We start from the raw sequence: 72,089 nt of genomic DNA on the forward strand, positions 1-72,089 counted from the left end.
ATAACATACATCATCCAAACACTCATGGCCCGACTACGGCGCCAAAATAGAAGAAAACCCAACATGCGACACGGTCCCGATCACCCCCAACAGGGCACCACTACTGATCATCAGGAAAAGACACATAGTATCATTGAGAGTCCTCGTCGAACTCCCACTTGAGCTCGTACGCGTCACCTGGAGCGGAATCACCTGGACCTGCATCTGGTAATAGTAATCTGTGAGCCACAGGGACTCAGCAATCTCGCACCCTCGCGATCAAGACTATTTAAGCTTATAGGAAGGGGTAAGGCAATTATATGTGGAGCTGCAGCAAGCGACTAGCATGTATGGTGGCTAACTTATACGCAAAAGAGAGCGAGAAGAGGAGGCAAAGCGCGAGCGAGAATCTAGAGGAACAACCTGCGCAAGCATTACTCCAACACCGTGTCCACTTCCCGGACTCCGCCGAGAAGGGGCCATCACGGTAACACACACGTTGATTCATTTTAATTAAGTTAATGTTTAAGTTATCTACAACCGGACATTAACAAATTCCCATCTGCCCATAACCGCGGGCACGGCTTTCGAAAGTTCAATCCCTGCAGGGGAGTCCCAACTTAGCCCATGACAAGCTCTCACGGTCAACGAAGGAATAGACCTCCACCCGAGACATTCCGATCAGACTCGGTATCCCGGTACAACAAGACATTTCGACAGGTTAAAACAAGACCAGCAACACCGCCCGAATGTGCCGACAAATCCCGATAGGAGCTGCACATATCTCGTTCTCAGGGCACACTCAGATGAGCAATCCGTACAACTAAAACCAAACCTCGAGTTTCCCCGAGGGGGCGCTGCACAGGGCTCTAGTTCGGACCAACACTCAGAGGAGCACTGGCCCGGGGGGGGGTTAAAATAAGATAACCCTCGGGCTCCGGAAACCCAAGGGAAAAAGAGGCTAGGTGGCAAATGGTAAAACCAAGGTTGGGCATTGCTGGAAAAGCTTTAATCAAGGCGAACTATCAAGGGGTTCCCATTATAACCCAACCGCGTAAGGAACGCAAAAATCCGGGAACATAACACCGATATGACGGAAACTAGGGCGGCAAGAGTGGAACAAAACACTAGGCGAGAGGCCGAGCCTTCCACCCTTTACCAAGTATATAGATGCATTAAGATAACATAGCAATATAATGATATCCCAACAAGTAAATAAATGTTCCAACAAGGAACGGCTCCAATCTTCACCTGCAACTAGCAACGCTATAAGAGGGGCTGAGCAAAGCGGTAACATAGCCAATCAACGGTTTGCTAGGACATGGTGGGTTAGAGGTTTGACATGGCAATTGGGAGGCTGACAAGCAAAAGGTAGGCATCGTAGCATTGGCATAGCAAAAGAGCGAGCAAACTAGCATAGCAAAGATAGTAGTGATTTCGAGGGTATGATCATCTTGCCTGCAAAGCTGTCAGAGTTGACTGGATCCTCAAAAGCAAACTCAACGGGCTCCTCGTTAGCGAACTCGTCTCCCGGCTCTACCCAAACAAGACAAACAAGCAACAAGGATACAATCAACCACGTGCAAGCTCAAACAATAAGATGCAATGATGGTATGCTATGCGGGATGCGATGCGGGATGCAAAATGCAAGATATGACAGGAAATGCATGAACCTGGCCTCAACTTGGAAAACCAAGTGTGCCACTGGAAAGATGAGATGAAATCGCTTGAAAACGATATAAAGAACGCCGGAATCGGAGTTACGGTTTGGAAATGGCAAGCGATTCAAAATTGGCATCGGTGTGCGATTTACAACAAGTAGGCCTCTAAATGCAATGAAATGAACATGCTACAGCACTCAAACATGACAACAAAATACATGGCAGGGAAGCATTCAAGATGCTTAACAAAAGACTAGCACTGAGCCACGGCCAGTTCATCCATTAAGAGGTTCAAACAAACATGGCAAAAGCGCAAATGGGAAACAGATCTCAGACTTAGTGAAATTAACACTTGTCTGAAATTTCAGACCATGAAGCCCTCTTCGGAGCAACAAAACAACATGCTACAGGACCTGATTATGACAAAGAAGAATATGGCATGGAGCTACTCAACAAGCTTAACAAAAGTCCCTTAGTGACCTTGAGCCAAAAGGGACCACAAAATATACTAACAAGCACACGAACATAGCTAAAACACAATCAGTTTTCAGACTTAGTGAAAACTGACACATGCTGAAATATAACTCACGAAGGCATGTAAACGAGCTCGATGCACTCACTACGGTGCAAGTCATGGCAAGACAAGCATACATCCATTAAGAAGGCACAAAATTCCAGCTAGACATGGCAAGAACAATGGCATGGCATGCACGGATCAACTACAATAACATCGGCAAAATCGCAAACAAGTTGACAATCTGCCCAGATCAACACGAAGCAAAAGTAGAGCTCGATTGACTCAAGCTAGGTTGCTCCAAAATTGCAAACAAAGGCATGGATGGATAGATCATCATAATATTAACAAAACTCCTTTATTGATCATCCTCAAAAGAGGCACGGATCACTAGGAAATAGCATGAACATATGGCATCGTGAACTAAATAATCCCAGACTTAGTGAAAACTACTAAGTCCCTGAAAACAGATTTACCGGGTGCCTCACTTTGCAAGCTTGCACAAGACACCACACACATCACAAAAATGCATGGGTTGCACCTCTGGAAAGATAACAAAACCCTTAACAAAACATATGTAGGACTCATGGGCATATCATGCACACAACAATCATGGCAAAAATGACAAAAGTCTAAGATGAACTAGCATATCTGACAATTAACTCACGAAGCCTCCTTCTAACAGCATTTCGGGCATGAAGATGAACTCAAATGGAAACGATGCAATGGAATGAAATGATGTACTCATCGAAACGAACATTTTGATATGCTATATGTCCAAAACGGAGCTGCGGATGCGGAGATATCATAGGTCAAAGTTAGCACAAAAATTAGGGTTTCTGAGGAAAAAGTCAACCGTCGAATATCAGATCCAGATCGGCATGGTTCCCGAGGCTCGCCGGCGCGCACTGTTCACCGGAGTTCGAGGGGAGGAGTGGCCGGCCGGTGAGGGAGGCGGCGAGGCCGAGGCGGCGGATGAGGTCGGCGGCGCGCGGCGCGGCGCTCCCCGGCGGCGGGCGTGCGGGCGCCGGCGAGGGACGCGGCCTGGGGCGGCGAAGCGGCGATCTCCGGGCGGCGGCGGTGGTGGCCCGCGGCGGCGCCGGCCACCGGAGCCGAGGGAGGCAGTGGCGATCGAGGCGGGGAGGAATGGGGCGGCTCGGGCCCTCGGGGGCTCTCCCCGGGCCGAGCGGGCCGCGCGGGAGTGGCTGCGGTGAAGTGCCACGTGGCGGGCGGCGATAGGCGGCGGCGGATCCGGACGTTGTCCGGCTCGTCCGGACACGTCCGGCGGCGGCGGAGAGGGATTTTTTTAGGGTAAGAGGAGGGGATCCGCGAATTTTTGGAGGGGGGGTGTATATATAGGCATAGGGGGAGCTAGGAGAGTCCAAATGAGGTGCGGTTTTTGGCCACGCGATCGTGATCGAACGCTCTAGATGATGGAGCAGAGTTTGGTGGGTTTTGGGCCAAATTGAAGGGGTGCTGGGCTGCAACACACACGAGGCCTTTTCGGTCTCTCGGTTAACAGTTGGAGTATCAAACGAAGTCCAAATGGTACGAAACTTGACAGGCGGTCTACTGGTAGTAAACCAAGGCCGCTTGGCAAGTCTCGGTCCAATCCGGAAATGTTTAATCCCCACACATGAAAGAAAGATAGAAATGACCACCGGAGGAGAACGAAGCGCCGGAATGCAAAACGGACAACGGGGAGAATGCTCGAATGCATGAGATGAACAACGTATGCACATGCAATGCACATGATGACATGATATGAGATCCATGACAACGAAAACAACACACGGAGACAAAGACCCGAACCCGAGAAATAAATATAACTTAACGCCGGAAACGGCAAGAGTTGGAGTACAAATTGGGAAAGTTATATCCGGGGTGTTACACCACCGCTGTCGTGTTTTGATCTGGAGAGGACAAGACAGTGTGAAGAGAGCAACACTAGCAAGCAAGCGCGGAGGCTCTTGCCTATATAGTGGAGTACTAGTTTTCTTTTGTCTACCGGCCGGAGCCGGCTTGACCTTGGCAATGACTGTCGAGAAGTCTTCATGCACGTGCCCCGGAGGCACAGTTGTCGTCATTTTGATCTGAAGCACTGGATTATAACATATAACACGAAAAAATGCCACATGACAAGAAATCATAACCTCACTGCCCAAAGGAGACAAGATGAATCCCGACGGACAAACTAGATGAGGATCAAAGCTCAAAATAAAGATAAACTCGTAGAAAAGGGGTCCGTCGATAGATGTCCTAATTAACATAGCCGGCTTGACCTAGATGGCAGCCGAGTAGTCTTCGTGCATGTCTGCTGGAGTCTGGTCACATGCATGGACGAACTGATCTTCCGTGTCTTGCAGGGATCGCCCATGTACCAACGTATGTACTACTTCTATTAACTCAGCCGACTTGCGGGGCCGGGGAGTGTGCCTATGGTCGGTTCTCAATTGCGCTCCCACATGTGTGTGCAAACACAATATGATGCGCGTTCCATTTGGAGAGCGGCATGCCAGACCGACCGATTGTCTGGGGTGCGACGCGAACGCGACGGACGTGTTGTAAACTCCATACATGTGTACCACCGTTTTCTTGAGGCTTTGCTCCATGGCGCAATCCATGGATACAAAATTAGTATACTGTACTATTTAAAAGTCGAGGGCGGGGCTTTTCCCATGCGGTAGGCGGGGCAGTTCCACCTAGTCGGTTTGATAGAGACGCGAGAAGATGAGGGAGTAGGCTGCTGCAAACGTAGAGCTGTGTGATTTGATAGTGAGTTACTGCTGGATAGGTGGGGACCGGTGATTTGACTTGCCATTATCATTTTAACTGCGGCGCTATGACTGGCTTGAGTCTCCCGATTCCTGACCACCTCCATACAGGTGCCCGTGATACCCCTGAACCCAAAGAACCGGCTCAAATCGGTGGGGGTACTTTCGTAACTTACCCCACATTTCGTACAAGCGCGTCCCTAAGCCATGGTTCCCCACTCCCATCCCATCTACCCACCCATTCGTACACCGAGGTCGGCAAAACCCGCGAAGCCCCACACCCTCCTCCGGCCTCCACCCAGCCGAAGCCTCTTCCCCGATGACATCGTCCACATCAACACCTCGACGTCCCTCATCCACCGTACAGGATGAGAATCCATCGTTGATCTGGTCGTCCCTCCGGTTCAGCCACCCCGTCCTCCACCTCCAAGGAGCTGCCCTGACGTTCCCCTCGTCTTTCGCGCCACCTCCATTCCCACACCGCCGTCTTCACCTGCACCACCGGAAGAGCATCATCATCACCGTTTCCTCGGATGAAGCTGTGGCCTAATCGGCGCCACCAAAGAGGTTGTACACTAATCACTGCATTTTCTTCTTGATTCGATCTCATGGTGCTGCCGGCGCTCGGTTCCGAGCCGACACGGTGTGGCTCCATCCACGCCGGCGTCGCTCGCTCGGTGGCGACGTCCACATCAGTAATAGCTGCTACTGCTTTAGCTCTCGCTCGCGCTGCTGCTGTGCTCTTGCTCTCGGTCCCCTGCCTGGTCTACTCTTCCTCTTGCTCTTGCTCGTGCTGCTGCTCTCGCTCTTGCTCTTGCTCGCGCTACCGCTCTCGCTCTTGCTCTTGCTTGCGATGCTGCTCCGATTTAGCTACACTTCAGTCGACTGAATCGACTTTTGGGTCAGTCGATTTTCAGGGGGCGGGGGGAGGGGGGGGGGGGCTCGCCGGAGTTAAGGAAGAACCAGCCGCAGCGGGGAGGAGGGCTCGCCGGAGAGGTACCCCACTACCTATCTTAGGGTTCAGGGTGGGGCGATGGTCGCCGGCGGTGGTGGGGCGGTCGCGTGGGGATCGCCGGAGAAGAAGCTCGACAGACCGGTGGTGGGGAGTGTTTTCGAGGCGGGTGGGGCGGCGCATTGCCGGCCGCAAGCGGCGGGGGGGCGGCTGTTTGGCCGGTGGTGGCTGGCGGCTCAGGGGGGTGGAGGTTGAAGATGAACTGTAGGCCCTTGATTTGTATCTAACGGCTACGAAATCGACTGACCAGAGATGAAAAAGTCAGTCGACTGACTTGTAGCCTCACCTCCAGTGCGTTCATTTTCGACAATAAAATTCAGTTTCGACAACAAAATTCAGTTTCGACAGTTAAGTTCAGTTTCGATAGTTAAATTCAGTTTCGACAGTTAAGTTCAGAGATGAGCGGCTGATGTATACATCTAGCACTTTGTGGTTATGTATTTTACGTCATCTATTGGAGATGCTATTAGAATTCCACTCAGGTTAACATTGTCTCTCTTGTCCTGCTTCAGCCTCGGCGTCGTACAACTCACCAGAGCTGGTCCAATGACGAAACCCTCCATCACAGCGGAGTAGTACCTCGGGCTCCATCTCTAGACGCCTAAGATCTTCTTCCCCTCCTCTGACAGCCAAGTCAGCCGGTGCATCCTCACCGGCCAACCCAAACACGCTGAGATCAACATGTGTTCGCCTAAGAGGTTGTACACTTCTTGTGGTTTGACTTAATCTCAACATGCTTCTTTGCATCCTGTGATCTTCCAATTCTTGTGAACCAAACACCCAGATTGGCAAAAATCCTGTGTTTTTAAATTCTCTATTTTGCACATGCATTCCTACCCTATTCCTGTCTATTTCCTATCCCTGCATTGTTAGAATCCTCAAATTCAAACAAGCCCTTACACAATTACTTTTGTTACAGATATATGTCAAAGAAAACCTTGTGTGGTTTGTCCTGCTCCTGCGGTGCTGTGTTCCACCCCAGCTCGGCTGCTCCAATGACGGAAGGGTTCACCACAGTAGGGATCCGCTCTCCAGACTGTCTTTCACCGCGTCAGATCTTCTTCCCCGCCGCCGGCAGCCACGACAACTGCATTACCATCATCAACTGAGCAAATGACCTTGAGGACTACACGGGTCCGCAAAAGAGGTCACACTCTTCCGTTTCTGCTTACGTTATGCATCGCTTAATATGATGACATGCTACTTTATCTTTGTGTTCACCTATTAGACTCCGACTTAGGTCCAAACTTATGCTGAAACTTGAGTTTTTAAATGGTTGTGGGGTACATATTGGGGCAGCAATCAGTACTATCTATCTACTATCTGGTTAATACCGGGTGTCTACTATGAGTTTCATGTTGGGTGCAAACAAACATTAAAGGAGCCATTATCTGTATTTTTTAACTAAAGCTATTATCTGCATGCTATCATTTGTTTTGGGTATATCCTCAGTTTGCTACCATCACTCTGGATTTGTGCATGAACTCCTTACATAATCTCACTATGTTTTATTCCTATGCATGTCAGTTATTGTACACAATGGAATTGAACATGTAGAGCAAAAGAGACGAGCCTTGCGTGGCAATAAAATTTCATGCAGACGTCGCTCCATGGTGGGCGCAAAGGCAGCCCCCCTCCATCCATTTCGGATCGTAATCAAGAGGAAGATAACTGCTCTGAGGGGGATTCAGAAGCAGAAGACCACTCCTATTTACCTCATGAGGTCTTCTCTCTAACTTGGCATGCTGATGTTGGCAATATCATGCATATGGTGCCTTGCATTGCTTACAGTATACATCAAAGATGTCATCTTCTTAGTTTAGACATGCTTGATGTCAATGCCATCTGTTTAGTTTCTTTATCGTGTATGTGAATCATGCAATGCCATCTTGTTTAGCCATGCATCATATATGTGAATTTTGCAATGCCACCCTAGTTAGCCAGTCATCTTATATGTGAATTATATCATGACATCATTTTTTATTACATGTTAAATTTGTCAACAATTTTAGTACATTCAATTACTCTTCATGTGCATCACCCATTCGGCACAGTCATGGAAAAAATCTGGAGTGGAAACAAGGTCTTCAGAGAAGACAATGCTATCTGACGAAGCGCATGTCTTGCTGGTTACGGATAGCTCCTCAAAGGAGGATTCAGAGACGGATGATCAGTCCTATTCCCCCCCTGAGGTGCATGCTCTAACTTGGTAGGGTTATGATGCTCATATCCTGCGTATGGTATCTTGCATTGCTATGTCATTTACTTAGTTTAGACATGCTTTGTGTGAATGCCACTTGTTTAGTGTCTAATTACCATATATATGAAATATGCAATGCCATCTTGTTGCAAGACATTATATATGTGAATTATGCAATGCTATCTTGTTACAAGGCATTATGTATGTGAATTATGCAATGCCATGCTGTTTAGCCAAGCGTCATATATGTGAATTATATCATGCCATCCTTTTTTTGTATTTCTCATTGCTTTTGTTGACAATGTTTGTATATTCAACTGCTCTTACTGTGCATCAGCCATTTGAATTGGTGATGGAGAAATCTGGAGTGAAAACAAGGTCTTCAGAGCAGACAATGCTACCTGGTGAAGCAGATATCTTGCTGGTTACAGATAGCTCTTCAGAGGAGGATTCAGAGGCAGATGACCAGTCCTATTATCCCCCTGAGGTGTATGCTCAAACTTGGCAGGGTTATATTACTCATATCATGCATATGTTGTATTGCAATGCTTAGTTTTTACATCATATACACGATATTGAATGCCATCTCATTAGTTGACACATCATATATGTGATTGCCCTCTGCTCACTTCCTTAGTATATAAATCATATATTTGAATTATATCATGCCATGATGTTTACATAGACATCATGTATCTGAATTATGGCATGCCAACCCATTTTCTAAAGACATAATATAGTTATATCATCTCATCCTGTTCACATAGTCATCATATTTTGAATTATGTCATTCTATTCGTGAATTATATCATGCCATCATGTTTCCATCGACGTCATGTTTTTGATTTATGGCATGCCAACCACTTTAATAGACACATCGTATAGTTATATCATGTCATCCTGTTTACATAGTCATTATATTTTGAAGTATGTCATTCTATATTGTTTAGTTAGCTATCATACATGTGAAATTGTCATGCTATCCCGTTTAATTAGCCATCATATATGTGAAATTATGTCCTGCTATTCTGTTTGGTTAGACAACATAAATGTGAATTATTTCATGCCATGTTTTCTTCCCTACTATCCATTGCACCTATCTATCTTACAATGTTTGTACATTCAATTACTTTTCTTGTTTATCAGCCATTTCAATTGGAGGGGTGATGGCAGTATCTGTGGGAGTAAAAACACGGTCTTCAGAAAAGATCGTGCTACCTGTCGATGGAGATAGAACCATGGTTGTACTTGCCAAGAACCAGCCCCACCACACATAACCCAGACTCACGCAGATTGTACCCCTACCCAGTTGGACAGAGAACCAGCTACACCCCTTCTAACCCCAACCCTCGCAGATAGTAACCCAGTTCCCGTTGACACAACACCATCTCCACCATAGAGCACCCAAACACGAGCAGTTAGTAAGGCAACTGCAGTGCCCAAAGCACGAGGACCACCACTCCGAACCCCAAGTCAACGCTTAAAGCAGAAGAAGAATTGTTCTCAGGTCAGGTTCCGTAGCTATGGTTCATACTACTTTACTCTTGCATCACTGTATTTACTCATACCAACTAATTTAAAATTTGAAGGATGCAATTGAAACTCCAATGGCGTAACAGGTATATTTTAAACCTGTTTCTTTAACGTGTTTGCTGTTGTAACTTGCTCTATGTTGATTTCAGTTTCAATTGAATAAACAGTTATATTCTCATGCCATGCACCTTACAAGTGTTGTTATTGCTGTGTAGTTTCCCACATTTATATTCTGTCTAAGCTGCTTTGTATTAAATAGATATGATTCGAACTGTATCTATCTTGATTTGGCAACATAAACTAGAATGATATAGACCATACAGTGACCATACTACATAGATATATGTTTGTTTCATGCTGTTATCCTGTCCACCTTACTACTGAACTGGTTTACCAAAACGAGTTTCATATACTACATTGTAAATTTGTGATGTGTTTGTTTGTTTCTCTTTTAGAATGCAGATAAAATATTGGAGAAGAGTACCTCGTTATGCAATGGTACATGAAGTAATGCAGATAAGGTTCAAGATAGTGAGACATCCCTGTTGGTATCCAAGAAAGCTGATAAAAACTATATTGAAGACACTAAGACAACCCCAAACTCTTGTCTTGATGTAGTGTTCGAGTTACTGGCTACTACTGCTAGCACCAGCTCTTCGAACTTGTTGCCTGAATCAGTTCGGCTTCTTGAGTCTCAACTTCAAGTTGAAAGACATCGATCAGATGTTATGCAATAGGAAGCCGAAGGACTGAGGAAGTCCCTGCAGAATTCAGATTCATACTTTCTGGTGCAACAGCAAGTGCTGGAGGATTTAAGTGCCAAACAAGAGAAAGTTAATAAGCTTGCTAAGCATCTTGCCAGCATTATGGGTACCCAGGATATTGTTTCTTGAGATCTTCTAAAGTGGTTTCAGTTCTGGACTTGTTTTGCTGCAGCGTTTATATCCTGCTTGTTCCCTATATTTGCACCGGTGGCGAACTTTGATGCCCAGTGGATGTAATATGTGTAATAGCCGTGATAGCCTAGCGTAAGTTGCTTGCCTATTTATTTCCTTATTGTCTTATTTATTTGTTATCTTGTAGTCAGTGCAGTTCTTTTTCCGCGGTTTGCTAGTGGCCGCAATAGCCTATTTTTTAAAACTAGGCCACATTAACCATGGGCTACATATTTACTATAGTTAACATGGGCCTCCTACGGGCCATAGAAACAATGGGCCTTCTACGGAGCGTAGAAACAATGGGCCTTATACGGGCCATAGACACAATGGGCCTTCTACGGGCCGTATCATCAATGGGCCTTCTACGGGCCGTATGATCAGTTGGCCAAACATGGGCCAATAACAGACCACATTATGGCCGTAAATGGGCTAGAGTTGAAATCGTCCATTCATGGGCCGACCATAACGGGCCGTCATTAATCGGCCGTATTTGACGATGCTATGAAAATGGCCCAACGTATTAACGGGCCACAAACGGGCCAACTATAACCACAGGCTGAATTTGTCCCACAAGTAGAAAATGACAATAATGGGCCGAAAGTAAACGAATGTTGGAAATGAGGCCAAGAATAAATGGGCCCTGAGAAGGTTGAAAGATAACATGGGATGGAAATGGCCCAACGGTATAATGGACCGTTAATGTGTATAAAGTGATACACTGTTCATTACGGGCCAGTTTTACCACGGGCCGTTAATGGGCCGAGGGTTACTAAGGGTCTCATATGGGCCGAAAGACGTCATGGGCCATACATGGGCCGAAAGTTAAAACGGGCTGGAATTATATTGGACGGCCCAAATGACGTTACTGGGCCTAATTCGGATAGGCCATAAACGGGCCCTGGGTTAGCAGGCTATAAATGGGCTATATGCGAACAGGCCGTTAACAGGCTTGCCGTGGGCTGGCCCAGCACCTTTTGACCAAGTCAAATGGGCCGGCCTTTTCACAGGAATGGGCCTCTGTTGGGCTGTGCCACGTGTCGACGTATCAAAGGCGCTTTGGGTCCAATGAGTGGATGACATCTGTCCCAGCGACGAGCCGACATGTGTTTCCTCCAGCCAATGATGATTTTACACGTGGAAAATCCCCATTGGTCGGGGCTGTTAATGGGTTATCGGATCGAAAACCGGACCCGATAGCTTAACGGTGTTCCGTTATGGTGGATGCCACATGTCGGTCACCCTTGACGAAAGCACTTCTGTGACGCGCGATTTATCGTCATGGAAGTGGACACTTCCATGATGATAATTTTGGTAATGTCATGGAACACTTCTACGACAGCACATGTGTGACTATCTTGATTCTGTCATAAATTTGTCATGGATGTACATGCATGACAGAAAACGTGACCTACTGTGACAAACACGTATCATCATGGAAGTTCTTTTTGTAGTGTTGGCGGATAGGAAGGATGGCAAAGTGAACAAAGGTATGTTTGATATACATGATGTGTACTTTACTAGTGTTTATAGCAAACCCCTCGGTATTTGATACTGGTTCAGTTGCTAAAAGTAGTAACTCAAAACGGGAGTTTCAAAATAAACAAAAGACTAATTGAGGGCGAGGTGACGATGTGTGTAGGAAGTAATTCCAAAGGTTGATAAGATCACCATCGCACAGTCTATTTACCTTCGGGATTAGTGTTGAACCTAAAATAAATGTTATTTGATGTTTGCATTGAGCATAATATGATGGTATCATGTTTATTGCAATATGGTTATCATTTAAGTCAAAGAATAATTGTTATTCTCTTTACATGAATAAAACCTTCTATGGTCATACACCCAAGGTGAATGGTTTATTGAATCTCGATCGTAGTGATACACATATTTATAATATTGAAGCCAAAAGATGCAAAGTTAATAATAATAGTGCAACTTAGTTGTGGCACTGTCGTTTAGGTCATATTGGTGTAAAGCGCATGAAGAAACTCCATACCGATGGGCTTTTGGAATCACTTGATGCTTGCGAACCTTGCCTCATGGGCAAGATGACTAAGACTCCGTTCTCTGGAACAATGGAGCGAGCAACTGACTTATTGGAAATAATACATACTGATGTATGGGGTCCGATGAGTGTTGAGGCTCGCAGTGGGTATCGTTATTTTCTGACCTTCACAGATGATTTGAGTAGATATGGGTATATCTACTTGATGAAAAATAAGTCTGAAACATTTGAGAAGTTCAAAGAATTTTAGAGTGAAGTGGAAAACTGTCGTAACAAGAAAATAAAGTTTCTACGATCTGATCGTGGAGGAGAATATTTAAGTTACGAGTTTGGTCTTCATTTGAAGCAATGCGGAATAGTTTCGCAACTCATGCCACCTGGAACACCACAGCGTAATGGTGTGTCCGAACATCGTAATCACACTTTACTAGATATGGTGCGATCTATGATGTCTCTTACTGATTTACCGCTATCGTTTTGGGGTTATGCATTAGAGACAGCTGCATTCACGTTAAATAGGGCACCATCTAAATCAGTTTTTATGACACCGTATGAACTATGGTTTGGCAAGAAACCAAAGCTGTCATTTCTTAAAGTTTGGGGTTGCGATGCTTATGTGAAAAAGTTTCAAACTGATAAGCTCGAACCCAAATCGGAGTACTGCGTCTTCATAGGATACCCAAAAGGAAACAGTTGGGTACACCTTCTATCACAGATGTGAAGGCAAGATATTTTGTTGCTAAGAATGGATCCTTTCGAGAGAAGAAGTTTCTCTCAAAAGAAGTGAGTGGGAGGAATGTAGAACTTGATAAGGTAATTGTACCTTCTCCTGAATTGGAAAGTAGTTCATCACAAAATTAAGTTCTAGTGATCTCTACACCAATCAGTGAGGAAGATAATGATCATGATCATGAAACTTCAAATCAAGTTACTACCGAACCTCGTAGGACAACCAGAGTATGGTCCGCACCAGAGTGGTATGGTAATCCTTTCTGGAAGTCATGTTACTAGACCATGACAAACCTACGAACTATGAGGCAGCGATGATGAGCCCAGATTCTGCGAAATGGCTTGAGGCCATGAAATCTGAGATGGGATCCATGTATGAGAACAAAGAATAGACATTGATTGACTTGCCCAATGATCGGTGAGTCATTAAGAATAAATGGATCTTCAAGAGGAAGATGGATGCTGATAGTAGTGTTACTATCTACAAAGCTCGAATTGTCGCAAAAATGTTTTTGACAAGTTTAAGGTGTTGACTATGATGAGATTTTCTCACTTGTGTTGATTCTTAAAAGTCTGTCCGAATCATGTTAGCAGTTGTCGCATTTTATGAAATCTGGCAAATGGATGTCAAAACTGTATTCCTTAATGGATTTCTTAAAGAAGAGTTGTATATGATGCAACCAAAAGGTTTTGTCAATCCTAAAAGGTGCTAACAAAGTGTGCAAGCTCCAGCGATCCATCTATGGACTGGTGCAAGCATCTCGGAGTTGGAATATATACTTTGATAAAGTGATCAAAGCATATGGTTTTATACAGACTTGCGGTGAAGCCTGTATTTACAAGAAAGTGAATGGGAGCACTAGAACATTCCTAATAAGTATATGTAAATGACATATTGTTGATCGGAAATAATGTAGAATTTTCTGGAAAGCATAAAGGAGTGTTTGAAAGGAGTTTTCCAAAGAAAGACCTCGATGAAGCTACTTACATATTGAGCATCAAGATTATAGAGATAGATCAAGATGCTTGATATATTTTCAATGAGTACATACCTTGACAAGATTTTGAAGTAGTTCAAAATGGAACAGTCAAAGAAGGAGTTCTTGCCTGTGTTGCAAGGTGTGAAGTTGAGTAAAGACTCAAAACCCGACCACGGCAGAAAATAGAAAGAGAATGAAAAGTCATACCCTATGCCTGAATCATAGGTTCTATAAAGTATGTCATGCTATGTACCAGACCTATTGTATACCCTGCCCTGAGTTTGGCAAAGGAGTACGATAGTGATCTAGGAGTAGATCACTGGATAGCAGTCAAAATTGTCCTTAGAGGACTAAGGAAATATTTCTCGGTTATGGAGGTGATAAAAGAGTTCATCGTAAAGAGTTACGTTGATGCATGATTTTTACATCGATCTAGATGACTCTAAGTCTCGATCTGGATATATATTGAGAGTGGGAGCAATTAGCTAGAGTAGCTCCGAACAAAGCATTGTAGACATAGAAAATTTGCAAAATACATACGGCTCTGAATGTGGCAGACACGTTGACAAAATGTCTCTCACAAGCAAAACATGATCACTCTTTGGGTGTTAATCACATAGCAATGTGAACTAGATTATTGACTCTAGTAAACCCTTTGGGTGTTAGTCACATGGAGATGTGAACTAGTCACATAAAGATGTGAACTAGATTATTGACTCTAGTGCAAGTGGGAGACTGAAGGAAATATGCCCTAGAGGCAACAATAAAGTTGTTATTTATATTTCCTTATATCATGATAAATTTTAATTATTCATGCTAGAATTGTGTTAACTAAAAACTTAATACATGTGTGAATACATAGACAAACAGATTGTCACTAGTATGCCTCTACTTGACTAGCTCGTTGAATCAATGATGGTTATGTTTCCTAACCATACACATGAGTTGTCATTTTATTAATGGGATCACATCATTAGAGAATGATGTGATTGACTTGACCCATCCGTTAGCTTAGCACGATGATCGTTTAGTTTGTTGCTATTGCTTTCTTCATGACTTATACATGTTCCCATGACTATGAGATTATGCAACTCCCGAATACCGGAGGAACACTTTGTGTGCTACCATGCGTCACAACGTAACTGGGTGATTATAAAGGTGCTCTACAGGTGTCTCCGATGGTACTTGTTGAGTTGGCATAGATCAATATTAGGATTTGTCACTCCGATTGTCGGAGAGGTATCTCTGGGCCCTCTCGGTAATGCACATCACTTGAAGCCTTGCAAGCAATGCAACTAATGAGTTAGTTGTAGGATGATGTATTACGGAACGAGTAAAGAGAATTGCCGGTAACGAGATGGAACTAGGTATTGAGATACCGACGATCGAATCTCGGGCAAGTAACATACCGATGACAAAGGGAACAACGTATGTTGTTATGCGGTTTGACCGATAAATATCTTCGTAGAATATGTAGGAGCCAATATGAGCATCCAGGTTCCGCTATTGGTTATTGACCGGAGACGAGTCTCGGTCATGTCTACATAGTTCTCGAACCCGTAGGGTCCGCACGCTTAACGTTTAGTGACGATCGGTAATATGAATTTATGTGTTTTGATGTACCGAAGGTAGTTCGGAGTCCCGGATGAGATTGGGGACATGACAAGGAGTCTCGAAATGGTCGAGACGTAAAGATCGATGTATTGGACGACTATATTCGGACATCGGAAAGGTTCCGAGTGATTCGGGTATTTTTTGGAGTACCGGAGAGTTACAGGAATTCGCCGGGGAGTATATGGGCCTTATTGGGCTTTAGGGGAAAGAGAGAGGAGAGGCTGCGCGCCCCCAAGGCTTAGTCCGAATTGGACTAGGGGGAGGGGCGGTGCCCCCTCCTTCCTTCTCTTCTCTTTTCCCTTTCCTTCCCTCCTACTCCTACTACATGGAAGGGGGGGGGATCCTACTCCCGGTGGGAGTTTCCAGGGCACGCCATAGTAAAGGGCCGGCCTTCCCCCTCCTCCACTCCTTTATATTTGGGGAGGGGGAACCCCATGGAGACACACAAGTTGATCATTGATCTTTTAGCCATGTGCGGTGCCCCCCTCCACCATAATCCACCTCGGTCATATCGTAGCGGTGCTTAGGCGAAGCCCTGCATCGGTAGCTTCATCAACACCGTCATCACACTGTCGTGCTGACGGAACTATCCCTTGAAGCTCTACTGAATCGTGAGTTCGTGGGACTTCACCGAGCTGAACGTCTGCAGATCGCGGAGCTGCTGTATGTTCGGTACTAGGATCGGTCGATCGGGAAGATGTACGACTACATCAACTTGTTGTCATAACGCTTCTGCTTACGGTCTAAAAGGCTACGTGGATGATACTCCCCCCTCTTGTTGCTATGCATCACCATGATCTTGCGTGTGCATAGGAAAATTTTGAAATTACTATGTTCCGCAACAGTTGCCGCTGGATGAACAAGACCCTAATCAAGCCGGTTGGGGGTGGATGTACAGGACCCCGTGGAGGGCTGGATGAACAGGACCCCGTGGAGGGCTGGTTGAACAGTAGTCGGTGGAGGGCTGGATGAACAATAGCCCGTGGAGGGTGGTTGAACAGGAGCCCGTGGAGAGGGCTGGTTGAACAGTAGCCAGTGGAGTAGCGCGCGGTGGAGGTTGGATGAACAGGAGCCCGTGGATGAACAGTCGCTGGTGGATGCCGGAGGAGGTCGACGATGGATGAACAGTAGCCCGTGGAGGCTGGAGGGGGTCAACGGTGGAGATGTACAGTATCTCATGGAGTCCCGTTTTGCAGTACGCCACACCCCTCCTGATGAACAGAACCCCCGTTTCGACCGTAGCGCTCCAACACAAGTCTGTTTCCTCCGTTTTGCGGTACGCCACACCACTCCCGATTAACAGGACCCCCGTTTCGACCGTAGAAGGTCCGTTTTCTCCGTTTTGCGGTACGCCAGACCCCTCCCGATGAAAAGGATCCCGTTTAGAACGTGGCCGGTCGAACACAAGGCCGTTTCCTCTATTTTGCGGTACGCCAGGCCTCGTTTCCATCGGCTGTTCCGTCCAAGCCTTCCCGATGAACAGACGACACATTCCGTTCCGACCCAGCCGGTTTGCTCCCCATGAACACGACTACGATGCTGTTTCTCCGTTCCGACCAAGCCATGTATACGAGCCCTGGTCGTATGTATGCGCGAGTAGGCGTTCGAGACCCTGCCCGTATGTATGCACGTGGCCGTATTTTCTTTCTTGCACACTGACCGTTGTACATACGTGTACATGCTACGTGCGCGCCTCTACTACGACACGTGCGCGCCTCTACATTGACCAGTATGTACGTACACATTCGTGACCAGAATGACAACGCTACGTATGCTTCGACTAGGTGGGTCCTGACTGTCAGGCACTTCCTTGCGTGCGAAGATGTAGCTGGTGGGTCCTAGCAGTCGGGGGGGGGGGAATCATTTTTTTTGCCCGGACGCGGTGTGAAGATGTAGCTGGTGGGTCCCAGCAGTCAGGGGGAAACGTTTTTTGTGAAATACGGTGGCCCGTACGGTGGGACCCTGCTGTCAGGTGTAGAAATAATTATTTTGCGCGTAATAAGGAGGCACTTCCTTGCTGCGGCCGTGGACCCAGCTGTCAGCCTCTCCATGCATAGTCCATGTCCGATGGAAGTCGTTCCTTGACCACGTTGACCACGCCGCGCCGAGAGCACCAGGGCAGTGGACGACGGCGAGGCCTAGGAAGAGGACGACGCGGAGCCGGGGAAGACGCGGTAGTGGATGCCCACGCGTAGAGGAGTACGAGGGTTCACTGGTTCACTGCGGTGTGAGGCTATCGTCGCCGCAGAATAACAGGGGGTGTGGGTGAGTCGAGGGATGGCCTGGCCAGCGGTGGGAATAGTAGGGGACGGTGAGGCCTCCACGGTAGCACAACCGGCGACGGGAGGCAGAAGCATGTGGCACGACCGGTGCTGCTTTGGGCGGTTGGAGCAATAAGACCAGAGGTTGAAGAAGCACTACGACCGTTGGATGGACATCATACAATCACTGGAGCTAGAATCATTCATATTGACTAAGTTGACAAAGCACTCCGTCCCCGTCAACTTAGTAGGCCCACAAGTCAGCCTCCCACCAAGGTGGGTCCCAACTAGCAGGGGGGGTATTCATTTTTTGTGCGTTGAACAGGACCCCGTGGAGAGGGCTGGTTGAACAGTAGCCGGTGGAGGAGCGGTGGAGGCTGGATGAACAGGAGCCCGTGGATGAACAGTAGCAGGTGGAGGCTGGAGGAGGTCGACGGTGGATGAACAGTAGCCCGTGGAGACTGGAGGAGGTCGACGGTGGAGATGAATAGTATCCTGTGGAGTCCCTTTTGCGGTACGCCACACCCCTCCCGATGAACAGAACCCCCATTTTGACCGTAGCGCTCCAACACAAGTCCGTTTCCTCCATTTTGCGGTATGCCACACCCCTCCCTATCAACAGGCCATTTCGACCGTAGGACGTCCAAGAGAAATTTGTTTCCTCTGTTTTGCGGTATGCCAGACCCCTCTGGATAATCAGGATCCCGTTTCGACCGTGGCCGGTCGAACGCAAGGCCGTTTCCACCATTCTGCGGTATGCCATGCCTTGTTTCCATCGGCTGTTCCCTCCAAGCCGGTTGGATCCTGATGAACACCACGTATTTCGTTGCCTCCCCATGAACACAGCGCATTCGGTTGCCTCCCCATGAACACGATGACGATGCAGTTTCTCCGTTCCGACCCAGCCATGTACACGAGTCCTGGCTGTACGTATGTGCGAGTAGGCGTTCGAGACCCCGCCCGTATGTACGTATGTGGTCATATTTACTTTCTTGCGCCCTGGATGATGTACGTACGTGTACTTGCTACGTGCGCGCCTCTACTACGACATGTGGACGCCTCTACTACGACACGTGCTCTTCCTTACACAGCCATGGTTCATCGCTGCAGCCTGCAGACAGACCGATCGTTTGTACGTACATGTTCACGACCAGAATGACAACGCTACATACGCTTTGACCAGGTGGGTCCCGACTATCAGGCACTTCCTTGCGTGTGAAGATGTAGCTGGTGAGTCCCAGCAGTCAAGGGGCGAATCATTTTTTTGGCCTATAATATGGACGCACTTCCTTTCATGCGAAGATGTAGCTGGTGGGTCCCAGTAGTCAGGGGGAAACATTTTTTTGCGAAATACGGTGGCCCGCTCGGTGGGTCCCTGCTGTCAGGTGGAGGAATCATTATTTTCTGCATAATAAGGAGGCACGGCCATGTACCCAACTATCAGCCTATCCACGTACAGTACTCTTCCGATGGAAGTCGTTCGTTGACCACATTGACCATGTCGCGCCGAGAGCACCAAGGTGGTGGACGACGGCGAGGCCTAGGAAGGGGACGACGCAGAGCCGGGGAAGACGCGGCAGTGGATGCCCACGTAGAGAGGAGTACGAGGGTTCACTAGTTCGGCTACAGTGTGAGGCTGTCGTCGCCACAGGGCCTGGCCAGCGATGGGAGTAGTAGGGGCGGTGAGGCCTCCGTGGCCGCACAGCCGGCCACGGGAGGCTGGAGCAGGCGGCACGACTAGTGCTGCTTTTGGCAGCTGGAGCAAGAAGACCAGAGGTTGAAGAAGTACTACGGCCGTTGGATGGACATCTTACGGTCACTTGAGCAAGAATCGTTCATATTGACTAAGTTGACAAAGCCCACCGTCCCCGTCAACTTAGTAGGCCCACATGTCAGCCTCCCACTATGCTGGGTCCCAGCTAGCAGGGGGAGCATTCATTTTTGTGCGCGTAATAAGGAGGCACTTCCTTGCGTGCGAAGATATAGCTGGTGGGTCCAACCTGTCAGCGAGGGGAACATTTTTTTCACGAAATACGGAGGCCCTTCCGATGGGTCCCAGATGTCAGCTGGAGGAATCATTATTTTGCGCGTAATAAGGAGGCATTTCCTTGTGTGCGGCCATGGACCCAGCTGTCAGCCTCTCCACGTATAGGCTACGTCCGATGGATGTCGTTCGTTGACCATGTTGACCACGGCGCGCCGAGAGCACCAGGGCAGTGGACGACAGCGAGGCCTAGGAAGGGAAGGACACAGAGCCGGGGAAGACTTGGTAGTCGTTGCCCACGCGGTGGGGAGCACAAGGGTTTACTGGTCCGGCTACCGTCGCCGGAAAATAACAGGAGGTGTGGGTGAGTAGAGAAATGGCCTGGCGAGCAATGAAGTAGGGTGGGGCGGTGCGGCCTGTGCGGCAGCATAGCCGACCACAAGAGGCGCGAGCAGGCAGTCCCACCGGCGCTGGTTTGGGCGGCTGGAGCAAGAAGATCAGATATTGAAGGAGCGACATGGCCGTTGAATTAACATCCAATGGTCACTGCTGCTAAAATCATTTGTGGACTAAGTTGACAAAGCCTTTCGTACACGTTAACCTAGTAGACCCACAAGTCAGCCTCCAAATCTGTCCCAAACAACATGCAACCCAAAATTTCTAGCCAGATTCAAACTAATTTAAAAACTAAACATACCTTAATTTAAATCCAATGAAATTTTACTCGCACAAAAACAATGAAATTTAAAATATCATAATCCAAAAGAAAAAATTATTTTGGAACTAATTGCCTATTTGTTGTATTTTTTCATTTTACAGTCCATTTAATATTAATTATAGCCCATTTCTTATTACTTATAGCCCTTTTTCTGGGCAAAATGCATCCCTCCTCGTCTTGAAAGATTTTCAGCCCAGCAGGGCGTAGAAAAACAAAATAGCTGGGCTAGCCATTTTCAGAAAGGAAAAAAACAAACTAGGTTGGTTATGTGCTAAACATATGAAATAAAAGCCGCTACTGGGTCCCTGCTGTCATCTTCACCATGTACAGTCATCTCCTTATTCCTCTCGGTTGTTGACCATGTTGACAACACCGGAGGGAGGCGCCGCGGCGAGCGAACCAAGGCAGAGGACGATGGTGAGGCTTCAGAGGGGAGCAAACAGGATCCGGGGAAGATGCACAGAGTTTAGGGTGCGATGTGGCCATGATGTGTGCGTGGCAGCACAGCCAGCCGTGGGAGGCGGGAGCAGGCGGCCCCACTGGCGCTAGTTTGGCTTTGGCGCTGGAGGAAGAAGAGACTGAAGAAACACGACAGACGTTGAATGTAAATCCAACGGTCAAGGTTGGCATAATCATTTGTTGACTAAGCTGACACCAAGTAGCATACTTTTTTATATATAGGAAGAAAAGAAAAACTGGGCTCGTTCGCATGATAACATTCCCAAAACTGCGATCGTTCGGTCTTGCTTCGCAACTAAAACTACGAGGAAAATGCGTTCGTCTGCCGTCCTCCTCTCAGGGAACGTTCACCACATAAGTGACTAGCACCCTTGGTTTTCAATCGAGAGGTCTTGGGTTCGAGTCCCAGGAACTCTCAATTTTGTCCTCCTTCCTTCCTCGCAAAAAAGAGAGAAAGAAAATCAAAGACTTAAGAAGGCGTACAGAACAAGCTAGTGTACCGGTAAAGAGACATTGCTGAGTTTTAGAAAAAAGAGAGACATGCTCCTGTAGCTGGTTCAAATCCAAACCTAGGCTATGACTATATATGGTGCTATGCTACTCTGCAAGTAATGAAACTGACATATCCAACGTTCGCTTCTCCTCTTCTCTACTTACTCTGCCTAGCATCAAAAGCTCTGGCTGCAGCAACCATGTCCACTGGCTGCTCGTCCACATGCTCTTCAGCAGGCATCAACCAGATATGCGCCAAGTCACCACCCGTACCATCGCCTGTGGGTCTCATCACACCCCCGTCGGCACACGCGCCGCAGCCGGTTGCTCATCGCAACCAGCTGCCATTGGTGTGGTGCCACTGCTGCAAATCACACAGAGTCATCCGTCGCGTCTCGACCACAATCCTCAACCCTGGCCGAGTCTTCTACAAATGTTCGAATCATGGGGTAATAATATGTTTAAGTGTTGTTCTGCTGCTTTCAGTTGGTGATTTTTTTAATAGTTTGGTTGATGATCTTCCAATTTGATTCGTGCAGAAAAGGGAAGATTCGTGTTATTTGTATTTCTGGGAAGTTGCTGATGTGGGGGAATGCAACTACGTTGATTATTTGGTTAGCCGAGGAATCCCAATACTAGCAGGTTGGGGTGTTGGACAAGTAACTGAAGGAACGATAGAAGAGGAAGATGCAGAGCTGAAGGTTAAAGATGCGGTTCCTCTAATCATGGCCAAGCAACAACTGCTGAACGGCCTTGACAGCAATGAGGAGATGAAAGAGCTTGTGAAGATAATGGGCAAAATCAGTGTGCTCTGTAGGACGATTGTCTCTTTATTTGCAGTGTATGTAGCACTCGTGATGTATTCAGTGGCTATGGCATGAGCACTTTGCTGAAACTAGTAATGAATGAAACCTGTGTAGCAGGCTGAGCATAGTGTTGTGAACATCTAATGATTTCTATTAATGGAAATCGGGAGTATCCCATTTTTCTCATAAATAAATAAATAGCAGAGCCCCTTTTGGTAATAAATAAATTAATTAGCAGAGAACCTGTCAGGTCGGCTTTGTTCCCATTCGAAGACGTTGAGAAAATTGCAGTCCAACAGCAAACTATGTCATCAAATTCAAGTTTCACAGTCAAATATGAGTACAACTAAACAACAATGTCATCATGTTTTAGTCATCATACAATAAGCAAACACAAATGAACATACATAACAAGTGATGTTCTCACAACAAAATACTAAACAACACGTTCATCAGGTTTCAATTGTCATAGCAAACACAATTTCACATAGTAGATAAAAAAACGTCTTTTGACAGGAAAATACGACAAAAGCAATCCAATCATCATCCACGGCAACAACGTCAACATCTTCGCCATGTGTATCAGTATGAATCGTAATTCCCTAGAGTGTCATCTTATTCTTCATCCTCGATGTCCTTGAACCTTGGCTTCTTCTTGATCAACTCTTGTATGTCCACAGCACGACAGGAAATCTTTTCGCCAGCGTCATTGACATGATGGTTCTCAAAGATATTAGGAACATCTGTGGAATCTTGTACATCAGGAGCAGTGTAAGCATCATCTTGTTGTGCAACATCATTAAATGAATTCCTCTGCTCAAACCTTTGCCATACTCTCCATTCATCGCTACGTGCAAATGTGTCTTCCAAGAAAAATATCTGTGTCGCTTGATTTGCCAAAATAAAAGGCTCATTGGTATGGTACGCCGCCTTTACATTGATGGATTTGAAATAATCACCAGCTCTGGGTTTTGTGATCCTGGAAAACTCGTTATACCAACGACAACACAACAGAACCACACACCAACGATCCTCGAAATTGGAGATATACTGCAACTAAACAATGTCCGTTATGTTAGCATACATTTCAGTTGTCTCTCTATCATACGTATCCGTGCTCATGATGGCACTGTTTTGTGTTTTCCTGCCTTCGTCGCGTGCAAGGGTGTTGTAGCACACATCTCCAACAACACAAGATTCATAATGTCTTACCCGAGTATTAGAACCCATTGCTAATGCGTAAAGGGCATCATCAACTGCCTACCCATCCCCCCGCATCTTCTTAACCTATGGTTAGAAAATATACAAGTTGATCATCTTATGTACTCAATATATTAGAAAAACTGATAGTGCAATTCAAAAGCTTACATGGCTCTTGAACCATTTCGCAAATCCTGCCATAACCAGTTTGTCAATGTTTCTTGGATTTTGCGGCACTAACTCCTTTTTGTAGATGCTTTACAACATAGTGATCGCATCAAACATCTAAATATATAAGAATGTGCTGCAAGTTTAGTAGATTACGATGTATAAGCTGCAGTACTTAGCACTTACTTGATATAAGGTAGTATCTCAGGACAATTATTCAACACATACCAAACCATTTTGTCCAAATCTTTAGGTTTGTCCTCTTGTAGACTCTTCCCTGGAACTGAAACAGAATAATTGAAAACATTGATCCCGAGATTGTCTTCACCCACCTCTTTGCTAAGATGATTAGCTGTTTCAATGTATTTTGAGCAGAATGTCAATGCTTCTGTAACATTGTGGGCCTCTACAATGGAACCCTCGGGTCTAGCTATGTTCCTAACATAGCCCTTGAAAGTGCCTAGCCTCCTTTCAATAGGGTACATCCAACCATACTGTACTGGACTTCTAAGTAGTGCCTCATCAGGTAGATGAACAACCAAATGCACCATAACATCAAAGAAGGCTGGAGGATATATCTTCTCAAGGTCGCATAGGAAAGTTGGTATCTTGTCACTAAGACGCTCCAAAGCATCTACCCTGATATTTCTACTGCAGAGTTCCTTGAAGAATTGTCCCAACTCTGCAACTGCTCTATATAAGTCAGGGCGGCCCAATCCTCTAAGGATAATAGGTAAAATCCTTTGAAATAGGACGTGGCAGTCATGAGTTATCAACCCATGTACCTTGTTTCCATCTGCACTGACTCTCCTTTCAGGGTTGGAAGCAGATCCATGTGGGAATCTCACATGTGTCAGGACCTCGCAGAATTCTTTTCTTTTTACCATGTCCAAGACATACATAGCTGGTGCCATATCCCGTGGTTTACCTTCATCTTGCACCTGCAAATCCTGTCTGATACTCCCTCTGGTCCTTTTTACTCTGCATATTAGAATTCTCTGAAGTCAAACTTCACAAAGTTTGACCATATTTATATGAAAAAAATATCAACATCTGCCATGCTAAAGTTATATAATATGAAACTTTAAGTCATGAAACATCTAGTGGTATTGATTTCAGATTGTGAATGTTGACACTTTTTTCTACAAAGCTGGTCAAACTTTACGAGCCTTGACTTCAGTCAAATCTTATATGCGAACTAAAAAGGACCGGAGGGAGTACCCAGGTGTGTCAAATCAATTGTAGATTTTAAGGTATCTTTCATCTTGCCTTCAATATTAAGAAGTGTGCCGCTAATGCCGTCACATATATTTTTCTTGATGTGCATCACATCAAGATTATGCCGCAGATCCAAATCTTTCCAATACTCCAAGTCCCACAAAGTGGACCTGCGGGTAAACAATAATCTCTCTTCTTCCCTACCACGGTTCCTTTTCCTTCTACCATTACCAGGATGGTTTCCTGGTGTAATATGCCTGGCCTTCTCTAATTTAACTTGCAACTCATCGGTGGTGAGCCTCTTTGGCGCATCACGGTTTTCATGCTTTGCATTGAACATTGTAGGATGTGACTTGTCCTTGGCAAGGAAACGACGGTGTCCAATGTAACAGATCTTGCTAAGTATTGTGTATGATAGCAGATTCCTGTCACTGTGAACACATGCATTGTAACCATGTGTTGTTCGCCTGACATAGTGCCCAAAGCCGGATAATCATGGATGCACCAAATTATAACATCACGTAGAAAGAAATCAGCCGGTGGGCTGCTATATAGGTCTCGAGTGAGAACACCCCTCCATAGCTGTTGCAGTTCCTCCACAAGAGGCTCCATGAATAAATCAAAATCTTTTCTAGGACTTTTTGGACCTGGGATGAGCAAGGCCATCATGTAGTTTGATTCTTTGGTGCAGACATTTGGAGGCATGTTGTAAGGGATAACAAGCACTAGCCACATGCTATATGTGGCGCTCTGGTGGCCAAATGGGTTAAATCCATCTGAAGCTAAGCCAAGTCTAATATTTCTCAGGCCAGCAGCAAACTTTTTGTGTTTCTGATTGAAACTTTTCCACTCACTACCATGAGATGGATGGCTCATTACATTCTAATCTCTGTGCTCATGGTTCCTAGAATGCCATAGTACATCCTCTCTTATTTCAGCATCATGAAACAACCTCTGCAATCTTGGTATAATTGGAAAATGTCTCAAAACATTACGATGAATCCTCTTCACAGCATGCCATCTTTCCATCTTGATGATTTGCATTTCGGGCATTCACTTAAGTTGGCAAATCCTTCCAGAATAGAATGCAATTATTCTTACAAACATGGATCATACCATATCCAATTCCAACATCCCGAAGGAAATTCTTCATTTTACTGTTGGTGTGTGGCAGCTCAGACGCATCTAGGAAAGCTTTGCGAAAGTAGCCAACATCGCATCGAATGATTTGTTGGTCATCCGCTCAGATGTCTTCACCTGAAGAAAGGTGACCATAACTGAGAATACTAACAGCTTATTTCCTAGGGTGACAGCCACGTTGCATTGTTCCAACATGCGGGCCCACCGTTGTTCATCTGCAGGTGAAAGTTCACGAAATGCACGAGTATTTCGTAGCATTGTTTCAATGTTGGTCAAACTCACTGGCTCCGCCACCAACACCTCCTCCTCCTCTTCCACCTGAGCATCAGGCAGATCAATATGGTGATCTGCTGCTTCCACGTATTCAGTAACATTGATGTTCACAGCTTCACCATGATGAACCCACCTAGTATATGTGACCGACATCCCATATAAGTGTAGATGATTTCGCATAGTTGACTGGGGTCTTTAACTGAATTCATACAACTGCTACACGGGCAGAGCACATCTGATTTCGGACCACCGTGCTCAGCTCTAATAAAGTTCATGAAGTTTTCAACCCCCTCGACATATGCAGCGGAGAATCTTCGAGCAGAAGTTATCCAAGTCCTGTCCATCTGTTACACATACAAATTAGTTCTTCTACTAGATATTACAGGGAAAACATATATGATTTTTATGAAGTCTAGAAAAAATAACCTAGGTCGATGTCTAAAGCTATGGCAAGATATTTGGACGAGCAGATCTAAGTAATGAAATATTTTAAAGCTAATTCAGCAAACGGATTTGAGTGCTAAATTATGGCAGGCTGTTTCAGCAGTTGATGTCTACTACACAACCTTCTTCTTGTAGACGTTGTTGGGACTCAAAGTGCAAAAGTTTGTAGGACAGTAGCAAATTTCCCTCAAGTGGATGACCTAAGGTTTATCAATCCGTGGGAGGCGTACGATGAAGATGGTCTCTCTCAAACAACCCTTCAACCAAATAACAAAGAGTCTCTTGTGTCCCCAACACACCCAATACAATGGTAAATTGTATAGGTGCACTAGTTCGACGAAGAACTGGTGATACAAGTGCAATATGGATGGTAGATATAGGTTTTTGTAATATGAAAATATAAAAACAGCAAGGTAATTAATGATAAAAGTGAGTGAAAACGGTATTGCAACGCATTGAAACAAGGCCTAGGGTTCATACTTTCACTAGTGCAAGTTATCTCAACAATAATAACATAGTTAGATCATATAACAATCCATCAACATGCATCAAAGAGTCACTCCAAAGTCACTAATAGCGCAGAACAAAGGAAGAGATTATTGTAGGGTACGAAACCACCTCAAAGTTATCCTTTCTGATCGATCTATTCAAGAGTCCGTAGTAAAATAACACAAAGCTATTCTTTCCGTTCAATCTATCCTAGAGTTCGTACTAGAATAACACCTTAAGACACAAATCAACCAAAACCCTAATGTCACCTAGATACTCCAATATCACCTCAAGTATCCGTGGGTATGATTATACGATATGCATCACAATCTCATATTCATCTATTCAACCAACACAAAGAACTTCAAAGAGTGCCCCAAAGTTTCTACCGGAGAGTCAAGACGAAAACGTGTGCCAACCCCTATGCATAAGTTCACAAGGTCACGAAACTTGCAAGTTGATCACCAAAACATACATCAAGTGGATCATGTGAATATCCCATTGTCACCATAGATAAGCACATGCAAGACATACATCAAGTGTTCTCAAATCCTTCAGACTCAATCCGATAAGATAACTTCAAAGGGAGAACACAATCCATTACAAGAGAGTAGAGGGGGAGAAACATCATAAGATCGAACTATAATAGCAAAGCTTGCGATACATCAAGATCGTGCCAAATCAAGAACACGAGATAGAGAGAGATCAAACACATAGCTACTGGTACATACCCTCAGCCCTGAGGGCGAACTACTCCCTCATCGTCATGGAGAGCGCCGAGATGATGAAGATGGCCACCGGAGAGGGATCCCCCCTCCGACAGGGTGCCGGAACGGGTCTAGATTGGTTTTCGGTGGCTACGGAGGCTTGCGGCAGCGGAACTCCTGATCTAGGTCATTTTCTGGAGGTTTCTGTATTTATAGGAATTTTTAGTGTCGGGAACAAGTCAGGGGGTCCCCAAGTCATCCACAAGATAGGGCGGCACGCCCGGGGGGGGGGTAGGGCGCGCCCCCACCCTCGTGGACGGCCCGGAACTCTTCTGGCCCAACTCTTTTACTCCGGGGGCTTATTTTGGTCCATAAAAAAATCATCAAAAATTGGCACATCAATTGGACTCCGTTTGGTATTCCTTTTCTGTAAAACTCAAAAACAAGGAAAAAATAGAAACTGGCACTTGGCTCTAGGTTAAAAGGTTAGTCCCAAAAATCATATTAAATAGCATATAAATGCATATAAAACATCCTAGATGGATAATATAATAGCATGGAACAATAAAAAAATTATAGATACGCTGGAGACGTATCAAGCATCCCCAAGCTTAATTCCTGCTCGTCCTCGAGTAGGTAAATGATAAAAATAGAATTTTTGATGTGGAATGCTACCTCACATAATTTTCAATGTAATTTTCTTTATTGCGGCATGAATGTTTAGATCCAAAAGATTCTAGACAAAAGTTTAATACTGACATAAAAATAATAATACTTCAAGCATGATAACCAAGCAATTATGTCTTATCAAAATAACATAGCCAAAGAAAGATTATCCCTACAAAATCATATAGTTTGGCCATGCTTCATTTTTGTCACACAAAATGCTCCCATCATGCACAATCCCGATGACAAGCCAAGTAATTGTTTCATACTTAGCCTTTTCAAACTCTTTCAACTTTCACGCAATATATGAGCGCGAGCCATGGACATAGCATTATGGGTGGAATAGAATATGATGATGGAGGTTGTGTGAGAAGACAAAAAAAGGAGAAAGTCTCACATTGACGCGGCTAATCAACGGGCTATGGAGATGTCCATCAATTGATGTCAATGCAAGGAGTAGGGATTGCCTGCAACGGATGCACTAGAGCTATAAATATATGAAAGCTCAACTAGATAAACTAAGTGGGCGTGCATCCAACTTGCTTGCTCACGAAGACCTAGGGCATTTTGAGGAAGCACATCATTGGAATATACAAGCCAAGTTCTATAATGAAAAATTCCCACTAGTATATGAAAGTGACAAAATAAGAGACTCTCTACCATGAAGATCATGGTGCTACTTTGAAGCACAAGTGTGATAAAAGGATAGTAACATTGCCCCTTCTCTCTTTTTCTCTCATTTTTTTATTTGGGCCTTTTTCTCCTTTTTATGGTCTTTTTTTATTTGGGCTTCTTTGGCCTCTTTGATGTATTTTTTATTTTTCGTCCGGAATCTCATCCCGAATTGTGGGGGAATCATAGTCTCCATCATCATTTCCTCATATGGGACAATGCTCTAATAATGAAAATCATTACACTTTTATTTACTTACAACTCAAGAATTACAACTCGATACTTAGAACAAAACTAGTAGTGTGACCCGCGCATTTCCGCGGCTAGTTTTTTCATGTATTCTCTTTCTTGTGTTTTTTTTACTTGTTTAGTATATCCACATTTACATGGTTGTGTACTATTAGATAGAAATTTGAATTGTAAATAATGGCATATTACGACTACATCATGTTTTTTTTGCGGGTACGATCTTTGGTGGTGTTGTGACCTTTTTAGTATTGACTTTGTGGCGTGACATTGAAAATCTATACATCCTTCTGTGTTACATTGCTCACCCCTTACTGTTCATATTTTCACACATTTTGATAATTTTCTACCAAGAATTAAATCAATCGAGATGACATCCACTTAAAAAAAATTCTCATCCTCAACCCTACTTGCAATCACTTGTCTACAGATGGCACTTCTCGTAAGGTACCACCTATCATGGACTCCAAGAGTTATTTAAAATTGTACGTGCCTACCGCTATTTCTATTCCAGTAAACTACACTTGAATTTAATTGAAAAATGGGACAAAAATATTCTTTTTCAAAACAAATTGGAGCTTTTATTTTTCCAGCTGAAAAACCATTTTTCCTAAATATTTTTTTATTGATAGTATTTAGAAGAAAAGGAAAATATACGTGAAGAAAAAACAAAAGCACATATCCTTGAAACTTGTAACGGGCAGCGCAATATAAGCAGGTATATAGAAGCTTACATATCCTAGGACTCAATTTTTTATGACGTATTGTTTTTTTACTTTCAAGATATATGGACTTTCGAATATATATTTATATCGATGTATTCCATAGACATATAGATATAGCCCTGCTCGACATATGCGTTAATTTGTCATTTGTATATAGTAAAGTACACTTCAATTTCATTGATAAATATCACAAAAAATATTATTTTTCAAAAAATTGGAGCTTTTATTTTTCGAGCCGAAAATCATTTTTTATAAATAATTTTTTAATTGATAGTATTTATAAGAAAAGGAAATTATACATTTAGAAAAAACAAAAGCACAAATCCTAGAAAATTGAGACGGCCAGAGCAATATAAGGCAGGTATACAGAAGCTTACATATCCTTGTAGGACTCAATTTGTTACGGTGCATTGTTTTTTTTTTACTGTCATGATATATGGACTTTCTAATTACGTGTTTACCTAGTGTATGTTGGATCGGATTGAATACTTTTTTTCGTTGCCCGTTGGCTACCTATTTGTGCTCAACAATGTCATTTTTTATAGTCTACACGTGACAGGTTAGGTACAATGGCACCTCTCAAATATTGTGTGTAACGTTCAAACCTTTATATCTCAACCATTATAATCGAAACTATTTTTCTAATCTCTTTGCCCCACTGTATTTGATACTCCCTCCATCCCAAAATAAGTGTCTCAACTTTGTAATAAGGTTAAGACACTTATTTTAGGACGGAGGGAGTATGTATACACGTATATGTATATTTTCAAGCTCCATACAGAAAGACTGTTATCTCAAATGTGGATTACTAAGCCGAGTCTAGACTGTTTTATTTTCACACAGAAGGAGAAAGTCCGTACTGATTAGTTTGTCAAAATCATAGATGGCGCCAGCACATTAATTCCTTCTTTAGGAATCAGCACACGTATTCTCCTAGGACCCTCCTTGGGGTGGCTAGACTCTTTCCTTTTTGCCCAAGTTGACTCTTCCCTAGCAGGCTGCCGAAGCTTTTTTTGTTCCCATATAATATGTACTTGTGTAACACAAACGTATCTTAGCCTTTTTTTCTTATAACGCATTGGACTATTAGTAGATGACACATCACATGTCAAAGTGTTTAGATGTGATATATTTATTTGTAATGCTATATCTTTTAAATCTCAATCGTTAATCTTTAAAATTTACGGTCAAGATAATTTAATCTATATGGACTAACGTGATGGCTTGTTTTACTTCTGTCTTAAGTATATAATAGATGTGACTCTATGTGAATGCCTCCGACGGTGTACCGGGATGTGCAATGAATCAAGAGTGATATGTATGAAAGAATTATGAAGGTGGCTTTGCCACAAATACTGTGTCAACTTCATGATCATGCAAAGCAATATGATAATGATGGAGCATGTCATAATAAACGGAACGGTGGAAAGTTGCATGGAAATATATCTCAGAATGACTATGGAAATGCCATAATAGGTAGGTATGGTGGCTGTTTTGAGGAAGATATAAGGAGGCTTATGTGTAATAGAGCGTATCATATCACGGGGTTTGGATGCACTGGCGAAGTTTGCACCAACTCTCAAGGTGAGAAAGGGCAATGCATGGTACCGAAGAGGCTAGCAATGATGGAAGGATGAGAGTGCGTATAATCTATGGACTCAACATTATTCATAAAGAACTCACATACTTATTGCAAAAATCTACAAGTCATCAAAATCAAGAACTACGCGCATGCTCCTAGGGGGATAGATTGGTAGGAAAAGACCATCGCTCGTCGCTGACCGCCACTCATAAGGAAAGCAATCAAAGAACACCTCATTCTTCAAATTTGTCACACAACGGTTAACATATGTGCATGCTACGGGACTTGCAAACCTCAACACAAGTATTTCTCAACTTCACAATTACTCAACTAGCACGACTCTAATATCACCATCTTTATATCTCAAAACAATTATCAAGTATCAAACTTCTCATAGTATTTAATGCACTCTATATGAAAGTTTTTATTATACCCATCTTGGATGCCTATCATATTAGGACTAATTTCATAACCAAAGCAAATTACCATGCTGTTTTAAAAGACTCTCAAAATAATATAAGTGAAGCATGAGATATCAATAATTTCTATAAAATAAAACCACCATCGTGCTCTAAAAAGATATAAGTGAAGCACTAGAGCAAACGATAAACTACTCCGAAATATATAAGTGAAGATCAATGAGTAGTTGAATAATTATGTAACTATGCGAAGACTCTCTAACATTTAATAATTTCAGATCTTGGGATATTATTCAAACATTAAGCAAAACAAAATAAAACAAAATGACGCTCCAAGCAAAACACATATTATGTGGTGAATAAAAATATAGCTCCAAGTACAGTTACCGATGAACGAAGACGAAAGAAGGGATGCCATCCGGGGCATCCCCAAGCTTAGGTTCTTGGTTGTCCTTGAATATTACCTTGGGGTGCCTTGGGAATCCCCAAGCTTAGGCTCGTGCCACTCCTTATTCCATAGTCCATCGAATCTTTAGCCAAAACTTGAAAACTTCACAACACAAAACTTAACAGAAAACTCGTAAGCTCCGTTAGTATAAGAAAAAAAATTCACCACTTAGGTACTGTTGTGAACTCATTCTAAATTCATATTGGAGTAATATCTACTATATTCCAACTTCTCTATGGTTCATACCCTCCGATACTACTCATAAATTCATCAAAATAAGCAAAAAACACATAGAAAAACATAATCTGTCAAAAACATAATAGTCTGTAGCAATCTGGAGGTTTCAAGTACTTCTGTAACTCCAAAAATTCTGAAAAGTTAGTACAACCAAGAAAATTTGTATATTGATCTACTTTAATTGGAATGGGTATTTTATCGCTCTATGGTAAAAAATGATAATTATTTCCGTGAGCGCAAACTTTCTATTTTTTACAGCAAGATCAAACAACTATTGCCCAAGAAGATCTTAAAGGCTTTACCTGGCACAAACACTAATTGAAACATAAAAAACACAATCATAATAGAGGCTAGATAAATTATTTATTACTAAATAGGAACAAAAAGTAAAAAACAAAAATAAAGTTGGGTTGCCTCCCAACAAGCGCTATCGTTTAACGCCCCTAGCTAGGCATGAAGATTTCAATGATGCTCACATAAAAGATAAGAATTGAAACATAAAGAGAGCATCATGAAGAATATGACTAGCACATTTAAGTCTAACCCACTTCCTATGCATAGGGACTTTGTGAGCAAACAATTTATGGGAACAAGAATCAACTTGCATAGGAAAGTAAAACAAGGATAACTTCAAGATTTTAAGCACATAGAGAGGAAACTTGGTATTATTGCAATTCCTACGAGCATATATTCCTCCCTCATAATAATTTTGAGTAGCATCATGAATGAATTCAATAATATAACCATGACATAAAGCATTATTTTCATGGTCCCCAAGCATAGAAAATTTAGTACTCTCCACATAAGCAAAATTCTTCTTATTCGGAATAGTGGGAGTATCATAAGTAACTCGAATACTATAAATTGTTTCCACATTAAAAGAGTAAGTTCAGGAAAAGGGTAATCCTAATCATGACAAGTTTTGTAAATATAATCATCACTACTTTTTATAACATAAGTATCATCAGAATAATCATCATAAATAGGAGGCATGCTATCATCATAATAAATTTGCTCATCATAACTTGGGAGACTAAAAATATCATATTCATTAAACATAGCATCCCCAAGCTTGGGACAAACATTAATTGCAGCAAATAAATTCTCAAACATGTCATTCTCATCAAACATAGCATCTCCAAGCTTGGGCCTTTTCATATCATAAGCATAATCACGCTCATCATTAATAGTATGGATAGCACCAATAGTATAACAATTATCATCATCACAATGAGTAATAGGAGCAACATCATTTAGGAGGGATACCTTTTTACCTTTGCTTCTCTGTCTTTTCTTTTTCTTCTTCACATTAAGTGTGGGTTGAATCCTCTTTTTGGAGCTCCTTATTGATGAGATTTATTGAATAGAAGGCTCCTCCTCGTTACTCGATTCATCATAAGAAATAATAGGAGGATTTTGGGAAATCTCTTCCCTTTCATTAGTATTCTCTTCATCTTCTATTTTTTTCTTGTCTTTATGTAATTGGCAATATAAGGATTTTCAATGCAATTCACCACACAATACATATAAATTTCCTCTAGATCAAAATCAAGAACTTTATCAAGGAAAAATTCTGGAAGATCCTTAGTTATACGTTTCATTTCTTCATAACCCACAAGCAAACTAAGTTCATTATGATGCGCAAGGGAAATCAAGTCATCACAATTTTTGGACATGATTCGATCATGAAAAAATTTGCATTGGATATTTAAATGACCACGTTCATTGCAAAGTTCACAAGGATGGCTAAGAAAATTTAAATTTTTAGCACAAACATCTAGCCTTTCTTGCAACCATTTAGTTTCTAAATACTTATGCCTCTTGCAAAACCTATCTTCCCTATTTGGTGTGTACTTGCAAACTCTATGCACTCAACAAAAATTGACATACTTATAAGAGACATTTTCACCATGACTAGTGCAATCATCATTACTACTACGGATATTCACAGAGTTCGTACTAACAACATTGCAATCATCCGCATCATTCAAATATTTAGTGCCAAACATTTTAATGCATTCTTCTTCTAACACTTTGGCACAATTATCGGAATCCTTATTTTCGCGGAAGACATTAAAAGGATGAAGCATACGAGGCAACCTTAATTCCATTTTTTGTAGTTTTCTTTTATAGACTAAACTAGTGATAAAACAAGAAACTAAAAGATTCGATTGCAAGATATAAAGATATACCTTCAAGCGCTAACCTCCCCAACAACGACACCAGAAAAGAGCTTCATGTCTACTACACAACCTTCTTCTTATAGACGTTGTTGGGCCTCCAGGTGCAGAGGTTTGTAGGACAGTAGCAAATTTCCCTCAAGCAGATGACCTAAGGTTTATCAATCCATGGGAGGCGTGGGATGAAGATGGTCTCTCTCAAACAACCTTGCAACCAAATAACAAAGAGTCTCTTGTGTCCCCAACACACCCAATACAATTGTAAATTGTATAGGTGCACCAGTTCGGCGAAGAGATGGTGGTACAATGCAATATGGATGGTAGATATAGGTTTTTGTAATCTGAAAATATAAAAACAGCAAGGTAACTAATGATAAAAGTGAGCGAAAACGGTATTGCAATGCGTTGAAACAAGGCCTAGGGTTCATACTTTCACTAGTGCAAGTTCTCTCAACAATAATAACATAATTAGATCATATAACAATCCCTCAACATGCAACAAAGAGTCATTCCAAAGTCACTAACAGCGGAGAACAAACGAAGAGATTATTGTAGGGTAAGAAACCACCTCAAAGTTATCCTTTTTGATCGATCTATTCAAGAGTCCGTAGTAAAATAACACGAAGCTATTCTTTCCGTTCAATCTATCCTAGAGTTCATACTAGAATAACACCTTAAGACAGAACTCAACCAAAACCCTAATGTCACCTAGATACTCCAATGTCACCTCAAGTATCCGTGGGTATGATTATATGATGTGCATCACACAATCTCAGATTCATCTATTCAACCAACACAAAGAATTTCAAAGAGTGCCCTAAAGTTTCTACCGGAGAGTCAAGACGAAAATGTGTGCCAACCCCTACGCATAGGTTCACAAGGTCACGGAACTCGCAAGTTGATCACCAAAACATACATCAAGTGGATCACGTGAATATCCCATTGTCACCATAGATAAGCACATGCAAGACATACATCAAGTGTTCTCAAATCCTTAAAGACTCAATCCGATAAGATAACTTCAAAGGGAAAACTCAATCCATTACAAGAGAGTAGAGGGGGAGAAACATCATAAGATCCAACTATAATAGCAAAGCTCGCGATACATCAAGATCGTGCCAAATCAAGAACACGAAAGAGAGAGAGATCAAACACATAGCTACAGGTACATACCCTCAGCCCCGAGGGCGAACTACTGCCTCCTCGTCATGGAGAGCGCCGGGATGATGAAGATGGCCACCGGAGAGGGATTCCCCCGCCGGCAGGGTGCCGGAACGGGTCTAGATTGGCTTTCGGTGGCTACGAAGGCTTGCGGCGGTGGAACTCCCGATCTAGGTTATTTTATGGAGGTTTATGTATTTATAGGAATTTTTGGCATCGAGAACAAGTCAGGGGGGTTCCCGAGTCGTCCACGAGATAGGGCGGCGCGCCCCCGTGGGGGGGGGGGGGTAGGGCGTGCCCCCACCCTCGTGGACGGCCCGGGACTCTTCTTTTGGTCCATAAAAAATCATCAAAAAATGGCATGTCAATTGGACTCCGTTTGGTATTCCTTTTCTGTAAAACTCAAAAACAAGGAAAAATAGAAACTGGCACTGGGCTCTAGGTTAATAGGTTTGTCCCAAAAATCATATAAAATAGCATATAAAGGCATATAAAACATCCTAGATGGATAATATAATAGTATGGAACAATCAAAAATTATAGATACGTTGGAGACATATCAGCAGTCAATGAGGCCGAGCACACAACCATTGAACTATCGTAGGCCATCGCAGCAACAAAGATCGAGTATAAAACGGTGTAAAGCTATTTCACCTAATAGATTGGCTACTAGATAATGGCAATCTACGTCACAATAAATATATTTCAGGATACTTTAGCAACTAATCGGTCTTGGCATGCCATCTTAGCTAAGTAGATTGAGTGCATAACAGGGCAAGGAAGCTTCTTAAGCAGAGCATATTGACTGTAAACTACTTCGACAAACAGTGAGATTAGCAACATCTATCAGCTAACATTCAGCACTACACCGAGATGCACGGGGCCTCAGTCTAGAATGCGCGTACCATGGGAGAAGCTGACCGCCGTGCGTCTCCACACGAACGTCGCCAGCAGTAGCGGCGCTGACCACCATGTGCCTCCACAAGAACATCGCTAGCGGTGGCGGCATGACTAGAGGATGGCAGTCTACGAGAGCGTACTGTGGGAGCGAGAGGATCGCCGTGCGTCCCCTCGACGAACCGCGGTGCCGACGTATCGGCGTGGCGGGGAGGGTGGCTTTGGCAGAGCAAATGGAGTGGAAGGGGACGGGGGTTTGGAGAATATTATTGGCTAGTTGGCCGAAGGGCGGTTGAATTTGGGATTTGGGGGGAATTTGGGGGGGGGGGGTCACACAATGGGCGGGGGAGTTTGGCGCATGTTCAGTTTCTCCAAGTGCAGTCCCACGTGTCAGTGAAGAGGCAAGCCGAAGCGCGTTCCGTTTGCATGAGCCGTGTGCAGGACCGAATGTGTGTGGGGTGCAATGCGACCGCGACAGGGGTGCTGTGAGTGTACTGCCTTTTTCCTTTTAAACTAGGTGCTTCGCCCACTCAAAATAAAACTTGGTGCTTCGCGCGATCCATCGATACTACTACTCGTAATCCGGTAATCCCGACTAAAACGGCGCGGCCGGGTCTTTTCCCGCGCAATATACTGGAGGTTGGCTTAGTTAGGACAAGTAATGCTACACCTACATAATCCCAGTTATGTAATTAACGTAATTTGAAACGTGTGAGCTGTTGATTGTAGATTAGGGGGAGGGAGGGGCCCACCACCATGAAAATCAGGGAGGAGAGAGAGAGGCAAGTTACCCTTTCGTAGGTTCTCGTAGATGTAGAAAGATGTGAAATGCATGAATGTGTAGTGGACTTACTATTGGAGTGCCTAAGATAAATTATGTATGTAGACCCTATGTGTTTATTTACTTCGCATGTTAGCTTTGTCTCGGTTCAATAAAAAGCAGAGTTGGTGATGATGGTGTGCCTGCCATCCTGCAATATAGGCCGTCCGATCTATATCAAATGGATAGGAAGGAAACTATGGCAATTTACCCGCACTCCTCTCCGCATTTGTAGATAAGGCCTTCCCCCATTCATCCTTTTCTGCCACAAGATCTTGATGTTCCGAACAACGCACGGGCATCTTGCTAGTACTCCTACAATATACTGTATTATTGTGAAAGTTCATATACACCGGCCGAGATTAATGCAAACACAACATATTTTCATTACATTTCAAACTTCTATAGGACAGAAAAATAAAAGAAACCCGACCCTAAACCTATTCTACAGCGGCGACCGATGTCCACCATCTGCGATCTGCATGTACGGGGGCGGGGTTCCAGATGAAGGTGCGGTCCCCGGCGACGAAGAGTAGAACACGGGAGATGGACCAGCCACTTGGCACACCATGCCCTGCCGCCTCCCATGCCCTACTCATCCTCGAAGGAGTCCCCGACCTCGGTGGTGCCGGACATTGGACGGTGGCAAGTAGGACGCGTGGCTGACGGTGCTCCCGTCGTCGGCCGCCAGCGTGGCCACCGCTTGTGCGGTCGCGTCCACGTCCGGCTACGCCACTATTGCATCGTGAGCGGCGACTTGAGAGAGGGCGACGACCTCGAGCTTCATCCCCGAAGACAAGCTCTCCTGCAGACCGTTCGCGCTCGTGGTCATGGCAGATGTGGTGCTAGGTAGCAGGACGATGCACTATGGTGTGGAGGTTAGCTGGGCATTGCCGCTTTAAGTAGCACATTCCGGTGAGGCCAAAACATCCGGGCGCGTCATTAAGTCGCCGGATTTGGTTCCTCGGGCACCGAGCCTCTTAACGGCGGCATACAGACGGGCGACATGAATGCGGGCAACTGGCGTCGGCTGGGAATGCACCGCACGATGACGTGAGGGACGAGGGTTTTTGGTGTGCCAGGGTAATCAGCGGCGGTTGTGGCAACGTTGGAGATGCCCTTTGCTCACATGCAACCCCACATGTCATTGAAAAAGCAAGAGGTCCTGGGGATGCAGTTGGCTGCGCTACACCACTCCGCGGATGCATCGCGCCGCATGCGCACTTCGGCGCCCCGTGCATCCTCGACGAGCTGGGTGTTGATCTGCTAATCATGCCACAGCGCTAACGCCACCCTCGACACACTGAAACCAACTGTGTCCAGCGATGATGAGCGTGTCGCTCACCGCGGTCGCCCTGTCCAGAGGCGGTGCTGGAGCTGCATGAAGTTGCTGGCCCCATGACCCACATGAACGGTTGCCGGTGGCGAGGAGGTCATGGGCCAGCTCCTCCATTGGACTACTCTACGCCATGTCGACCCAACAGGTGTGCCCCACATGTCGGTTTCCCTATTTTCCCGGCCATATTTGAGCATCAGTGCTCCATGTTGCGCATTAGGCGCACAACAGGTGGTTTTTGTGCCCTGGTTCAAATGTGGTACAATACCAAGTTGTTACCCTAGCCCCAAGTGTGGTGGTTTTGGGTATGGTACCACCCTTTTCCTTTTCTAGTAGTGAAGCATAATACTTGATTAAGTAGCCGGATGGTGTGCTAAATGTAGGTGTTCGACTGTTTGAAAGAGTGTACTTCCAAATTACCATGTACCGGCAGAGTAACTACTCCCTCCGTCCTTCAAAGAGTGTAATTCCAAATTTCTTGGAAAGTCAAACTTTTTTATGTTTGATTGCATTTATACAATAATACACCAATATTTATGTCGTCAAATTAGTAGCATTCGATTCATGATATAATATATTTTCATCATATACCTATTTGGTTTCAGAAACATTGATATATTTTTGCACAAACTCGATCAAACTTTCAAATAGTTTGACTCTCCAACAAAGTTGGACGTACACTCTTTCAAGGACGGAGGGAGTATACTAGTCCCTACGTACTCCCTCTGTTTTTATTTACTCCAGATTTTAGCTTTGCTCAAAGTCAAACTTTGTAAACTTTGACAAAGTTTATAGACAGAAATAATAACATATACAATAACAAATCAATACCATTAGATTCATTATTGAATATACTTTCACAGCATATATATTTGCTATTGTAAATGTTCATATTTCTACTCTTACTAGCAAGATGCTTGTGTGTTGCACGTAACATGAAGATGCATTTGTATGACTAGTTTATCTTGTGAGAGAAAAGGAGGAATGAGGGAAGGCCTTATTTGCAAATGTGGAGAGGTGTGTGGGTACCTTTTTGCAAAATTGCCATAGTTTCCTTCCTATCCACCAGATATAAATCAGACGACCTATACTGCAGGATGGCAGGCACACCATCATCACCAACTTTGTTTTTTATAAGAGTCTGTCCGCTTTATATCTGACGGATAGGAAGGAAACTATGGCAATTTTGCAAAAAGATACCCACACCCCTATCCACATTTGCAAATAAGGTCTTCCCTCATTCATCCTCTTCTCCCACAGTATAAACTACTCATACAAATGGATCTTGATGTTCCGTGCAACGCATGGACATCTTGCTAGTGTAGATAAAAAGCAGAGTTGGTGATGATGGTTTGCCTGCCATCCTGCAATATAGGCCGTCCGATCTACATCTAACAGATACGAAGGAAACTATGAGAATTTACCCGCACTCCTCTCCACATTTGTAGATAAGGCCTTCCCTCGTCCATCCTTTTCTCCCACAAGATCTTGATGTTCTATGCAAGACACGAGCATCTTGCTAGTTTTCTATAAATTTGGTCGAATTTTATGAAGTTTGACTTCAATCAAACCTAATATGCAGAGTAAATAAAAACAGAGGGGGTATCTTACTCCATGAACAAGATGGAAGGGAAAACGAGACAACTTATTGTTTATTTGAGCCATTCAAGTATAATCATGTGGCGTTGCTTATTTCTCATTCCTCTCCAACCCTCTTCTCCATCGATCATGCCGCCCTCCGGTCGAGTCCATCCCCCACATGCCTCATTTCAACATTCCGCCAAGTATCATTCGCATGTGGGCCTAGACCATGCTTCTATTTCCAATGTTGTAATTTGTCCGACATGCATACAAAGAAACGGTTCGTTTAAAGTTTCACTTTGCCTCCACTACGTGTCGCTTCCCGTCTTAGTTTTGACATCCTATTCGATTCATGCCCCGACACATCTTGATGAGATTGATTGATGCCGAGAGATCAATTGCGTGTCGTGCAAGGAGATAAAGGTTTGGTCTGTTTCTATGATAGAAATGACCCGCAGGGGGGGTCTGTGGGGATTAGAGGGAGTATATTGTACGTTCATAAGCAAAACGAACGTATTGTACCTACCCTACTCCTCTTTCAATCGATCTCCAGACCCCGAGATGAAGTCGAGAGAAAATGAGTGGGTGCATGTGTGATACCTAAGGCGGATTCAAAATTTGAACCGGTGATCATAACATCCGCAAATCATATATAAAGGGTATTCAATGTTTGTTTCGCTTTTGAACGTACAATATACCCCCTCCGATCCTTTCTAGTTTACATACGTAGAAGTTTTATGTGTAGTCAAAGTATCTCTACTTTGATCAAACTTACAGGAAAAAGTATCAACATTCAACAACGCCCAATCAATATTGTTAGATTGGTACATACTCCTAGATTTGTATTCAAACAGAGATGCTTTCCAATTTGTTTTCAACCACATGAATGTGCTTGTTCTCGCGCATGCTCTTCGTACTAGGATTTCTCCATGTATAGCCAGTCCAATAGTAACGTTTTTAAGCTCCCTATCCAATAGTACTAGTGGAGTACCGACAACATCTGTAGTAGAGTATGCAGTGCTCATAGTACTCCCTCCTTCCATTTATATAGGGCCTAAGAGCAAGTCTAATAAGGCCTAGTCAGCGGGCTATAAGACTTGTCATGTCATTAAATCCTACTTGGAGGAGTGAGAAGAGAGGAGAGAGAGTGAAGCGGGCACTTTTTCTACAGCCCGTCTATAACACATAGATCAAGAAAAAAATAGTATGTATGAAACTCTCTTGCAATAATATACCTTGCTCATGCAAATATTAAATGCTTAGAGCCAACCTAATAGACATTCTAAGAGCCAACTTACATGGCACTTTTGCCTATGTGGAGGAGAGAGATGTGAAAAGTTAGGGGAGTGAGCTTTGATGCAAGAGCCTAGCTATATACGCATTCCTAGGTAAATACAATAAATATGAAGAAAGAGATAGATAGGAGATGGAAAAAGTACTAATACAATAGCCAAACTTATATATTTTTTGCGGGAAATAGCCAACCTTATAGCCCACACTATTGTATGAGTGCATATAGATGACGACTATAGATGACATGGCAGTTCCTTATAGCCATCAGTTGGCTATATTATTAACCATCCTCCAATGCGTTTTTCAAAACCGCCTTTGACTATTGACAAGATTAATAGTACATGAGATGTATAATGTGAAAATTATATCATAGGAAGCTCCTTTCACATACGAATTTGACTGTATGCTTTGTGTAAGTTGCATGTCATATATTATTAATCTAACATTTGGTGAAAGTTAGCCTCGAAAAACGCATTAGGCCCTGTATAGTAGATGGAAGGAGGGAGTAGTAGTGGAAGTGGACCCTCTGACGTAGGTATCCCTGCCTTACCCTCCCTTTTGGTCACTTACTGGCGAACCCCATGCTTTCTAGGCCCCGCATGTCAGTTACTCAATGGGTTCGACCACGTCAGGGGATCGTCATCCGTAGTATACTCCCTCTGTTTTTATTTACTCTGCATAGAATGGAGGGAGTGGTAGTATAAATGACGCGGGCGGGGGAGGGGGAGGGACGTCGGTTTGATCTCAATCACGGTCCCACAAGTGAGCGAAAATGCAAGATGAAGCGTGTTCCATTCGGTGAGCGTCATGAAGGGTCCAACGTGCCGGGGTGCAACGCGAACGCGATAAGAGCTATAGTCAAAACCAATTGACCGGTCGTCACTGGAACCACTATTCACACCAGAACCTTCGCTGCTCGGCCTACGCCAGCCCCTGCTCCAAAACCACACCTCCTCTCCAGCCCATTCCCCCACCTTTCGATCCTCTAGCCCGCATCAATTGTCCCCTAGTTCACCGGAAAGCCATGGTGCGCCGCAAAATCACGTACTACAAGATGCTGACGCCGGAGTGCCGCTCAGAAATCACGGCGGCGGTCGGCGCCACACCTCCATTCCCAAGCTCGCTTTGGGGAGGGCCAATCCCTGGGTTCTCTGGAGCCAAGATACGAGGAGGAGGAAGCCGATCCAATTTTCATGGCGCAGGTCGCGGTGTAGAAGGCCCCTGATGGGTATGAGACGATGGACTTCGACTTTGTGCTGGCATCCGGGTCCCCCATGGTGCAGGCGGACCAATGGTTCAACCCGGCGATACTAAAGGAGGACCGGGAGGCAGAGGCTCAACTCGATGCGGAGTGTGTGCATGCCACTGCCATTGAGGCTCTCCTGCAGGCGGAACCGGATGCCGTGGATGTGAACCGGGCGGCGGAGGCTCAACTTGACGCGGAGTGCGCGGATGCCGCTGCCATCGAGGCCCTCCTGCAGGTGGAACTGGACGTCCTGGACTTGAACCGGGCGTCGGAGGCTCAACTCAACGCGGAGCGCACGGATGCCGCTGCCATCGAGGCCCTCCTGCAGGCGGAACCGGACATCCTAGACTTGAACCGGGCGGCGGAGGCTCAACTCACCGCAGAGCGCGCGGATGCCGCTGCCATCGAGGCCCTCCTGTAGGTGGAACCAGACATCCTGGACTTGAACCGGGTGGTGCTCTCATTCGTGCAGAGTGCCCGCACGCTCCAAGTGAACGAGTAGCTGGAGGTCGAGGACAACCACGGTGCGGAGACACACGTCGGCAGCTATGGCTGGTTCGCGCCGGCAGCCAAAGACGACGAGGCCGTCTCGTTCCACGAGCAGTGATAGTTTTTCTTTATGTTGTTGTTTTTAGGGATCTTTTGCTGTGTAAAAACATATATTGTTATGCAAATCGCCTGACTTCCATCATTTCGGCCAGTCTACCATTTCAGGCGGTTGGATGAATATCCTATACGTCTCCTAACCCTTCTTCCTCACCTCTTCTTCTTCCCTAATAGACCATCGCACGGGCCGTACGGATCCTCCCCAACATGCGATTGGATAAACATACTGTATGAACGAAAATTATGTGTCAACGGTAGGATGGCTGAGTTTTTTTGTTCATATGCGGTACCACGTGTCAGTGAGGGTGTGTTCCCTTGGTTGGGTTTGCGGCGTGCAGGAGCGACTCTGTGGGGTGCGATGCGACCGTGACAGTCATTTTGAAAACTTTAGGCAAGCTTGGCAAAAATGTGTGGCGAAGTATGGCAATGTAGCGACCTGACCTCAAACGGTCAAGCCTCCGTGTATCCGTACCATCCCTGGATCGGTATGCTAGCACACACATTACATCAATGTATATATCAAAGTGCAATCACATGTATAGATAATGTAAAACTGGTATATACTTCCTCCGATCCTTTTTACTCTGCATATAAGAATTGTCTGAAGTCAAACTTCGCAAAGTTTGACCATATTTATATGAAAAAATATCAACATCTACCATGTTAAAGTTATACAATATGAAACTTTAAGTCATGATCCATATGCTGGTATTGATTTCACGTTGTGATTGTTGGTGTTTTTTTCTATAAAGATGGTCAAATTTTACGAGGCTTGACTTCAGACAAATCTTATATGCAAACTAAAAAGGACCGGAGGGAGTACCTCATAAGTCTCAGCGGAAACAATCGAACAGGTATGGAGTCCCATCAACGCCAACGACAAAGTTGAGTGTAGACTGTAACCCTACAACGTAACTCTTACTCATTGTAGAAAATTCCTGTGACATAAGACGTTGCATTACTGTAGGTCAGTACATTGAATGTACTGGCAAGTCACATCATAAGAATAATAAACCTATTTGTACATGCAATTTGGCTAGTGGAAATCTCTAAGTTTAGTTTTTGCGTAAAGCTAGTTTTTTTCCTACAATAAAATATATTATTCTACCACTACTGTATAGCATAGGATGAGTTACCAAACCCAACTCAATCCATTCCCAAAGTTTCATTTAAAACCGAACTGTTTAATTAAGAGTGATGAGATCTCCCAGCATTTCCACTACTAGATGCTCAAGTTGTCCTTAATCAGGGACACGGCTAATTGATTAGGTTTTAACACTCTATAGAGGTTTGCGCACTTTTCCGCACAAGACTCGATCGCCTCCCTTGAAATTCTCGCACCGCCTGGTGTTTGAGAACAGGATGACCGAGACATAGTCTTTGGAAAGTATTTCCCCTTAACCGATGGATAGGACGGTACACCTACTCATTCTACATCTGCTAGCCCATCCCGTAAGGGGTCACACTAACTACTCAACTAATCCAAAGCCCATATTGGCTTGTGGCTGCACATGTAAGCTTCTAGACATGAGAATACGATTGATCTCTTTGAGCCTGGGCGGCCGACCACTAGTGGTGCACCACCATGGATTAACCATGCATGCTCCCACTGTACTTCGCCATCATTCAAACCAAATACCGCCCAGGTAGTTCATTTACAAGTCTTGGTCCTGCTTACTACTTTGTCACTCATGTCTCACCATGTTCGCTTCCCAAACCACGTCTACATTTAGCGAGGCAAAAATAAACTTACACGGTGGTGACAAGGATGTATAGATCATACCCACCTCAAATGAACTACTGGGTAACGGCATAGCCATTTGGCAACAATAAATCCTACCATGCAATCCTACCACAAAAGGACTAAGTGCATAATATAAACATAGGTAATTGGAAGAATGGTCAAATGTGTACTTGCTTGGATACTGATAGTTGAATTCTAGAGATCGATAGTACTTGGCTTTGCACCCCGGACAATCTATCGTCAAAGTAAAATAACATACATAAGCAATCATTCCAGAGAGCAATAACATGCAACACAAAAGACTCAGAAAACCAAATGGAAACCTAACACACATAACTTGCATGCAAATAATTCTAGGTGCCAACAATAAGTGACATAAGGTGCAAAACCGTGATGTGATCTATCGTGCATACTTGGCATAGTAATAAAACTATCACGGACAGATCCTAGGTGTGTGAAAATATGTGACAATGGTCCAAGTGGCAGGGTTTGGCTACGGTGACATGGTGCAAAAAGAGTCACATCAATCGGAGCTACGATTTAGGAGATATGGCCAGTTGAAGTTTGAATTCAAACCTGAATAAATTAAAATTTTAAATTGTCCAAAAGTTTTCAAAGCTGCGTCTTTGGATAAAGCTATTCGAGACGAACATTTTGCCGTTGGTTTCGTCGAATTTGGAGTTACGGTTAAAAAGATACAACCATTCGAAGTTTAGGGGCTAAACTGGAAACTCAGGGACTTGACTGTGAAAGTTTTATTCGTGACCAAGTCCCTGGCCACGTGGCGGCTTCCTACTGGCCGAGCAGCATTCGCTGCGGAAGCTATTCGGCGAACGGCCGCTACCTAAGCAAAACAGCTACCGCGGCAAAAAAATGAAAACCGAAGACCGGTTTTTAACTAAACCGCACGATTTATTTAAAACCATGGTTAACCGATCTAATCCAAATAAATAATAAAAAAACTAAACTAAATGAACGAGGCGGGAGGCTCATCTTACAACGACAACAACGAGAGGAGACGGCGGCGCAGGTGTCGGGCGGCGGACAGGGCGGCGGCTCCGGCGGTCCTCAGCGGCGGCGAAGGGGTCGGGGAGGTCGGGCGCGACGTGGGCGGCATGCTGGTGGGGTCGGCGGGCGGCGGGGTGGCCAGCAACGAGTGGAGGGAGGCGGCGGAGCTCCTGTGCTCCAGCGAGAGCGCGGGTCGTCCAGGCGGCGGTTCCGGTCACCTAGAGGCAAAACCATCATGTCAAAACGGCGTGCGCGAATGTGGGCATTCGTGTGACGAAGAGAATGGGGGCCGGGGTGCACCATCGGCAATGGAATCGACAGTGAGGCGGCTTGGCTCCGGCGAGATCCGAATGGGCAGGGCGGCGGCTACAGGCGATGTGGGGAGTAGAGGAGGGGCGGGATCGGACGAGGGCGTCCTGGTGCATTTATAAGCGCAGGCAGGGCGTCGGGGACCAGCGGATAAGCCTCATCCGCGGGGCTTCGCCGGCGGTTGCGGGCGGGCGCGCTCGCGGCTTGTCCCGTGCGGCGCAACGGGAGGTTGGGGACGAGCTGGGAAGCGGGGCCCACCGGTCAGCGGGTGTGGGCGGGGCGACCGAGCAAGAGGCGAGGGCGGTCTATCGGCGCGAAGCCCCTTCGGGCGCTGGAGCAGGCCATGAGCCAAAACTGGCCATGGGCCGGTGGCTGCGTGAGCGCACGTGTGTGTGTGTGTGCGCGTGCGTTTTTTTTCTAAACATAAAACATATGTGGCCCAAAACAAATTCAAATGAATTTCTAAAAATTCCACATAAATTTATAAAATCACTATTGAAAATATATAGAATAATGAACATTAATTCCAGCACAGATAATTTTGAAAATAATTTTCTAATGCAATAAATGCACTTTAGTCCAATATAATAAATTCCAGATATACTCCAAAAACTTCAAATGTTACTATAATGAATCTTCCAACTCCTTTATATTCGAGTAAGTCATTTTATCCCCTCTCCTTTATTTTATTTGAGTGAAAAAAAATAATATTTGAACATTCGAGAAAACTCCAACATGCGATAAATCATGAGATGCAAATGATTTCAAATATTATTTTAAAATAACGTCTATTGGTTTCATAATCCATTTCCATTTTCTTTTTGATATTTGAAGGAGTCATATTTCCTTCTCTCTTTATTTTATCTGAATGAATGGAAATGTTTTTAAAACTCAAAACGGATTCTTTTTCAAAAGTGAACCAAATGAAATTCAAAAGCGCTCCTCATCACTCTCCACTCTATTTCATATATTTTGAAGAAGTCCTGTTATCTTCTCTCATGAAAATCCTTGAGTGGCATAATGTTTCTGATTTGAAATATTCTCAAATGGAATTCAAATCATTTTCAAACCTCTTTTCATTTTTTTAAATGGAAGAAGTCCTATTATCTTCACTCTAGGGTTTTGTGATGAAATGAATTTGAATTCAGGGAGATCAAAATGCAAGATGAAAAGTTTTGGGAAAGTCCTTTTATTCCCTCTCATACAACTTTCAAAAGTTTCAATTTCCACTCAATTTCACACAATCAATCACACAACAATCAAACAAACAATCATAATTATTTATTTATTATAACATTCCAAAATTTAGATTTTTGGGATGTGACAAACTACCACCCTTAAAATGAATCTCGTCCTCGAGATTCGGAGAGGCTAGAAAGAAGGTTAGGTTTGGGTGGGGGGTCGCCTTGAAAATCCATTCATCAACACAAGGTATGGGTGCTACCACCTTTAGAAGCATGGTTACGGTCCCAACAAAACTCATGTACTCCATCCTTTGCATTGACGGTGTCGGTCTTCTCATATTCTCTGGGATAACTCCTTCGTTAGTGCTCTTCCGATAAGGGCATGACCCTTTCCTCAAAATCTGGAGTCCTTGCATCAAATAACTTCTGAGACTTGACAATTCTGGCGCCAATGCTAAACAACTATCGAAAACCTCATGGTGTTCGAAATTTTTTGGTTTCTCCTGCAGGAAATGGGTCTGGGTTGGATCTCACCGTATAACCTACGATTGGCAATGGTGCCTGTACATGGTTTCCATTGTCGTGCCATTCTAGGGTTTTGGCTTGTGGTGTCGACACTCTTCTAGGGTTTTAAAGCTCTCTGATTTTCCATCAACATATGATAGCTCATGATATAAGTCTCCGGTATGGGGGCCAATCTATCCCGTACTTGAATCATTACTACATACGCAGATAGTGAATCACGTTTTCTAACACTTGGGCATCCTCACAAGCATTGCAGAACTTCTCTTCTCCACGAACTGGGTTTGGGTAAATCCATTGGTTCTGCAAGGCAAACAAAACCTCTATCGTTTCTTCATAACTCTCGGGTTTACGTAACCTCCTATGGAACGTCCGCTGATGATATCACAACTTCTTCCATAATTCTTCCCGCAACAAGGTTGTGCTTGTTCCCTTATCAAATCCTGGTTCCTGTGGGTTATGGGACCACTTCAAACTTGTATACCTTTAACTCATCATTGGAGTTACTATTGTTCCATATTCTAACATTACATCTCCTTTAAATCCAATAGCACTTCATTCCTGTCTGCTCTTGGGGTAACCATCATAACTAAAGCCAAACTCCAACTCATTTGTCCAAACTCCAACCTATGGAATACATTTTATTTTCCATAGGTCAAGTGTTCACACAGACAAGTATCGCCAAAAAATGCACTGGTTCATCCATAATCCATATTTTCTTCATATCAAATCCTTTGTTACATCCTTAACCACTACGCAAAACTCAAATTTCAAAAGTACTCTATTACAAAAGCTGCCACCCACATAGTTTGGTATGGTCAAGCATTACTTCCATCTTTATTCATTTGTCCTACTTGAAGATGTTTTAGTCCCACCGGAATTATGCGATGTGATCCTTGAAATCATCGACCTTTTGCTTCATCATGGTGGCCATGAGCTTCATCTCCGTCATCTCTGCATGGACCTCTCTCAGGTATTCCTGAGTGTGACAGAGTCTTGCTTCAAGTATTTCCCCAATCTGACGTATGGCTTCCATAGCAGCTTCATGAACAGAGTCGAAGAATGATGCTCGTGGTACTCGAGAAATGAAAAGGTATTGACCCATAGTCTTTGGGCAAACTCCCTTCACACGGTGGAGGTGTACCTCCACATACCAAAGTTCAACTCCCTTCTCCATGAAAGGATAACCCTTGTAGACTGCATCTCCTTCAAGATGAATATGCTTCATCATGTCCTTCACGATTTTTGGGTAATCCTGATCACTAGTCAGGGTCATGATCGTTAACGGGCCCTTGAGAAAAGACTCGTAAAGGGTTGTCATCTGCAGGTATAAGATAGAAGGGTACTCAGGATACTGTATGTATTTCCTTGGGTGAAATTTGGTTATTTTTTGGGAAAAGTTTGGGTCAGCTTGTCCGTGGGTTCAAGGTTTATGTCTGGGTGACATAGTGAGAGAGGCACTCACAATCAACAAACAACCCATAACCTTTCATATGAGATTCCAAACACCTCAACTTTTATTGCTTCACAAACTATTACAATTCCCATTCGAGAAAACTCCAACATGCGATAAATCATGAGATGCAAATGATTTCAAATATTATTTTAAAATAACGTCTATTGGTTTCATAATCCATTTCCATTTTCTTTTTGATATTTGAAGGAGTCATATTTCCTTCTCTCTTTATTTTATTTGAATGAATGGAAATGTTTTTGAAACTCAAAACGGAATTTTTTTCAGAAGTGAACCAAATGAAATTCAAAAGCGCTCCTCATCACTCTCCACTCTATTTCATATATTTTGAAGAAGTCCTAGTATCTTCTCTCATGAAAATCCTTGAGTGGCATAATGTTTCTGATTTGAAATATTCTCAAATGGAATTCAAATCATTTTCAAACCCCTTTTCATTTCTTTAAATGGAGGAAGTCATATTATCTTCACTCTAGGGTTTTGTGATGAAATGAATTTGAATTTAGGGAGATCAAAATGCAAGATGAAAAGTTTTGGGAAAGTCCTTTTATTCCCTCTCATGCAACTTTCAAAAGTTTCAATTTCCACTCAATTTCACACAATCAATCACACAAGAATCAAAGAAACAATCATATTTATTTATTTAATATAACATTCCAAAATTTAGAATTTTGGGATGTTACAGGCAATGCAAGGCCTAGACCCAAACAGGATACAAGTACGTACGTACTAGGAGTACTAGTGTTAAAAAAGAAAGGCGGGGGTTTCCTTCGCGGGATTAATCGATACAAATCCTCATTTGACATGTCAATTAATGCATATTTTTTTCTCCAAAGCCCAAAGAGCTAACCATCTCACTCCTCATCGCTTGATTAATGCAGTGCCATGCAAACCAACCTTCTCAGTTCCGCATGCATGCAAGGTTACATTAATATCCTTGGTTGCTAGTACGAGGCAAACCCCATCAATTTTGCCTCGATTAGTGTTAGTGTCCTTTTGTAGATTGTAATTTTGATATACCGGCCTTGTGTACAAAATAATGGAGGTAGTAACTATTTGACTTCCTTCCCCATTGTGGTGACATCGATGATATCTCGAACGTTGTGGTTTGGCGAAGTGTGTTCGACAAAGAACATCAGTGAGGGAGACCACGCTAAGTCATTCGGAAGTGTCGTCTACAAGCCGATACAACCACCTTATTTGCATCCAGGAAGTCCGTTGAACCAAAGGACACGTAAATGTACTAGTACTACTAGTACACAATAGCGTCGTCCGTCTAGCTTAGTGCGGTGAGGTGGTTTCTCGAAGAAGACGATGGAGAAGCAAAGACAGCGAAGAGTGAAATGATGGTTGCTTCGTCCGTGCTTTGTGATTTGACACCTCACTGCTTTGTGATTTGTGATAGAAGGGACATGGGAGTAGACTCTGTGCTCTATATTGTACATGCGTCCAAGCACGGGAGAAAGAGGAGAGACGTTGCATTTTTCTATTCCTTTAATCAATCAATCAATCAATCAATCAGGGAACTTCGGTTCCATGTTTTTGGCTTTGGTAGCACCATCCACAATGGTTCCCGTCGATGCCAAAAACTATTTTCACATTTGGCTACACATTGTGGATGCCCTTAACCATACCACTTGGTTTTGCTCCTGTGTGCTATCTATACAAATCTCAATTATATTAATCTAAAAAAATATAGAATCAAGATTAGTAAAAAAGGAGGTGATTTTGCCGCGTGGATGGTGAGGGAGGTTTCTGATTTTTAGAGGACGTTGGCCTGGCGGTTTGTAACATGCGGTCCCATGTCTCAGTGCTTTACCAAGCCGATCCGCGTCCCACATGAGGCAGAACAACGACAGAAGCAACACGTGGTTAAAAGATGAGGGAGAAGCAGATTCAACAACGAGTGAAATGATGGTTGCTTCGTCCCTCCAACTTTTTTTAGCATTATTACTTCGTCCCTCCAACTTAACTGCAGGAAAGGTGCAACTTTGTGATTTGACGCCTCATTGATCATTACTACGCCAACGCCATGACTGGGGTGCTTCACCCCTGCTGCTCTGCACTGTATTTCGGTATGGCACGTGGACCCAGTATCTTGATGTCCCACATGTCGGCGAAAGGGACTAGAACATTTATGAAAGCGAGCGCTCCACTCTTACGACGGAGGAGGACACGACACAGCGGCCCAGTGAACTGTTACTTGTACTGTATATAGTACTATAGTACTACTACAGTTTTGCTGTTTTGCACGATCCATCGATATAAACCCGATTAAACAGGAAAGGGCGGGATTTTTCCCGCGCAGTAGATGATACTGGCCATACATTTCAAAGGCAATTTTAATGTATGCAAACTGAATTATTAAGTAACAATATGATATCTAGTAAAACTAAAAACACATATGATTTGTTGTGTTAGAGTGTAGTAGTAGTGTTGTATTGCATAGTCACTACTAGGGAAAACCCTAGCAGTAGCGCTGGTTTTGTGCTCACTAGTAGCGTGGGTAGGCGCGCTACTAATAAGGCGCTACAGCTATTGCTTAGCAGTAATGCGTGCCCGCACGCGCTACTGCTAGGACAAATAGCTGCAGCATTTGTTCACTCCCACGCTACTGCTAATGTAACTACTGGTAGCGTGTTTTCTCTCCATCGCTACTAGTATTCTTTTTTTATTTTTTATTTTTAGTGTATTTATGCGCCATCGTACAAATATTGGTACAATACCATTTATGAGGTTTACATCATTATGTCCATAACAGTGTGTCAAATGAAGGTGGATTAGGTTCAAGTGGAGGCAATATGTGGTGCATGTCAAAAGTATACTACTAATCCAAACTTGATCAGTTTGGACTAGTAGTACTTTCAATGTGCACCACATGTTACCTCCACTTGAATCTAATGCGCCAGCACAAGCTATTTAATCATCATCATAGCCATTACCATCAACAATATTTATTTAATCACCACTAACACTAGCTAATAATAATCATCATAGTCATTACTACCAACACTCGCTATTTTATCATCATAGTAATAGTGTAGCACATCATCATCCTCAAACTCATTTCTAGCTAGCTAATCACTGCTGCTGCTCTATCTTAGGTAAAATAACATAAAACATGTGTAGCTCTCCTCCTTGATCAAGTTGGAGCATGCATATGAACCTGTCTGCTAATCGTGGGTAGCGCATCTGTTTGCTGCCCCTTCGTACTTCTGTGCGCTTCTCCATCACACATTTGGTCCAGTCTTGCGCTATTAAGCATCCGTCGCTAATCTTGAATGCACTAAAGTAATCTGTAGGATATCTTGGCCGTAAGCTAATAATACTCATGGTACCTTTAGTCTCGATCCCATAAGGCATAACATATATCGGGAGTCCCTATTGAAGAACATCGTATGGTAACATACTTAGCAATGAAGTTTAGCTTCAAAAATAATGCATGGAAAAGATGCACTGAGGACAAATAGTAAAAATCTTACCATCCTTCCTAAATAGATGTGACCGTAGTTCATTACGAACACTATTGGTCGCACGTTTTCAATACTAACATTTCTAAATGCAGGAAGAAAATTTGTCTTGACAGTATCAAGATCCTCAAGCCATGAAACATAATGACTTAGCTCCTCGCAGTTTAGTTCAGCCTCGGGACAGTAGTAGGTCCTGTCTACCAAGCGTTGGACATGTTTGCTTGCACCAAAATAAGCTGACAATACAAATTAGTTGTCAACTAATTTTGAATAAACAATATCAAAGACATAAATATGGTTGATAAACTTACATAATGGTATAACTGGAGGCGTCTGCACATCGACCCAGATGTCGGTATTACCTTCAATATCATCTTCTGGACGAATATCAAAGGTGATAACCATATCAGGCTCAAATGCATAAGTCTTGCATAGTGCTCGCCATGTTTTGCAGCCAAAATAGGTGTATTCGTCTGAATTGTATAATTTTGCGTGGAAATTACAACCATGCTCGGTCTTCAAGTAAACTTTCTTTTCCTGCATAGTACGACTGAAACCTATCTTATCCAATACAAAACTCTTGCATGGCAGGGGATACGTGTAATGCCCCAAGATCGGAGCTTCAGATGCCTTCCAGGGTTTCCGGGTTTCGTCATGTGATTTGTTTGGTCCGTTGCATTTCATCTTTGCATCATGTGCATTGCATCATGTCATCATGCCATCATGTCATTTCTTTTCTTAACTCAACTAAATATATGGCATAGATCTTTGATACATTTAAACCGAGGGAATTCACGTGGTGATTTCTATTTATAACATATCCTCCCAATATTAGGGGGCTATAATAAATATTCCATCCCTTGGAAATTACCGCAACACACTTGCAAAATATTCCATGTTTTTTCTTACTATATTCCTCGTCTCCAAACTTTGCCCTAAATTCTTTCTTCACTTTCCGAAGTTCCACCAAAAACCTCAACATTTTTGGATACTTCTATAACCAAGCCCTAGTACAAACCCATTTGAATTAAATTCAAATGAGTTTGAATGACATCTTCCAATCTTGCCTCTCCTATTTTTCGTGGACCATGCACACTTTTACGAGTCCGTGAAAATAATCCCTCTTCTTCTTTTTCTTCTCTCTATTTTTTTCTTTCTTTCTTGTCTCCCTCTTTCTTCTAAGGGGTGTAGGTGAGAGAGAGAGAGCACCAGACCCAGCCGGGGTCGGCAGCCCAGCCAGGTCGACCGGCCTCCCAGGCCCATATGCCTCTCCTAAGCCCACTCCCTCCTGAACCCTAGACCTCGATCCCATCTCCCTCGTCTCCCCTCGCGCCGCCAGGGATATTCGCTCAATCCCCTCGCGCTCCTCCCTCCTCTCGATCCCCATCTCCTTCCCTCCAGTGCCCGACCCCCTCTGCTCTCTTCCTCTCGCTCCTTCCTCCTCCTGCCGCCGCAAGAGAGGAGCAGCGCCCCACGCGCCTCCCCCATCTCGATCGATCCCCACTCCTCCTTTCCTCCACCTCACGCCCCGGAGGAACCCCTCTGCCTCGCCCTTGCTCCTCCACGCACCGACGAGTAGCGACCCGGCGAACAGGACAACATCGCGGTCATGGAGGATTCCAGCACCGGTGCTGCCCTGCTGCTTCGTACATGCACCACTAGTCCCCCCCGCTGGCGACCTCGACCTTCTCCCTCGCCCTTGGCTCGCCCCACTGCCAGGAGCGCCACCGCCTCTCTTCGTCGCCAGCCTCCAGGAGCTCCCTGCCGCGTCCTTGATCCGGTGAGCTCCGCTGCCGGATTGCACTGCCGCCCGCATTCGCCACCACCTCCTCTGCTTTGACCGTCGCCTGCTCCGCCTACATTGCCGGCGACCACGACCAACCGCCGCCTGCCGTTGTTCCCAGTGCCTCCAGCCGCGCGCCCCTACCTTTGTTGTCGTTGACCCGAGCTCCGCTGTGACCTCAAGGCCAAGGGCGCCTGCCTCCTTGTCCATAGTGTGCTCCATCGCCCACGGCCGAGCACCTCAAGACCAAGCCCTTTTTTGTCGTTGGTGCGAACGGTTATATGAACATGACCCAGATTCGAAATGCAAGACGATGCGTCCGTGGCACCCATGCCGAGCAGGAGTATTTTGGATTCGTCAAGTACGACTACATATCCGGGATGCGTGAAGTACCCCACCGTCAAGACCAAGACCGCCCGGAGACCACGAATCCGTGAGGTTCCACTACCGTCGCCGTGGATCCGACAAGTTCGCGAGTACCACTACCTCCCACGACGACCTTGTACAACTACCGTCGCAAGAACCGAAGCCAGCAAGTCCGGAGACCCAAGTACCATGACGCCAAGGACCCCTTCGGATCGCCCAGGTGGATCGCGAACATTGACGAGGTTCCGATAAGACTGTCGACGTGTACGACCTACTCCATGAATGTGTACCACTACCGCCGCTCGAACGTTTACAGAACATGTACCGTCGACCCTCGAAGACCCGTGGACGGCAAGTTCCTTGTTGACCCCGAACACCTACGGAGTGTGAACATGTACGAAGCGAGAACGACTACTTACACTACCGCCGTCGCGAGAACGCCTACTTCCCTCTACGAACGAGAACCGTCCCCTTTGCACGCTCCGAAGGTATAACCCCGAGACGACGTTCGTGAACGAATGCTTGCGATGTTTGAGATGCTCGTGTTTGCACCGTGTCCAATTTGTCACTAGTTTCCTTGTCGCCAACTCATGGGACACCCGGTATCCGGGAGCGCCCCACCATCTTCTGCATGCAACCGCACATTTCTCCTTTGCATCAGTATCTCAATCGAGTTACCAGAACCGGAATGTTGCCGTGGCACCATTTCCGTTGTCGTTGCTGTGGCACCCCTTTTGTTCCGCCATGGTGACCAAATGCTTCATAATGCTCTTATCAACTTTTAATAAAATTTGCATAAACTTGCACATGTCATACGCATCATGTTAACAACATCAAGAATGTTTAATTTGTTGTTTGCCTTAATTTGCTAAATGCATATGGGGATTTACCGGATTTGTTGTTTGTTATATCCGGCCCCATTTAAATTGTTTAGATAGTATAGTTTTGTTATGCTTCACCTCTTGCCATGTTAACCAACATTTAATATTGTTGAGTACCTAACCGAGAGTGAACTAAATAATTGATGTGGTGTTCCGTCAATATGCAACTCATTGCATATTAGGCTCCACTTAACTTGTAGTTTTGTTTGTGCACTTTTCCATGCCATGCATATTTAAACCGGACATGCATCATACTTGGATGTGCATCATGCCATGCTTATGTGATGTTTGTTCACTATGTTGTTTGCTTCTTTTCGGTGTTGCTTCTTCGGGTAGTTCCGATAAAGTCGCGTTTGTGAGGATTCGTTCAACTACATCTGTTTGTCTTCTTCATGGACTCGTTCGCTTCCTTGCGGGATCTCAGGCAAGATGACCATACCCTCAAAATCACTTCTATCTTTGCTTGCTAGTTGCTCGCTCTTTTGCTATGCCTATGCTATGATACCTACCACTTGCTTATCATGCCTCCCATATTGTTAAGCCAAGCCTCTAACCCACCTTGTCCTAGCAAACCGTTGTTTGGCTATGTTACCGCTTGCTCAGCCCCTCTTATAGCATTGTTAGTTGCAGGTGAAGATTGGAGCTTGTTCCATGTTGGAACATGGATTTTTGTTGGGATATCACAATATCTCTTATTTAATTAATGCATCTATATACTTGGTAAAGGGTGGAAGGCTCGGCCTTATGCCTGGTGTTTTTTCCACTCTTGCCGCCCTAGTTTCCGTCATATCGGTGTTATGTTCCCGGATTTTGCGTTCCTCGCGCGGTTGGGTTATAATGGGAACCCCTTGACAGTTCACTTTGAATAAAACTCCTCCAGCAAGGCCCAACATTGGTTTTACCATTTGCCACCTAGCCTTTTCTTTCCCTTGAGTCGGCCGGCTCAAGGGTCGTCTTATTTTAACCCCCCGGGCCAGTGCTTCTCTAAGTGTTGGCCCAAACTGAGCGATGTTCGAGGCTACCAGGGGCAACTCTGGGATGGCTTACCTGACGTTTGGCTCATCCGGTGTGCCCTGAGAACAAGATATGTGCAGCTCCTATCGGGATTTGTCGGCACATCTGGGTGGCTTTGCTGGTCTTGTTTTACCATTATCGAAATGTCTTGTAACCGGGATTCCGAGCGTGATCGGGTCTTCCCGCTAGAAGGAATATCCTTCGTTGACCGTGAGAGCTTGTGATGGGCTAAGTTGGGACACCCCTGCAGGGACTTGAACTTTCGAAAGCCGTGCCCGCGGTTATGGGCAGATGGGAATTTGTTAATGTCCGGTTGTAGAAAACCTGAAGTTAACCTTAATTAAAATGCATCAACCGCGTGTGTAACTGTTATGGTCTCTTCTCGGCGGAGTCCGAGAAGTGAACACGGTGTTGCAGTTATGCTTGACGTAGGTTGTTCTTGGATCACTTCTTGATCATAGTTGTTCGACCATGCTTTTGCCTTCTCTTCTCGCTCTCATTTGCATATGTTAGCCACCAAATATGCTAGTCGCTTGCTGCAGCTCCACCTCATACCTTTTGCCCTACCTATAAGCTTAAATAGTCTTGATCTCGATGGTGCGAGATTGCTGAGTCCCCGTGGCTCACAGATACTTCCAAAAGCAGTTTGCAGGTGCCGATGTTACCGAGCAGGTGACACAACCAATCTCAAGGAGGAGCTCGATGAAGATCTTGTCCTTTGTGTTGTTTCATTTTAGTTGATCAGTAGTGGAGCCCAGTCGGGACGATCGGGGACCTGTGTAGCAATTGGGGTAGTCTTCTTTTATTTTGGCTCCGTAGTCGGGCCTTGATTGTATTTGGATGATGTAATGCTTTATTCATGTAATTGTGTGAAGTGGCAAGTGTAAGCCAACTATGTATCTCTTTCCCTTATGTAATACATGGGTTGTGTGAAGATTACCTCACTTGCGACATTGCTTTCAATGCGGTTATGCCTCTAAGTCGTGCTTCGACACGTGGGAGATATAGCCACATCGAGGGCGTTATAAGTTGGTATCAGAGCCTTCCCCGACTTTAGTAGCCCCCCCTGCTTGATCGAATCGCTTGCGTTGTTGAGTCTAGAAATGTTTTGAGTCATTTAGGATTTTATATATCGGAGAGTTAGGAATTCTTTTTACTCCTCAGTCCCTTCGTCGCTCTGGTGAGGCATCCTGACGTAGAGTTTTGACTCTTCTCTTCTCAAATTTCACTAAATTTGTTTTAGGATCACGCGGGTATCTTGGAATCGTTCCGATGGTTTTGTGACGAGAACATTGTTCTTGGTGCCTCCTGTGATTTAGGGGTTGTGGCAGTGTCCCGGGGAGTTGAGCTCCGAGGTGTTGTCGTCGGAATTTTATCATTGCAGTTCTGGAATACCTGAGTTTAGTTTCGCCGACATTGAAAATCTCTTTTATGCAGTTGTTGGTGAGATAACCTCGACGCCACCCAGTACTGGGGCGGGAGTTCGAGAGTATTGCCATAACTCGTATAATGGATGCCTTTCAAAGGTTGAGGTAAACGATTTCCGAAGGTTTCTTGGTTATGTGTTAAAGGATGGATACAGCTGGATGTAGGATTTGTTAGTTTGGGTGAGTTATTATGCTTCCCCTGTATCCCCAACACCTGATTGCATAACCGGAAAATTTCGGGAGTTTATAAGTGGGAATTCAAGTAGCTCTTAGGATATCTTTCCGACAGATGTATGCTATGAAATTGGGGTTCGACGTCTAGTGGTCCGCCTATCCACGGTTGGTTTTACAGTGGTCTCGTTGTGTCTTAAAGAGTCCTTGGCTATGCCGACTCGGGGACACTTCGTATGTCATGTGCACTGCCTTGTACATGATGGTGCTGTACGATCGAGCCCGTGTAGGCCTCACCACGAAAACTTCGGACGAAATCTCTATCATATGTTTGTTCCGGCTTATTTTCCACGCCAATCCTTTGTTTTGTTTTGAGTTGTGGTATTCAAGTTGCTTCGGAGTCAAATGTTGATTCCATACCTTGCATAAGCGTTGTTCTCATACTCCTATGTGAATACTAATCCCTCATGATAATCGAGATTGTCATGTAAATCCTTTTCAACCGGCGTGTTTTCTCTTCAAGTGGTTCCGATCATTTCAACATCAGCAAGATCAATTATCAGTTCTTCTCAATGGTGTTTGTTTCATCCGTATCCAAGTTGTCTTTGTTTTTCCCACCCTCCCACCCTTGTTTCTTCAAGGACTCATATTTCTTAATCAAGTATCCATCTTATTGATGCGAAGTCTCTCCATTCTTTTTCGTCAATGTTCTTATCCGGTGATTCTCAGGAAGATTCTAATGGAGCTTCAAGTTCGTCATTCCTCATTCTTTTCATCTCCGGTGGTTTCAAGTCAAGCTTTGTTGATCATATCCTTTCCTCGTTTCAATGCTTTCTCATGCCGGTGCAATTCTTAAGCATTCACCTCTCGCTATTCATTTGTTCCGGAGTGCTGAAGATATTTTGAAGATTTGTGTTTTCACTTTGCATCCGTTCAAGCTATTTCGAGGTCCTATCTTATTCAAGCCATTTAATTCAACCGGTGCAATCTCTCCTACAAATCATTCAACGGTGTATCTTTTGAGTGGGCCCTAACCCACAGGTCTTTCCCTAGGATCTTACCTAACTCTTCTAATTTCCCGGAGCTATCCTAAATTCATTTCAAAGTTTTACGTAAGAATGAGTTATCATCAGTCAAATGCCTTTGTCCAAGATCTTTCAATTTCTTTTCATTGTTGGTTCAACCTCTTTGGTTTTTTTTGGATTCTCCCGGAGTGCCTCAATAATTCTTGGTGGTGTTTCTCGTCGTCATTCTCAGATCGGAAGACCGAAGAAGATTTTTTCTCTCAATCTTGCTCCATTCTCTTCATGATTCGTGATTCTAGATTGTTGCCATCCTCTCATAATTCTCTTTGGTTGTGAGATTTCTTTTCACCTATACGGAGCAATTCAGGAGTCTTTTTAGTTCGATTATCCGGGGCCCATCATTTCAGAAGACTTGTTCATTCTCAGCTTTCTGCTCTCGTTCCCCAAATCTCACCGGTGCATCATGCAATATTCTTTAATCAGCGCGTGATCTCTTCATTTCAGTTGTATCTAAATTCTCTCAAGTATCTTCGTTCATTTCATAATTCTTCCCGGTGTTCCTTTATCTTTTCTTCGTTCATTTTCATTTCTTACGGTGGTTCGTTCAAGAGTTCTCTTCCTTGGTTATCATATCAATTTATTCGTTGTTTCAATCCTTCCGATGGATCATTGAAGACCTTCTCAAGTTTACGCTATATCTATCTTGATCTTTTCTATGAGAATAAGTAATATGCCAAATCCGTTGATTGTCATCAATTTAAATAGGTGAAGGATAAGTATAATGTAATTCTTATTCTTGATTCACCCAAATGATTAATTCTTTATTCCAGAGGCTCATCAAATTCCGATTTCAATTGTTTCATCATTTCTTTTCCCGGAAGTTCCAAGCTCTTTCAAGTATGTCACCATGAAGATCCATCTAAATCATTACAAGGTTTCACCTTGTGTTTTCAAGTTCTCTTTCTTTTCTTTTGATCATTCTTTTATTTCCAGAGTTCTTCATGGAGGTTCTACATGATGGTGCATCAAGGATTTATTTCCTTCTCGAAGTTGTCATCAAGATTATTTTCTAAGGAGCTCAAGTATTCTTCATCTTGCAATCTAGGGTGCAATTCTTCCTTCTGTATCAATAGAGGTGCTATTATATCATCCTTGATAATTTGAGTTCATGTTTCATGATTCACATGTTGTTAAGAATGAGATATCTTAAATCCATCAATCTCGTCATTGGAGTTATCTTGGTTTAGATTTCACCGAAAGCCTTCCATTGGGAATGTTGCTATTTATGGTGCTAATAAATGACCCAAGTTTTTCATTTATCATCCCGGTGAAATAGTTTCTCGTCTCCTTGCAGATATCAATCCAATCTATTGGTTCCGTTAGTGGCAAAAAATTCACCTCATAGTTTTGAGATGTTTTTCCATAAGCCCACTACAAACCTATTCGTTTTGTTGTTGGCCTTTCCCAACAACTCCGTTTTAACCTTCTTGGAAGGGTGCCTTCCAAGATCATTTGTGGCAGAAGTTGTCATTTTCTTCTCAATTCCTTCTTTTTCATTTATCTATCATCTATTTCTTTCTTCCGGAGGCATTGTGATGTTGCTCTCTTCAACCCATCTTCTTGTTTCGTCAGGATCATGTTCTTTCCTTTGCTTATCCATTCGACCGGAGTGTCGTGTTTTCATGCCAGTTCTCTCATCTTATCAAGTTTTACATCCTTTCTCAACCGGAGTGCTGTCTAAAATCGTTCTTACCCCTTGTGCCATTCTTTCAATAGTTCCGGAGGAAGTGTGTTGTTGATTTCACCAAGTAACTTCTCAACTTATCAAGTTCTTATTCAATTCCTCTTCTTTTCAGTCGGAGTGCTATCCAAATTATATCATTCTTAATCCTTTTCTATCTTGTTTTAACCGGAGTGGTTTCAATATTTATCTTTCCCTTCAACGTCAAGGTTTTTCGCAATGTTCTTTGTTCCTCTTTTATAAAGGTGTGTTTTCGACCTTGTTCACCTTCGTTGTATTCTGTCTCGAATTTGTTCAACCTCGCAATGTTCTTTGGTTTCACTCATTCGTCAAAGAAGTAACTTAGTTTTACCTCTTCTCTTTCTCTTCCGTTTTTCCCTCCGGTGCCATTCTAGATCTCGGGACGAGATCCTCTTGTAGTGGTGGAGTGTTGTAACGCCCCAAGACTGGAGCTTCAGATGCCTTCCAGGGTTTCCGGGTTTCGTCGTGTGATTTGTTTGGTCCGTTGCATTTCATCTTTGCATCATGTGCATTGCATCATGTCATCATGCCATCATGTCATTTCTTTTCTTAACTCAACTAAATATATGGCATGGATCTTTGATCCATTTAAACCGAGGGAATTCACGTGGTGATTTCTCTTTATAACATATCCTCCCAATATTAGGGGGCTATAATAAATATTCCATCCCTTGGAAATTACCGCAACACACTTGCAAAATATTCCATGTTTTTTCTTACTATATTCCTCGTCTCCAAACTTTGCCCTAAATTCTTTCTTCAATTACCGGAGTTCCACCAAAAACCTCAACATTTTTGGATACTTCTATAACCAAGCCCTAGTTCAAACCCATTTGAATTAAATTCAAATGAGTTTGAATGACATCTTCCAATCTTGCCTCTCCTATTTTTCGTGGACTGTGCACACTTTTACAAGTCCGTGAAAATAATCCCTCTTCTTCTTTTTCTTCTCTCTATTTTTTTCTTTCTTTCTTGTCTCCCTCTTTCTTCTAAGGGGTGTAGGTGAGAGAGAGAGAGCACCAGACCCAGCCGGGGTCGGCAGCCCAGCCAGGTCGACCGGCCTCCCAGGCCCATATGCCTCTCCTAAGCCCACTCCCTCCTGAACCCTAGGCCTCGATCCTATCTCCCTCGTCTCCCCTCGCGCCGCCAGGACCATTCGCTCGATCCCCTCACGCTCCTCCCTCCTCTAGATCCCCATCTCCTTCCCTCCAACACCCGACCCCCTCTGCCCTCTTCCTCTCGCTCCCTCCTCCTAGCGCCGCCGCAAGAGAGGAGCAGCGCCCCACGCGCCTCCCCCATCTCCATCGATTTCCACTCCTCCTTTCCTCCACCTCCTCGGAGGAACCCCTCTGCCTCGCCCTACTCCTCCATGCACCGACGAGCAGCGACCAGACGAATAGGACCACGTTGCGGTCATGGAGGATTCCAGCACCGGTGCTGCCCTGCTGCTTCGTCCCTGCACCACCAGCCCCCCCCCCCCCGCGCCGGCGACCTCGACGTTCTCCCTCGCCCCACTGCCAGGAGCGCCGCCGCCTCTCTTCGTCGCCAGCCTCTAGGAGCTCCCTGCCGCGTCCTTGATCTGGCGAGCTCCGCTGCCGGATTGCACTGCCGCCCGCGTTCACCACTGCCTCCTCTGCTTTGACCGTCCCCTGCTCCGCCTCCATTGCCGGTGACCATGACCAGCCGCCGCCTGCCGTTGTTCCCAGTGCCTCTAGCCGCGCGCCCTTACCTTTGTTGTCGTTGACCCGAGCTCCGCTGTGACCTTAAGGCCAGGGGCGCCCTGCCTCCTTGTCGACAGTGTGCTCCGTCGCCCATGGCCGAGCACCTCAAGACCAAGCCCTTCTTTTGTCGTTGGTGCAAACGGTTATATGAACATGACCTATATTCGAAACGCAAGACGATGCCCCCGTGGCACCCATGCCGAGCAGGAGTATTTTGGATTCGTCAAGTACGACTACATATCCGCGATGCGTCAAGTACCCCACCATCAAGACCGAGACCGCCCGGAGACCACGAATCCGTGAGGTTCCACTACCGTCACCGTGGATCCGACAAGTTCGCGAGTACCACTACCTCCCAGGACGACCTTGTACAACTACCGTCGCAAGAACCGAGGCCGGCAAGTCCGAAGACCCAAGTACCATGATGCCAAGTACCCCTTCGGATCGCCAAGGTGGATCACGAACATTGACGAGGTTCCAATAAGACCGTCGACGTGTACGACCTACTCCGTGAATGTGTACCACTACCGCCGCTCGAACGTTTACAGAACATGTATCATCGACCCTCGAAGACCCGTGGACGGCAAGTTCTTGTTGACCCCGAACACCTACGGAGTGTGAACATGTACGAAGCGAGAACGACTACTTCCACTACCGCCATCGCGAGAATGCCTACTTCCCTCTATGAACGAGAACCGTCCCCTTTGCACGCTCCGAAGGTATAACCCCGAGACGACGTCCGTGAACGAATGCTTGCGATGTTTGAGATGCTCGTGTTTGCACCGAATCCAATTTGTCACTCGTTTCCTTGTCACCAACTCGTGGGACACCCGGTATCTGGGAGCGCTCCACCATCTTCTGCAGGCAACCGCACACTTCTCCTTTGCATCAGTATCTCAATCGAGTTACCGGAACCGTAATGTTGCCGTGGCACCATTTCCGTTGTCGTTGCTGTGGCACCCCTTTCGTTCCGCCATGGTGACCAAATGCTTCATAATGCTCTTATCAACTTTTAATAAAATTTGCATAAACTTGCACATGTCATCCACATCATGTTAACAACATCAAGAATGTTTAATTTGTTGTTTGCATTAATTTGCTAAATGCATGTGGGTATTTAGCGGATTTGTTGTTTGTTATATCCGGCCCCATTTAAATTGTTTAGATAGTATAGTTTTGTTATGCTTCACCTCTTGCCATGTTAACCAACATTTAATATTGTTGAGTACCTAACCGGGAGTGAACTAAATAATTGATGTGGTGTTCCGTCAATATGCAACTCGTTGCATATTGGGCTCCACTTAACTTGTAGTTTTGTTTGTGCACTTTGCCATGCCATGCATATTTAAACCGGACATGCATCATACTTGGATGTGCATCATGCCATGCTTATGTGATGTTTGTTCACTATGGTGTTTGCTTCTTTCCGGTGTTGCCTCTTCGGGTAGTTCCGATAACCTCGCGTTTGTGAGGATTCATTCAACTACGTCCGTTTGTCTTCTTCATGGACTCGTTCGTCTTCCTTGCGGGATCTCAAGCAAGATGACCATACCCTCGAAATCACTTCTATCTTTGCTTGCTAGTTGCTCGCTCTTTTGCTATGCCTATGCTACGATACCTACCGCTTGCTTATCATGCCTCCCATATTGTTAAGCCAAGCCTCTAACCCACCTTGTCCTAGCAAACCGTTGTTTGGCTATGTTACCGCTTGCTCAGCCCCTCTTATAGCGTTGTTAGTTGCTGGTGAAGATTGGAGCTTGTTCCATGTTGGAACATGGATTTTTGTTGGGATATCACGATATCTCTTATTTAATTAATGCATCTATATACTTGGTAAAGGGTGGAAGGCTCGGCCATATGCCTGGTGTTTTGTTCCACTCTTGCCGCCCTAGTTTCCGTCATACCGGTGTTATGTTCCCGGATTTTGCGTTCCTCACGCGGTTGGGTTATAATGGGAACCCCTTGAGAGTTCGCTTTGAATAAAACTCCTCCAGCAAGGTCCAACATTGGTTTTACCATTTTCCACCTAGCCTTTTCTTTCCCTTGAGTCGCCAGCTCAAGGGTCATCTTATTTTAACCCCCCCGGGCCAGTGCTTCACTAAGTGTTGGTCCAAACTAAGCGATGTCCGAGGCTACCAGGAGCAACTCTGGGCTGGCTTACCCGACGTTTGGCACATCCGGTGTGCCCTGAGAACGAGATATGTGCAGCTCCTATCGGGATTTGTCGGCACATCTGGGTGGTTTTGCTGGTCATGTTTTACCATTGTCGAGATGTCTTGTAACCGGGATTCCGAGCCTGATCGGGTCTTCCCGCTAGAAGGAATATCCTTCGTTGACCGTGAGAGCTTGTGATGGGCTAAGTTGGGACACCCCTGCAGGGATTTGAACTTTCGAAAGCCGTGCCCGCGGTTATGGGCAGATGGGAATTTGTTAATGTCCGGTTGTAGAAAACTTGAAGTTAACCTTAATTAAAATGCATCAACCGCGTGTGTAACCGTGATGGTCTCTTCTCAGCGGAGTCCGGGAAGTGAACACGGTGTTGGAGTTATGCTTGACGTAGGTTGTTCTAGGATTACTTCTTGATCATAGTTGTTTGACAGTGCTTTTGCCTTCTCTTCTCGCTCTCATTTGCATATGTTAGCCACCAAATATGCTAGTCGCTTGCTGCAGCTCCACCTCATACCTTTTGCCCTACCTATAAGCTTAAATAGTCTTGATCTCGAGGGTGCGAGATTGCTGAGTCCCCGTGGCTCACAGATACTTCCAAAACCAGTTTGCAGGTGCCAATGTTACCGAGTAGGTGACGCAACCAAGCTCAAGTAGGAGCTCGATGAAGATCTTGTCCTTTGTGTTGTTTCGTTTTAGTTGATCAGTAGTGGAGCCCAGTCGGGACGATTGGGGACCTGTGTAGCAATTGGGGTAGTATTCTTTTATTTTGGCTACGTAGTCGGGCCTTGATTGTATTTGGATGATGTAATGCTTTATTCATGTAATTGTGTGAAGTGGCGAGTGTAAGACAACTATGTATCTCTTTCCCTTATGTAATACATGGGTTGTGTGAAGATTACCTCACTTGCGACATTGCTTTCAATGCGGGTATGCCTCTAAGTCGTGCTTCGACACGTGGGAGATATAGCCGCATCGAGGGCGTTACAATATGCTAGTAGAATAGTAAAAAAAGACTTCTTGTGCTTAAATTATAAGTTGAAGGAAATGAAGCAAATGTCATGCTTAATTACGAAAAAAGACTTGTCGTTGTGACTTACTGTATCCACTTCGAAGTTCTCGTCCAGCTTGATGTTGAAGCGCCTATCATCATCTAGGAAGATTCCGTCGCAGAGGCCGCGCTCGTCTTCGCAGTATTTGCAAATACCGAAATCCTTTTCGTCGTCAGACATTTCCTATGTTCATAGTTAAAACATTAATTGAAAATCGATCAAAGACAACTACTAGGATACTCAACACACAAATCCGGGGCACTCGATATTTCCTACATCTTCTGGCACAAGTCATGCCAAAATTCACAAAAAAATCTGGCATGACCTTTGCTAAAATAGGACATATCGAGCGCCTGAAATTTGCCGGAACGGAAATGAATCAACACTTCGGCAAAACATAGGCCACTCAGAGGTGTAACCTGCAAACATGACCGACCACTTGAGCAAGCACATATCCTATTTTAGCAACACAAGATATACATTTCAAAATATCTTATAGGACTGAAATTAGCATGCATTCAATAAGAAAAAGTAAATCATCTCATGCATCCATACATCGTCGAATATTATCACTAATACATCCCGAATAGTGTCATACATATAACATCACTAATACAACTAAAACCCTAGCACACGACGGGTATCGGCGCGGGCGGTGGACACCCATAGAGAAGGAACCATCACGGGATCATAGCTCCAGTGAGATCCCTGGGGAACCTGCCAGGTATTGGAGAACATGTGCTCCAACGCAAACAAGTAGCGACGGACGTGCGCGTCCTCCTCACTCGCATGGTGACGCACCACCTCCGCGGGGTCCTCGAGCCTCTGGACCGTCACTGGCCCACGCGACCGCCACCAAAGAAGGTTCGGGTCAACGACAGGTTGGCTCCTCACCAACCTGCACCCCCCCAGTAGGTAGCGCCTCCCAGTACCACCCCGGCGGAGCCCAGTCCCGGACATGGCCCATCTGGTCAAGCAGGTGTCGTCCTCCGCCGACTCGACGACGGGGATGCGGGATAGGCATCGTCCACGTCGATGCGGGAAAAATTGCTTTAAGTAAAAAAATAGCAACAAGTTCTTTTTAACTAGTTCTATTAATTCAACTAGTTCTTATTAAAAATAAACTTACTATAAATAAAAATAAACTAGTACCTAATTAGTACCTATTTCTTACTAACTAATTAGTACCTAAGCACTACTGCCCTAATTACCATCTAATTTGATGAAGCTAGGGGTGGAAAGTGGTAGCGGATATTCCAATTATCCAACTATAAAGTGAAATAAGTGGTCAAATTTTACTCATTTTATGATTCATCTTAGAAATTTGATTCGTTTCCACCCTTACATGAACCCTAACTCATTTGAGCCGCATCCGCATCCGATTCATTTCCACCCTTACATGAACCCTAACTAATTTGATGCAACCAAAATATAAAGAAACCCTAGGCAGAGGTAGGGAGAGGGAGGAGCAGGTGTGCTCACCTTGGGTGCCTGCGACGAGGGAGGGGCAGGCGGCGACGAGGTCGGGGTTGGGGCTCGGGCGCGCGGCGGATGGCGGCATCGAGGTCGGGGTCCGGGGCGGCGTCCGGGGCGGGGGCGGCGTTGAATCTGGAGTCGGGGACGGTGTAGAGGGTGTGCGGAGAACGCGCGGCGGCCGACGGGCGACAGCGGCGGCGAGAATGGAGAGCTGGATTTGGGGGAAGTGGCCGTGGGGAAGGACGAACCCTGTGGTTAAGTCAGAAGTAGCAGTAGCATGTTCCAGAAAGCGCGCTACTGCTACGTTAGCTACAACGTGTTCTGGGATACACGCTACTGCTACTCCTTTCTCTTTTCCCCCTTTTCATTTAGTTTTCTTCACATTTTATTTTTTTCCTTTCACCTTATTCTATTTCTTTCATTTTCAATTACCTTTCTATGTGCTTTCCATTTAATTTTATGTCCTTTAGCAGTAGCGAGTTTAGATTAAAATGCGCTGCTACAAAGAAAGTAGCGGTAGCGCGGTTCGATATAGGTCGCTACTACTATGTGTAGCCTATCGGCTAAGCCCTGGGAATTTTAGTAGTAACGTGTTTAGAACAAGACGCGCTACTGCTAAAACTTTATCTACAGCGCGGTTTGCACAGGCGTGCTACTGCTACTTAGCACCAGCGTGCTTCTTTGACCCGCGCTACTGCTAAAGTTCTGTGTATAAGGTTTTCCCTAGTAGTGAGTTGTTAGATGTAACATGCGAGAACGTGTAGAGATATAGTTTTGGAGGGCCTACAGAGAGAAAAGCGTAATACGGTCACCAGACTTCAGAATACGCTCATTACGGTCACTTTATACGTTTTGCGGTGATTATACGGTCACTTGCTCACCGTTCAGCATCGGATTGCACTCTGTTGACCGACCAAATAGTTTGCATGGCACCATGTTGACTAGTTAAATTGACCACGTTCCTTGTGGGCCCCACCTGTCAGTTCGCATAGGAAAAAGGTTATATAAACACAAATTTACGTAGGCGCGACAAGACTCCAACCCGTGCACGGGAACCACCTGGTTGTGTATGTGTCTGTTAGGGCCTGATGTGTGCGCATGCACGTGTAGGTTGAGCACTTGAGCGTGAGAGTGTGTGTTGGTCGTGTGGTGTGTGCATGCATGTGTGCGTGTGTGCGTGTGAGTGTTGAGTGCGTGCGTGGCTGCATGTGTACATGTGAGTGTTGCATGCGTGCGCATGTGTTCGTGTGAGTGTTGCGTGCATGCAGTTTGTGTGCATGCATGCGTGTGTGTATAATCACCACACCAGCTCCTGTGTGTCAAAACAGACGGCTCAGCATACCAATATGAGGCCACCTTGACCGATATGCCCGTGTCATTACTTCGAACCACCGTCCAATATTTTTTTGTCGTTTGTTTTCATTCCTACAAGCAAGATGTCCGTGCGTTGCACGTAACATCAAGATGCATTTGTATGACTAGTTTATCTTGTGAGAGAAAAGGATGAACAAGGGAAGGCCTTATTGCGAATGTGGAGAGGTGTGTGGGTACCTTTTGCAAAATTGCCATAGTTTCCTTCCTATCCGTTAGATATAAATCGGACGACCTATATTGCAGGATGGCAGGCACACCATCATCACCAGATCTGTTTTTTATAAGAGAGTAGAGTAGATACAAGCCGACAGGTGGGCCCAATGGTAATGAGATAATGTGATGCACCACTAGAGGTGCCACATGGAGCGTTTAACTGGTCAACTAGTCATGTCTTGAGCAAATACAGAGCTATACGGTGAGCCCGTGACTATATAATAACCACAAAACATAAATGGTGACCGTAATGAGTGGATTCTGAAGTCCAATGTACATATCGTGCTTTTGCTTCAAATACAATGATCGTCATTGTATATATCGCGAGAGAAAGATGAAACATGCATGAATGTGCTGGGGGCGTACTTTTAGAGAACCCGGAGATAGTTTGTGTGCGTACATGAAAGGGGCATAGAAGGGGTCTATGCGATGGAGAGAGAGATGCTCTTCATTTCTCTTTATTATGACTAACTTTATATATAGTATTAAAATATAAAAATTCACAGTGCGGAATAAATATCATTGTGGGCACCATGCAATGCAAATTAACGTTCATATCCTCCATATAATTTTGTAATGTTGTATATATGTACAAATTCTAAAATAATTTTTTGGCCACACTTTATTCAAAAGTAATGTTGTATGCGAAATAAATGTGAAGAGAGGGCTTTTTAGATCAATGGGTACGTGATGTAACATGTGTGAATGTGTAGTTGATGTATTTGGCAGGGCCTAGAGAGGTATGTGTGTGTATTATGTATTCAAGACAGGCATGGATAGAGGGGCCGACGGGGGAGGGGGGCGTGCGAGAGATAGCACGACAAATGAGAGAGGTCTATATAGAGAGACGAATATGATGTCATGGCGAGAGATTCCCTTGAGTGTGTATATGCAAGGGGGGAGGGGATAGAGGCACGAGGAGAATTTTTTTGGTGTGGTGTCTGTGTTGGTATGTGTGGGTGTGAGAATATAACGAGACCTGGGGGCAGAGGGTGTGTCACTGCATGAGGTCCATTGGGCCGAGGTGAGGCCCTTGGTTTGGTTCCGTCCTGCGCCACATTGGTCGACCCATGACGCATTTAGGGAGACCCATGGATGACTAGTCGTACAAGACAAAGATAGCAGAATCATGAAGGACTCTATGTCCACTGACAAAGCCGGCTAGGATTTGTAACCCTAGGTCCTCGGACTAAGGTAACCCCTTATCTCTGATATTACTATTCATCCAACCTAACTTTAAGGGGCATCCTACATAATACTCTGCTAGAATCATACTCGTCGATTAGGAAGAGAGGTGTGAGACAATGCGTGAGAGACATGCCTAAAGATAATGTGCATACATGAGACACGTAGGCATGGCTATGTATATAGAAATGGGTCGATGGGGGTTGTGCGTGTGTATGCTTGTGGGAGGAAGAGTTCTTGTGATAAAGGTTAGTGAAAACAGTCGTAAATGGTTAGGAGAGGAGGGAGGGTTATATCGAGAGCATGTCTGCGAGAAAGACACCTCGGGAGAGAGTGTGTGAGCATGTGTGAG

Source organism: Triticum aestivum, chromosome 2A, assembly GCF_018294505.1.
Source record: "Triticum aestivum cultivar Chinese Spring chromosome 2A, IWGSC CS RefSeq v2.1, whole genome shotgun sequence".
In the NCBI taxonomy this organism is placed as follows: domain Eukaryota; kingdom Viridiplantae; phylum Streptophyta; class Magnoliopsida; order Poales; family Poaceae; genus Triticum; species Triticum aestivum.